General features: G+C 34.9%; 1 protein-coding gene across 3 annotated transcripts; it reads left to right on the top strand.

The window, feature by feature from the left end:
* The first annotated feature begins 8291 nt into the window (after window positions 1-8291).
* Window positions 8292-58323, top strand: ODF2L (outer dense fiber of sperm tails 2 like). Of its 3 annotated transcripts, XM_012747542.2 has the most exons (17): window positions 8965-9669; window positions 22294-22466; window positions 24029-24161; window positions 24781-24909; window positions 27764-27826; window positions 27956-28033; window positions 28597-28713; window positions 32233-32418; window positions 35954-36063; window positions 36990-37125; window positions 47472-47582; window positions 49200-49304; window positions 51238-51396; window positions 52743-52828; window positions 52911-53073; window positions 55369-55494; window positions 57725-58323. In XM_012747542.2, the coding sequence occupies exons 2-17, from the start codon at window positions 22306-22308 to the stop codon at window positions 57851-57853; spliced, it is 1992 nt and encodes a 663-aa protein (XP_012602996.1). In that variant the 5' UTR covers window positions 8965-9669; window positions 22294-22305; the 3' UTR covers window positions 57854-58323. The 3 variants fall into 3 exon arrangements, with proteins under 3 accessions (XP_075855826.1, XP_012602996.1, XP_075855828.1); XM_075999711.1 differs by lacking the exons at window positions 8965-9669; window positions 51238-51396 and adding an exon at window positions 8292-8733; XM_075999713.1 differs by lacking the exon at window positions 51238-51396 and having other exon boundaries at window positions 8967-9669.
* Window positions 58324-58605: the final 282 nt, after the last annotated feature.

Here is a 58605-nt window from a genome sequence, read left to right as displayed (position 1 = left end):
AAGTATCAGATATCCCCCAGGGAGGGCCAAGTGCCAGGAACTTGGCTGCCTGTGCAGGCTACAGGACCTTTCCCTCTGGCCTTACTGCTTTTTCTTTCTGGACCAGGGAAAAGAATGAATTTCTCTTTCAGTAGCTTTCTTGAGGATAAGACCCTGCCTCAGCCAATCTTCCATTTCTCCAGTACCTATCACAGTGTCTAGTATATAGCAGCCTTCACAAATATTTTATGAATGATTAATAATATCTGATAATTATAAAATGCTTTTAGGTTTACAAATTAATTATGAAAATTAGCCAGTGGGGGAAGAAACTAATGTTTATTGAGTGATAGGTTTATTCGTATCTATTTTATGAGTAACAAAACTAAGGCTCAGACATCTAAGTAATCTGTACAAGGTTGGGAATATAATCATCATGCCAATATGAGACCAACTAACTCCAAATTCCATGGTTTTTCACTATATCATGTTCTCTTTCAGTTACCAAATTATGCTAGGAACCTCTTTCTCTCCTATAAGAACTCCACACTCAGTGACACCTATTATAAAACTCAGGAAAAAGTTTTATTCACTAGGTTAGAGGTCCACAGCAAACAAATCTTGAGACTTTAAGCTCCCTGCACACTCTTTAGTGCTGTGGTCCCATCTCCAAGGTTGCTGGGTAGTGGAGTGTCCTTTGCAGGCAGGGAAGAATCTGTCCCTGATCTCAACAGGGATTTCACCAACACAGCCCTTTTTCTGCTCTATTGGCCATTTGCAGGGGCAGTACAATGTAATTCTTCCTCCCCAAAGGCCCAAAGGACTAGAGTCTTCTGAACCATGTGTTTCACCCCTTGTCTTTACCTTGGAAAACAATCATAACAACAGAAAGTTTTTTGGTTTTTTGTTTTGTTTTTTTGAGACAGAGTCTCACTTTGTTGCCCAGGCTAGAGTGAGTGCCATGGCGTCAGCCTAGTTCACAGCAACCTCAAACTCCTGGGCTCAAGCAATCCTACTGCCTTAGCCTCCTGAGTGGCTGGAACTATAGGCATGTGCCACCATGCCCGGCTAATTTTTTCTATATATATTAGTTGGCCAATTAATTTCTTTCTATTTATAGTAGAGACAGGGTCTCACTCTTGCTCAGGCTGGTTTCGAACTCCTGACCTCAAGCAATCTGCCCGCCTCGGCCTACCAGAGTGCTAGGATTACAGGCGTGAGCCACCGAGCCCAGCCCACAACAGAAAGTTTTTGATCAGCTCTTACTATGCAGGCACTTTGCTTAGGTACTGTAATTCTCATTTTATGAAGTTTCATTATGATCTCCATTTTACAGATGAGGAACTGGGACTTAAACCAGTTCCATAAAATGGGGAAACTATTAATTCCACCTCATAGCTTTGTTGAGAGAAGTATTAATATATGCAAGTGCTTAGAGCAGTACCTAGCATATAGTAAGCAGTGTATAAATATTAGCTATCATTATTACTACTCCCATTAGTTGGCATATATAACCCTTTCTTTCTTCCTCTTACAAATATTTATTGCTTATTAACTCAATGCACTGTGGTGGGCACTGGGCATGTCAGTGAACAAGGTTCAGTTCCTGTGTCCAAGGAACTCCTACCCTAAGAGGGAAGATGGTGAGTTATGTTAGCTTAAAGCACTGAGGGCAACTGCAGCCCACTGGGCAGCATTTACACCAGGCTCCAGATGGGATGCGGGGGAGATTATCCAAAGGCAGTGACATCTAAGCTGAGACAAAAGGATGAGCAAGGGTTATCTATCTCTATCCACCAAGATAGAGTGGATGAGGCTAAATGGCATAAGCCTGCTAGGTGAAGGACTGCATGGGAGAATTCAAGAAACTAGAAATGAAATGTAAGATCTGCAATGTTGAAGGGGAAGTATTTTTCCCTTTCTGTCCCTTTACATGGAATTTCTCTCACTTCTTTACATCTGCTTTTCCTTCAAATTCCAGCTCTGTCCTGAAAGCTTTGCCTGAGCTTCCTAACTAGGTCAAATGCCCCCTCTTTCAAGGTTGCATAGCATCAGATAACTCTCCTTTGAAGCATGATCAAGGGTGCCATGTCACATTTACATTGTGTAACTGGGTGTTGGCTTCCAGCTGGAAGCCGTATGAGAGAAGGGGTGGTGTCTGGTTTTATGCACTGCTGTCCCAGCACCTAGATCAATAAACTCTGTTAAATGAATGAATGAATGGAGTCGGGAGAAGGAAATAAAAGCCAGGATAATGAAGGAGTCCTGGATTATAGTGTAAAAATGCTTCCCCCAACTTTGTTCCCTCAAAAGCATCTCTTCTATTCTAGAGTTCCGTGTTTCCCTGAAAATAAGACAAGGTCTTATGTTTATTTTCCCTCAAGAAAACACCCTAGGGCTTATTTTCAGGGATGTGTTATTTTTTTTAAGTACAGTACAACAATCTACATGTATTCAAATATAGTTAAGTCGTCTTCCTCTGGAACATCATCATAACTCTCCAAACCCCGAATTCCATCCTGAATGTCTTGCAACTCTATTTCCTTTAGAACCATTGGCCCCAATCTTTCATGCTGAACAATAGAGCTCTCAGGGGGCAGATGAGAAAGGCTGCTCATCTTCTTTACCGCTCTGCGACGAAATGCAAGGGTTGTGTAGATATGCTGCGTAGCCACGCCCATCACTAGGTCTTATTTTCTGGGTAGGGCTTATTTTGCACAAATGGTTAGAAATCCTACTAGGGCTTATTTTATGGGTAGGTCTTATTTTCTGGGAAACATGGTAGTTTCCTCTTGCTCTCTCTTGACAGGCAGCTCCTGGGTGTCGGTACTCCCCCTGGGTCTTTGGAGAAAGGAATGTCACTGGTCACAAAGTGGCTGCTCAAGTTGCTCACCCTACAGCTCAGAGATCTTCTGAGCTGGCTTGTCTTCTGAAGCTGATTCCTAGCGGTAGGTTTTTCCACTCTCTCACACTGTGTCTAGACTGGAAGGCTAGAAGTGTGGTAATTCCAAAGGCACTGCCTGTAACTGTGACTCATTGAGCAGAAAAATGCACTTCATTTCAACTTTCCTTAGTTTATTTTCTTATGACAATCTCTTGTGATTTTAAGAAAAAAAAATCTGCATCAGTAAAGCAATATGCTCAAAATTAAATTTGCATGCACACTGTAGGAGTAGCTTTTTGCCAACAATGATGGAAGTTTCTTCTTGCCATCATGAACACTTGTGTAAGTTGTTCACTGGCTGAGGGTGCAATTGAGGACTAATATTCAGCACTCTGTGTGTTTTAATCAACAGTTATAATAGCTTCCTTAGGATGTGGAGGTGGAGAATATTGGCTACAGAGTACATGTAGCTTTATGAAGAACAGCCATAAGTGAACAGCCTGGTCTGACTTCACCTTGGTAAAAACGTGAACAAGCACACTTAGGCTTTGCTTAGCCTGGACTGGGACTAGGCATGAAATTCCTTCCTGTCTGTTTTTTGGCTCTTCAGTTTTGGAACTCAATTTCCAGGTCTGCCCATTTTACTGAACTCCACTTTCATCATTTATGCCGTATGAGATTCCTGGTTACTGACTCATTTTCTGATCCTGTTCTGGGAATCACATTCACTCCTGAAAGGCTTTTCCCACCACCTCTTTTCAAGCCTACCATTCAAACCCTTTTTGCTGTCAGCAACCAGGCCTGGGGCCAAGCCAGTTGAAGGCCACTTTTCACTGCCTTCTCCTCTCACCAGGCTGACCCTTCCAGAGACAAAAACAAAAAGCTGGAGAAAACTGACTTGACTGAATGAATTAAAAATCGTTCCTGAGCAGAGCATCTTCTTCTGATAAAGTGTGACTTTTCAAGAACATAAACATTTTATCCTTTCATTAAAAAAAATTTCACTGGTCGTGTCCATAGATTTTAATGGCATCTGAGAAATAAAAATATACCTAAAGTGAAGGAAAATGGGAATACAATTTTCAAGTATTTATTTCAATGTTATATAAACTCTAGGAATCTGCTCTGCTTTTATTTGCTTTCAAGAAAATAAGGGTTATTCAATTTCAGTAACTGAAGAATCTAAAGCACATCTTTGTTCATTGTCTCAATCTGCAGTTCAACCTGGCACCAGAACAGCCTGTCTATTTCTTTCTGTGGAGTCTGCTGGTACAGATCCATAGTCAAAGTGAATAAAATATCAGATTGGTGTCAGAGAAGTCAGGAGATTTAACAACTTGAAGAATCAAATAAAGTTTTGGATTATTTCCCATCAGGCTTTCATTCCAACAATTCCATTTAGAAGAAGAAAATATATATAGTCCACTGCATGGTTGGGGTACAAAGCCCATGGGCCATTTTAGTTTATGCAATGTTTATGAAATAAATCAAAATAGATGTGAGACAAATTGTAAAGAATAAGAATTTAAACAATATACAGAGTTTGTCAAGGGCTCAGATAGCACATTTTATGCCTCCCTTATCCCACTTTCTTCAAGTTTATACTCATTTTCAAAGCAAAGCAACAGAGTGGATGGTCCAGATAGGATCTGGGAAGCCATTTGTTGAATCACCACCATGCCAAAGCATGGAGATCAAGAATAAAGGTGTAACACAATGAAACATAAACACAGAATTGTGCATGTCAGGCTAAACAAAGTAGCTTTCAGAGATAGCTTCTTGGGAACCTGATGATGAAAAGATTCCAAAATTGAACAAAACAGGGACTGTCTCACATTGCAAAAGCAGGCACTGAATTTGGATTTTGTGAAGACCTTCCCAGGGATAAAGACATATGGGCCCCAGACATTGTTAGAAACAATCCTTCATTTTTCTATGATGCTTTGCAGTTTTCAAAGCACTTTTGCATATTTAATCTCATGAGTTAGAGGAACTTCTGAATTTTCCTTCTGTGGAAATTAAAGAGTAGTTATCTTTTTTGAGGATCCTTTAAATGAGATCTGTCTTGAATATATGACTAATATTTAGCTTATCGATTTTCTAAAATATATCCCATGTGTATCAGTAGAGTATACTGTGTAAGGTAAAGAGCAAGAGATAATTGGTTTGACTCATTTGCTACAAGATCCTAATTACATCACTTAAACTCTTTTTTTTTTTTTTTTTTAGTATTAACACGAGTTAAAAACTCTTGAAGCTTGGTTTTGTCATCTCTAAAATAAGCGGGTTGATCTACTTAATGGTATTATTTTTCCTCATATTCCTTATCTGATTCACTGTGGCAATAACTCAGCAGATTATCTTGCACACACACATACACAAAACCCTTCAAACTTTTCCAAAATGAATGAAAAACAAGAACTACATTTAATGATAACCCAATAAAGACAATGTGAGAAAGGGTATGGAATATTTCTCATTTACAAAACAGGTATAAAATTGCCTTCTATAAAATACTGTTATATCTATTATGTACCCAATGTTATGTAGCATCATGTGGATGTAAGATATTATCTTTATTACTATTGTTATTTTTCAGAAAAAAAGAAGGCAGAAATGTAGGGGAACTTTTTATGGAGATGACAAATAACCATGGAGACTCAGAACAGTACACAGAAGTAGAAGCACAAGATCTCAATTCTTTTTCCCTGGTTTCCCCTTGTTTTCTTCCTGCTCTGACTCTGGCCTCAACCTGTTGTCTGAGACCCCCCAGGGCTTTGCAGATTGTCCTGCTGCTCTCAACCCCACTGAGAAGGGATAGCAGGTCTTTTTTGATCTCTTTCCTCTATTTCTTCTGCTCCTAAGACTCTATTTCACCCTACCAGCCCTGTGAACCAGAATCAACTCCAACCAGTTGAAAGATCTGGCAGCTGGGGAATTAGGGCTCCCCCTTCTGTTCTTGGCATGTAGGTATCCAGGACTCTGAATCTTCAGTCAAAATTCTGGGCAAACAGAAGCGACCAGCAGGGACCTCCAAAAGCTATTTACAGCAATTTTCAAGTTTTATCGTGCCTAATAATCACCTGTTCAAATGCAAATTAGTAGGTCCAGGTGAGACCAATATTCTGCATGTCTATCAAGCTTCCATACATTTCCAATGTAAATATAAATTAATTTATGACCAATACAGCCTTTGTTTTATGACCAGTAATTGCAAACTAATAAGGAATTAATTTTTTCAATCAAGGACATTTTAATAAGGATTCCCCATAAGGAACCAATAAATCATTATGGTGAACATTAATAACTTACACTAAACTCAATGTGACTGATATATAAGATATATATTGGAAATTTATGTGGCTGAAGCCACTGGTCCTTGGCAAGAACACATGCAATTTAGAGAGAATGGTGAATAAACCACATGAAAATTCAAGCCCCTGCTACCTCAGGGATTTTTCTTGGGTCAAGTGGTCTGGGATATATTGGGTTATCTCCTCAAAATGAAAGTTATTTCATCTTACTTCCCTTTGGACCATGGTATTGGCTACAGTCACTCATACTACTGCATTCAGCTCTGGAACACAGCTGGGCCTTGAAAGTCCATGACTCATGGTTGGTACTTTAGGTGAGTGACTGAAACAGCTGGGATCTGGCTGAGTTTCACTCTGCAGCAGGATAATTGTGTTTCTTATATAGCAATTGGCTCCCAAGAGAGGAAGGCAGAACCTGCTAGGCCATTTAAGACATAGGTTTGGAACTGGCCCAGAATCACTTTCACCACCTTGGTCAAATTCAAGGGGATGAGAAATATATCACATTTTTGATGTGTGTACAGGGATGAAGGGAATTGTTTGGAACTTATCTTTGGAAACAGTGTTATATACCACCAAACCATTTTTAAATTGCTTTTTAATTTTGCTGAAGGATTATTTGTGCTCAAGTATTTTTAACCTATTTATGTTTGCTATTTTTACAGTATAGTACATATTTGTTGCCATGTTTCCATCCAACATTACACTGTTGCATTTTACACACAAATGCACCATTAATACTTTAATGTTTTAAATACTTTATATCAGGGATTTGCACACTAATTGTGTGGGTCAAATCTAGTCCACTACAGTTACCTATTTTTGTAAATAAAATTTTACTAGAACACAGTCAAGCTCATATGCTTACGTATGGCATCTTTTGTACAACAATGGCAGAATTAAATAGTATGACAGAGACCATATGACTTGCAAAAGCTAAAATATTTACTAACTAGCCTTTTACCTAAAAAATATGCTGGCTCCTGTTTTAAATTATGAAGAAATCCTTGGTAGATTGTTTTGTTGGTGGTCTAGAGTGTTGAATGATAGCTTGGGAAATTGGGGTTTTGGGATGAACTGAAATGAATTTTTGCCATTTAAATAATAATGAAATAAAGGATCTGTCTATCCCCAAATTCACTAACCAACCAGATTTTAGGAACAGATTAGATTTACTTTATGAAGGATGACATATTTTCTTTACTTGGACAATTCAGTTAAAATAATTTGAGAGAATCTTATGTAATTATTTTTAAGAAATCTGACTTTGAGATTTTTATTTCCCTTGAATGTCTTAGAAAGGTGCTTACATCTAATACCAATATAATTTAATTAAGCATTTTTCATAAAAGCCTAATTTCCATAAAAGGAGCACAGTTTCTCTAATTATGACAAGTTAGCAAGGTTAGCTAGAATCCCAGGTTAGCGCTGGAAAGGCCCTCGAACTTGTTCGTTTTCCTTGCTCCAACTCCATCTGTCTCCCTCCTCAGCTTTTTTCTGAGAAAAGTGTTCCAGAGAAGTTAGCTGACTTGACAAAGGTCATAGTTCTTCAGTGCACAGTATATACTTAAATCCCAACCCCCAGTACTTTTCAGCATTGACATATATATGGACAGTTCATTATGAATGGACTTTTAACTCTCATAAACTTTTTGTTCAACAATCACATACTGGTAGAAAAAAGCATTGATGGAATCATCAGTGGGAAATAATCTTTAGCAAAACAAATAATTAGGTAGAAGTACGCCATGGTTAAACCGCTCAGTTGATAGCTGCTCTATTTGTGAACTTAATACGTTGGTGTATGATTCTTAACACGAACATTAAGTAGAGCCGTTGAATAAAGTTATTTTATTTTTCCAAATGAAATCTTGCCTTGCCTGTTCAGTTTATAACCCACACCAGCTGGCGCAGATATGAAAGAATTTGAGACCTTGAAGGCATCTTAGAGAACACCATCTGATTCCTTCATTTAGCAGGGAAAAACCTGAGGCCCAGCTAAGGATCTCAGCAAAAACAGTAATACCATACATTTAAAACGACCTTTCTTCCAGTTTCCTTCACTTTTTCAAATTTCCCCTTTAAAAAGCAAAAGCAAGGCACTTCCAGCCCAAGTGTCAGAAAATTCGGAATTAGCCTTATTTCCCTTCTGGTTGAGTTCAGTTAAGATTTTCAGCAACAACACAAGTGTTGGTCCTTTTGTAAAACAAAAATCAAAAAAAAAAAAAAAAAGTTTATCTGAGAAACGACTACAGAAACCCAGCGCCTCGGCCGGGCCCCGCCCCCCACTCCCGCCAATAGCAACGGGCGCTGCGCGCGCTCTCCCAGTTGGCTGCGAGCGCCGACGGGCGGGGCGGCCGTTGCCAGAGAAGCCACTTGCTGGTTGCTACCTCCGCTATTGTTCCGCTCGCACAGTGGCGGGCACTCTCCCACCGGAAGCAGTTCTAGGAATTCGCCTGCTTCCCGCCTCGCGTCCGTTGCCTTCCTTTCTAGTCTTGACCCACTGCACCACCCGCCGCGTCCCCCTCATAACCGACCCAAGGCTGGAGAGCACAGGTACGCTTCCCAGGGTTTCCACTACAGCCTCGGTGGCGCCTCTGGCACCTTTTATACTGCAGCGGTGGCGGGCTGACGTCACAGCGACGTGCTGACGCTGCGGCGGAAGCGTAGGGACGCCTTTCCGGTGGGGGCGGACTGTGTATGGGAAGCTTCGCTGCCCCGCGGCGTTTACAGCGGGCAGCAGTTGTGCGAGGGCGGCGGTGGGCCCCGGAAGTGGAAGTGCTTCACGCCCACTCAGAGCTGGGTCTCGGCCTCTTCTGCGCGTATCCTCCGCTTCCCCTATACTCAATCGCTGGCCTGTGAAAAAGGCAGCGAGATTACTCCAATCAGGGCAGATTTTAGCGTGAGGTGGGATTGTTCATACAGAATCCCTGACTGGGCCGTTCCCTGGTATGGCAACGTTTCTGTAAGAAATACTGCTCCCTTAATCATTTGGCTGGCTTTTAAGCGCCCACCGTATTATATACCATATCGTGGGCAGCCCCCGAGGCTCCATAAATGAGACGTATTCCAGGAAGCCTCAGGAAGTAATTTATTCTGTAGGCTCCCTGTAGATTCCAGACCATAGGAGAGACCCCTTTATTGCGTGATTGGCTTAGGGTCCTGGAAAGTGCTAGAGGCCGACTTGCATTTAGTCCCAGCTCTGCCACTGGATCAGCAGTATGTTTTTGTGCAGGTCACTTCCTGCTTCCGTTTCCTTATCAGTAAAATGGGGACAATAATAATCACTTTGGGGTGGTCACAATCAAAGATTTATTAAATGCAGTGCCATTGGAGGTACTGAATATAACCAGTACCTCCCAGTACCATAGGAAGTACTGGTTAGTGAGTGATGCTGTTTCTTTACTGAGAATAACCGTAACCAGACTGCGTGACTGCTGTTGGAGATAAAGTCAATGTTCAAGACAAAGTTTCCCTATCACCTAATGCATAGTAAGGTTTCAAGTGTTTTTGAATGAATGAGGTTCTTGGAGTAGATTTGAGCACCACTTCGTTAGTTATGATTAAAGGAATAAACCACAGACAGCCTATTTGCTTTTAAAATTAGTTAGCTACTGTCTGGTTACAGTAAGAATAGCATGAACATGTTTGTAACTCATTTTTGCTTTTCATTTACTTATGCTAATTTCATAATTGATGTCTGCTAATTATATAGTTTTGTATCACAAGTACCCAAAGATAAGAGAAAATGGCTTTGTTTTTTATTATTCGTTCTTGTGTTTGCTCTATACAACTGAATGAGACTTGGGGTGAGGATAGCAATAAGGTTGAAATAACATCAACCCACTGGGCATGATTCTGTCGGACGTCAATATTTTCCCCTGGGCTCTGTTTTAGTGGTTCTCAGTCAATTTTGGACTATGTTGATAATGATTTGTAATAATTCTGCAAAGAATAAATAGATATTGAAAACTGTTTTGTGCAGTTGGTTCTCTATACAAATAACTAAGTCCTGCAAGTAATTTCAGGAATGGCGATTGATTCAGGATGATTTTCTTTTTTTTAAGATGAAAAATTTTAAAGAGAAGACCTGGTGAGAAAGCAGCACCAACAGAGTGGGTCATAGGGGCCCTAAATTAAAACAAAACAAAAAAGACCTGTAAGGGCTTCTACTTCATTCTTTTTAAACCTTCCCATAGCTTCACCTGGCAAGGATACTCTTCATCTTGTAGAAGAGAAAGCCAAGGCCCAATATGGCTAAAGCTTGTCCATGTCAGGTGGCTAGTAAGGATTTGAACTGATGTTTTATGAGTCTGGCTCAGTATTCTGTCATTTTAATATGCTGTTTCTGGGTCATCAAGGAATGGTTATGTTATGTTGAGTTTACCTGTATGCTGGGAAGGGAGGAAGAGAGGAAAGGAGGAAATTTTAAAAAGATATTCTACAAACCAGTCTAAGTTAATTTTGGTACTTAAATGGATAAGGCATGATTATCTAGAAAATTACATGTGGAACGATCTATTCAGATTGTCATGGGTAAATTAGGTGTTATGTTCATATATGACCACTTTTTTCTATGCTGATGTCTTATTTTTCTGGCATTTTAATTCTGATTCCTTCATTGTTTTTCATGTTTCTATCACCAGTGGAAGCAATTTTTATTTGGCTTCTTCAAAATTTTTTATAAGAAAAGAATGTTGAAATTTCATCTCTCTGGAGCCCTAAGTAACTAGTTTCACTGCTTCCACTTTCCTCCTTTCCATCTGCCTAGTCCATTCTTCAAACTACCACTGGATTAATCTTTTAAAAATGCATTTGTGATCTGTCATTCCCTTGCTCAAATTATTTAATGTTCTGTCTTAGCCTTTGGGTTAAAAGATTAAAGCTCTTGAGCTTGGCATACAGTGTGTCCACCCTTCTCTTACCACTTCCCTTTTGCAAGTCATCTTCCCTCATGATTCTGTGCACCTGCCAGTGCTGGACCTTCTACCTGAATGCCTTTTCTCTTCCTTTTTGCCTAGGTCAGACTTGTTTTGCAGGACTCAACTGAGGTTCCACCTCTGCTGGGAGGTCTCCCAGGATTCTGTCAGTTAGCATTGGCTGTCCTTCTGCATGCTTTTGTGGTACTCCATGAGTTACCTGTCACAACCTTGACCACAATAGATTTTAGTCATCTGATCACTGTCTGCCCTCTCCTTAGACTTGTAGTCTGTGTCTTAAAGTAGCTCAACCTCATTCATCCCTCATTTCCTTGTACAGAACAGTTTTCATCTTTTGGCTGGATCTAAATTGACTCTAAATTGAATTTATGAGTGCAGTTAAAACCCACCTGAATTCAGGCAAGTTTGTGTGTTACTTTTTGCTTTGTAGATATATATATATCTATATATATATATATAGATAGATAGATATAGATAGATATATGTTTATATTTTAGTATCTCATGGCTTTTAGTTCAAAACTGAGTTTCACCAACTCCTTACTTGTAATCTTAGCAAGCTATTTAACCTTTCTAAGACTTAGTTTCCTTATCTATAGCTTTTGGATATTAATAGCAACCTTGTCAAACTTTTTGTGAAATAATGTTTCTAAGGACAGTCAATGTCCTGCTCAATAAATGACCACAGTTGTCATGATGTTGAAGGAAAGGGAAATACTTTCTGTTTACCTGATAAAGAGCACTTTATTTATTTATTTATTTTGTAATTAGACAATATTCAGAACACCTATGATCCATTCTGCTACTGAGTAATTGGGATCTATCTATATGGGGCTTCCTCCATCTCAAAAGTGCCCCAGTGTGAACAGTAAATGATTTGGTCATCCAAACTTATATTTGAGAACCTAATCTATGACTCCCACTGTTAGGTGATTTTTGAGGGCAGAGGGTGATGGGTATGATATTTACCCTCACAAGGTTAGTAGTAAGTTTTTTAAAAAACTAAAATATAAGCATTTATGGAACAATTAAATTCTAAATTATAAGATTCTAAAAATACTGTTCTTTAGAGTTCTTGATGGGATGGAGAAATCAGGGCAATACTTTGGAAAAACTTGGACCTTGAAGTACGTACCCTATATTTACAGACTAGTCACTCTTGCTGTTACCTTTTCCTCCCATGTTATCCAATCTGCAGCCCATCTTTTATTCATTTATTTATTATAATTTTAAAAAATAATTTTATTTTTAATTATGGCTACATAATAGTTGTATATCTTTATAGGGTACATGTGATATTTTGATACAGGCATACAATGTGTATTAATCAAATCAGGGTAATTGGGATATCCATCACCTCAGCATTTAACATTTCTTTGTGTTAGGAACATCCCAATTCCACTTTTTTAGTTATTTTAAAGTATATTGTTGATTTTAGTCACTTTGTTGTGCTATCAAATATCATTCATTCTATCTAACTATATTTTTGTACTCATTAACCATCCCCACTTTATCCCTGCCTCCCTCTCTGCTACGCTTCCCATCCTGTAGTAACCGTCATTCTTCTGTTCTGTCTCCGTGAGATCGATTGTTTTTAATTAGTTCCCACATATGAGTGAGAACATATGACATTTGTCTTTCTGTGCTTGGCTTATTTCACTTAACATAATGTTCTCCAGTTTTATCCATGTTGTTTCAAATGGTAGTATTTCATTCTTATTTGTGTGCAGCCCATCTTTTAAATATAAATCCCTTTCTATATTCTATTCATCAGAGAAGGGCATTAGCTAATTAGTTATTTAAGCTAATCTCTATCAGAAAATTTTTTGCCCCAATTTTTGTAGCTTTTACTTATAAGGTCTATTTTCCAGCTCTAGTTATTCTTTCTTTTTGCCTGTTTCCAAGTTTCCTAAACATTTTTCGTTGTCTTTATGGAGTCTAAAAGGAAACAACTTTTGATTTGTGGAAGAAAAAGGCAGCATTCCTACAACTACTTTGTGTTCCTTATTGAATATTTTGTGGTGAAATTTTCAGTAGAAGCTGTGTTTGTAGCCAGTGGAAGTTAGTTTCCCAGCAATTGGTGTTTGGCAAAACAAATTAAAATCTTCAGCATTCATATGCTTTTCTCTTTTGAAAAATTAGTTTTAAACACATATTTATCTGATGCTGGTTTAGTTTACTTAATCTATAAGGATGCTAAGGAAAGTCATGGATGATGATCTTTCTTTTCTCTGACCACGGCTGGTATCATTGTCCCTGAACAGCCATCCCTCAAATGTTTGTTGTTGGCCAAAATGGAATATAGTTTAGTAAGTGTAGCTGGATCAGCATAACCCAGGAGCACTCCTGGAAAAAGTTTTAAGTACATGCTTTTTTGGCGGGAGACTGGCAAAGTATTCTCTATATAGGAAATTTAATTCTTTAAACATGTTAGAATATTTAAAAATTGCTAATCTTTAAGGATATGATCATGAGACATGTGTGCAGAATATATGACAAGTTGTACAAAAGTACATTTGTCAGCAGTATATTCTGTGTAACTGAAAACATTTTATTGTAAAATGTCTGCTTTTCTATACAAGAATACATTTGGTCCACTAAAATGCTAGCATTTTTTTGGTAAAAGCAGGAATTTTTATGCTAAAGAAAATCATTACGTTTGTGTTCAGCACATATATATTTAATGTTTTAGTATTGTCACAACACAAAAATATTAGAGTACCTTGGAATCTCCTTTGAACAATCTTTAACCTGGAGCAGATGCTTTTGATAAATTCTATGAAAATATCTGAGACTTATACAGTTCTCTGCTTTTGAAGATAACATTTTAGAAAGTTGAACTAAAATCTAAAATCTCTGTTTTTACAATTTGTTAATTTTATTTGTTTACCCTTTAAGATGCAGTTACCAATTATAGTTGATGAAGCAGAAATAGTTTGTTTTTTATTTTATCTTGTGATAAAACTTTCAGAAAAGTTGTGTGTATCCCTTCCAGTAGCCTGTGAAGCCAAGTAAGCACTAGTTTGTTAATAACATACTGGTAACAAACTGAATCTTATCTCATAAAATATTTTCTACACATTGAAGATCACTATCCTCTTACATTATTTTTAAAACTTTTATTTCAAACATATGAACCATTTTTTAAATGATCCCCAAAAAGATGAATCAAGGGGTGAATAAATGAAAAGAAACACTTTTTATTCATTGTGTTCATTAAGGGCTCTCTTGTGTCCTTTCCTCCTGTTATTGCTTAGCTTTTATAAGCACCTGTAGATGCTGAGAATTCAAATATAAATAAGACATTCTTTAGATTCCAGTCTACAGAGAGACAAACATTTAAACAAGTGAATGGATGGAAGATAAATACCAGTGTCTCTCTGAGTGGGGTAGCTATTGCACGTGAACAAATCAGTTTCTTGATTTTCAGTGACTTATCCAGAGCATATTCTTCTTAACCCTTAGGTTTGTTTTTTCATTTGATTTTGTATATCTGTATATTTTTAATTCTTCTAGTCTATTGATATCTCAAAATACTGTGATGTCCTAATAATAGATGTTGCATATTTGCAGCATTCAAGAGGATCTTCTTAGACTATATATAGGTTATTTAGCATTTCCTTCTGGACTTCAATTGCTGGTGTTTGAAAAATGTGAGCATACTTCATTGGCCTGTATCCTAAATATTTGTCTCTGTACTATATAGAAAATTCAGACAAAAATAAGTACATTTTATAGATACTTTAAAAGATTTCTGAATTGCTAATTAAATATTATAATTTTTAACCTATAATTTCCTATCTACCTAAGTATTAAAAATTCTTGAATATAATATATTTTGTAATATAGAAAATAAAATTAAATTACAAAGAAATATCTGATAGAAATGCAGAAAAATTTATAACCTCTGAATTTATATAAACATAAAATGAAGTTAGGGAAACACACATTACCATATATAATTACAGTTGTGGAAACACAACCTAAATGGTGCTAAAGCTCTGACTCATTCCTTAAAATGGAGTAGTTTTGAAGAAATTCATAAATATTCATGTTTTTGAAATGATATCTCCAAGTTTCAATGAAAACAATTAGATCACTTAGTAAAATTTGAAAGTAATGTCATCTGTCTATTCATTATCACCAAAGAATATCCTAGATTGAGCTGGAAATGGGAATAAAGGAACTTAATTTTGAAAAGTCTACTTTTTAAAGATTAACATATTTGTAACCATTGTTGCCAAATACTTTCAAAAGTATGTTGAATTTCTGTGGTTCTAGGCATAAATAACATGTATTTCTTATTGGATGGGCTTAATGGAACTGAGGACCATTGTTAACCTAAGGTATTACTTTTCTAGTCTTACTGGATTAAAATATTACTGTAATACTTGAAGAAATAGACAATTAATAAAGATATCTACACTCTTGTAATTATGTAGAAAATACCAGGCCTTTTGGAAACAATGTATGGAAATTGGCAGTTGTTGAATGGTTGTGCTATGCAATTTAAAAAAAAAAAAATTTTTTTTATTTCGGCATATTATGGGGGTACAGATTTTAAGGTTTCAATAAATGCCTTTTCCCCCCAACCAAGTCTGAATTTCCAGCATGACCATCCCCCAGATGGTGCACATCTCACTCATTATGTATGTATATACCCGCCCTCCTCCCCCCTCCCCCCTGCCCAATACCCTATTACTGTAGTACCTATGTGTCTACTTAGGTGCTACTTAGTTAATACCAGTTTGCTGGTGAATATATGTGGTGCTTGTTTTTCCATTCTTGGGATACTTCACTTAGTAGTATGGGTTCCAGCTCTAACCAGGAAATATAAGATGTGCTATATCACCATTGTTTCTTAGAGCTGAATAGTACTCCATGGTATACATATACCACATTTTATTAATCCATTCTTGGATTGATGGGCACTTGGGCTGTTTCCACAGCCTTGCAATTATGAATTGTGCTGCTATAAACATTCGAGTGCAGGTGTCTTTTTTGTAGAGTGTCATTGGATCTTTTGGGTAGATGCTCAGCAATGGGATTGATGGGTCAAATGGTAGATTCACTTGTATCGCTTTAAGGTATCTCCATATTGCTTTCCACAGAGGTTGAACTAGTTTGCAGTCCTACCAGCAGTTTAGGAGTGTTCCTCTCTCTCCGCATCCACGCCAGCATTTGTTATTTGGAGACTTTTTGATAAAGGCCATTCTCTGTGGAGTTAAGTGGTATCTCATTGTAGTTTTGATTTGCATTTCCCTGATGATTAGAGATGATGAGCATTTTTTTGTATGTTTGTTGGCCATTCTTCTGTCTTCTTTAGAAAAGTTTCTGTTCAAGTCCTTTGCCCACTTTTTAATAGGGTTATTTGATTTTTTCTTGCTGATTTTCGTGAGTTCTAAGTATATTCTAGTTATCAGCCCTTTATCGGATATGTAGGATGCAAAAATTTTCTCCCATTCTGTAGGTTGTCTGTTTACTTTCATGACTGTTTCTTTGGCTGTGCAGAAGCTTTATAGTTTCATCATGTCCCATTTATTTATTTTTGTTGCTGCTGTGATTGCCTTTGGGGACTTCTTCATAAACTCTTTGCCTAGGCCGATGTATAGGAGTGTGTTTCCAACATTTTCCTCTAGAATTCTAATAGTTTCATACCTTAGGTTTAAGTCTGTTATCCAGCGTGAGTTGATTTTTGTGAGAAGTGAAAGGTGTGGGTCTTGCTTTAGTCTCCTACAAGTGGCTATCCAGTTTTCCCAGCACCATTTTTTGAAAAGGGATTCTTTTCCCCAGTGTATGTTTATGTCTGCTTTGTCAAAGATTAGATGGCTATATGAGGATGGTTTTATATCAGGATTCTCAGACCTATTCCACTGGTCAATATTCCTATTTTTGTGCCAATACAAGATTGTTTTAATTACTACAGCTTTGTAGTATAATTTGATATCTGGCATATTAATACCTCCATTTTGTTTTTGTTGCCTAGAATTGCTCTTGATCTTCGGGGTCTTCTTTGGTTCCATACAAAGCGTAAAATTATTTTTTCTATATCTGTGAAGAATGCTGATGGGATTTTAATAGGTATTGCATTGAATCTGTAGATCAGTTTGGGTAGTATAGACATTTTAATGATGTTGAGTCTGCCGATCCACGAGCATGGAATGGATTTCCATCTGTTTACATCCTCTGCTATTTCCTTCCTCAGTGTTTCATAGTTCTCCCTGTAGAGGTCTTTTACCTCCTTGGTTAAGTAAACTCCTAGGTACTTTAATTTCTTTGTTGCTATTGTGAAGGGTATTGAGTCTTTAATTTGGTTCTCAATTTGATTGTTGTTGGCGTATACGAATGCCTCTGATTTCTGTGTATTGATTTTGTATCCTGAGACTTTACTAAATTCATTGATCAGTTCCAGGAGTTTCTTGGTTGAATCTTTGGGGTTTTCTAAATATAAAATCATATCATCAGCAAACAGTGAAAGTTTGATCTCTTCTGCCCCTATTTGGATACCTTTAATTCTACTTTCTTGTCTGATTGCTATAGCCAGGACTTCCAGCACTATGTTGAATAGAAGTGGAGATAGTGGGCAGCCTTGTCTGGTTCCAGTTCTAAGTGGGAATGCTTTAAGTTTTTCCCCATTCAGTATGATGTTGGCTATGGGTCTGTCATATATGGCTTGTATCATTTTTAGGTATGTCCCTTCTATGCCTATTTTCTTGAGTGTTCGTATCATGAAAGGGTGTTGAATTTTGTCAAAAGCTTTTTCTGCATCTATTGAAAGAATCATGTGGTCTTTGTTTTTGCTTCTGTTTATGTGGTGAATTGCAATTATTGATTTACGTATGTTGAACCATCCCTGCATCCCTGGGATGAAGCCCACTTGGTCGTGATGGATTATTTTTTTGATAAGCGTCTGGATTCGGTTAGCTAAGATTTTGTTGAAAATTTTTGCGTCTATATTCAGTAGGGATATTGGTCTGTAGTTTTCTTTTTTTGTTGCATCCTTTCCTGGTTTTGGTATCAGAGTAATATTCACTTCATAAAAGGTGTCGGGGAGGTTTCCGTTCTTCTCGATGTTGTGGAATAGTTTCTGCAAGATAGGTACTAGTTCTTCTTTGTAAGTGTGGTAAAATTCAGGTGTGAAGCCTTCGGGACCAGGACTTTTCTTTTTAGGGAGATTTTTAATTGCTGTTTCTATTTCAGCTGTTGAGATTGGTCTGTTCAGGGAATCTATTTCTTCCTGGTTGAGCCTAGGGAGGCTGTGTGTTTCTAGAAATTTGTCCATTTCCTCTACATTTTCCAATTTGTGTGAATAAAGATTTTTGTAGTACTCATAAATTATATCTTGTATCTCTTTGGTATCGGTTGTGATATCTCCTTTTTTATTCCTGATGGAGCTTATTAGAGATTTCTCTTTTCTGCTTTTCGTTAGCTTAGCCAGTGGTGTGTCAATTTTTTCAAAGAACCAACCTTTTGTTTTGTTAATCTCCTGAATAGCTTCTCTGTTTCCAATTTCGTTTAGTTCTGATTTGATCTTGTTGATTTCACTTCTTCTGCTGGGTTTGGGGTTGGTCTGTTCTTCTTTTTCCAGCTCTTTGAGTCGTTTCATTAGATTGTCTATTTGTGATCTTTTTGACTTTTGGTTGTAGGCATTTATGGAGATAAACTTTCCTCTCAGAACTGCTTTAGTTGTGTCCCAGAGGATTTGATAACTTGTCTCTCCATTGTCATTTTCTTCATAGAATTTTTTTATTTCCATCTTGATTTCTTCATTTATGAAGTAATTGTTTAGTAGGAGGTTGTTTAATTTCCACATTTTTGTGTAGGAATGTCAGTTTCTGTTATGGTTGATTTCTACTTTTATTCCACTGTGATCTGAGAAGATATATGGTATGATTTCTATTTTTTTAAATTTCTTGAGGTTTACTTTGTGTCCTAGGATATGGTCAATCTTAGAGAATGTCCCGTGTGCTGATGAGAAGAACACATATTGAGTGGATTTTGGGTAGAATGTTCTGTAAATGTCAGTCAGACCCAATTGTTCTAGAGTTTTGTTTAAGTCCATTATTTCTTTATTAATTTTCTGTTTGGAGGATCGGTCTTGGGCCATCAGTGGGGTGTTGAAATCTCCGGTGATTATGGAGTTGCTATTAATCCATTTGCTTAGCTCCAGTAAGGTTTCCTTTGTGAATCTGGGTGCACCAAAGTTGGGTGCATATATATTTAAAATTGTTATCTCTTCTTGTTGAACTGTGCCCTTCACCATTATATAATGACCCTCTTTGTCTTTCACTACTTTTGTTGGTTTAAAAACTAAATTATCTGAAATTAGAACTGCCACACCAGCCCTCTTTTGGCTTCCATTTGCTAGGAATACTGATCTCCACCCTTTTATTTTTAGTCTAATTGCATCCTTGCAGGTTAGATGTGTTTCCCGAAGACAGCATATACTTGGCCTGTATTTTCTTATCCATTCAGCCAGCCTATGTCTCTTGATTGGAGAGTTTAAGCCATTCACATTTATTGAGAGAACTGATAGGTAAGGTAGATTACTGTTCATTCTGTTGGGTTGGATGTTGTTGCCATGATTTCTGTCTTGAGCCATAGTAATATCTGGCCTTTAATCTTTGGGTTTTGGTTGTTTTTATATTCGTGGGTTATCATTATGATGTTCCGTGCATAATGCTGTTTTGAGTACTTCTTGTAGGGCTGGTCTTGTCTTGGTGAATTCTCTGAGCTTTTGCTTGTCTGAGAATGTCTTTATTTCTCCTTCATATATGAAGCTTAGTTTTGCAGGGAATTAGATTCTAGGCTGGGCATTGTTTTGTTTCAGAAGAGTGAGAATGGGGCCCCAGTCTCTCCTTGCTTGTAAAGTCTCATTAGAGAAGTCTGGTGTCATTCAAATTGGCTTTCCCTTGTATGTTACTTGCTTCTTTCATCTTACAGCTCTTAGAAGGGCCTTTTTAGTTGATAGTTTGGTCAGTCTGATGACTGCATGTCGTGACGTCTTCCTGTTTGCATTGAATCTCCCAGGGGTCCTCTGAGCTTCTTGAACTTGTATATTGAGATTTTGAGCAAGACCTGGGAAAGTTTCCTCTATTATATCTTCAAATAGCTTGTCCAACCCATGAGTATTTTCTTCTTCCCCTTCTGGTAACCCTATGACCCTCACATTAGGTTTCTTCACATAATCCCACATCTCTTGTAGGCTTTGCTCTTTTCTCTTGTTTCTCTGCTCTATTTCTGTGACTGATTTATTTAATTGGAGGGTGTTATCTTCAATCTCTGAGATTTTTTCTTCTGTTTGATCTACCCTGTTCTTGAGACTTTCTACTGTATTTTGTAGTTCCCTGAATTGATTCTTCATTTCCAGGAGTTCGGTTAAACTTTTCTTCATTGTGTCTATTTCTTTAGTGAACTTTTTTCCAGATCCTGGAGGCTTTTTGTGGTTTCTTTGTGTTGGTATTGAGTTGTTGTTGCGGGTCGGTGAGTGTTCTTATGATCCACATACGAAATTCCTCTTCTGTCATTTTGGTTGCCTGATTTTGGTTGGTGCCCGTTTCTAGGGGGCTGGGACTCCTCTTTGGGAGTGTGTTTTCCATTTGGTTCTTCATATTTCCTGAGTTCCTTCGCTGATTTCTTCCCATGTCGATCAGTTGTTGTTTCTTTTCTTTAGGTTTTTGTTTGAGTATTCACACCTTGTTTAGTTTCTGAGCTGGTAGGTGGTATCTGTGGGTGAGATTCGACCACTCCTTGTATAATGATTCAGTAGGTGTCGTTAATAGGGTGTGCAGGATGCTCTCCCTGTCAGTAGGTGGCGCTTGCTTGGAGGAACAGGCTATGGTGTTGTTTTTATGTCCTGTTATCAGCTCTTGTTCCTGTAGAGAGAACTCTAGTGCCTCAGGTGGTGGGTGGGGCCCTGGGACTTCCAGGTGTGTCTTTTTCTCCCTTTCAGTGAGGGCTAGTCTAGGAGAGAGTCTGGGTGGAGCTGAGTTGGGTAAACCTACCCTCAGGTACCACCAATGTCATTAGCAGGGGTCAAAGTTCTGTTCTCTGCTTCCAGGCAAAGCTGACAGGGAGGGGCTGGAATGGCCCGGCTCAGTCAGAAAGTCTGCGTGTGGGGGTGGGGCTGTCTGAGACTCACAGTCTGGAGTGGGCCTGGCTTCTTTCCACAGTCCCCAATTCCCCAGCTTCTCCTGGGCCTCTGCCAGCAGGCCAGACCGCATTCCACCAGGGCTCCCTGGACTGTGATGTCGGCGGCGGGGAGGTTCCCTGCCCAGGAACGCCACCTGGGCTGGGCGAATGGCCTCCCTTTGGTGGGAGGGTTGCCCTCTAGGACGCTGATCTGCCCCTGAAGGCACACACACCTCAGTAGGCTGTTCATAAATATCCCTTCTGTGCCCCAGGCAATGCGAGGCCTCAGTGCACAGGATGTGGTCTGCAGGTCTGACCTCTGGGTCCCAGAGTTCAAACTGTATTCCCACCAGGGAGAGGAGTGCCAGTCCCAATTCTCCCACAGGGAGCCCAAGCTGAGTCTGTGTCTCTCAGCCTCAGGGTCTGCCCCGTTCTCCTGGGATCACAGTGCCAGCAGCACCTGGGGGGGCTGGCGGGTAGGGAGCTCACAGTCTGAGTTTCCCTTAGTCAGCTGTAGGGCCCCAAAAGGGAAGGTCCTGTTCCCTGTAGGTGCCTCTGGCTGGTGGCTATATTGTCTCTCTGTCTCTCTGGGCAGCCGGGGTAGGGTCGGGGGAGGGGAGGAGCAGGCAATATGGCGTCTGCCGCGCGGCTTGGGTCTGTGCACACGGAGGTGCCCCGAGGGAGTTGGGAGCCTGGTGCTGCGTCCTCCGCTACTGGCTTACTGCTCACTGGCATTGGCCATCACTGGGCTGGTGTCCGCAGGTCTCTCCACTCACTGGGGAGCCCACCAGCAGTCCAGGATGCAGGGGAGGGGAAACGGCTGATACACCTACACTTCCTGCTGGTCTCCTGGGCTGCTCCCTGTGCTATGCAATTTTGATACTATTTTGAATTAGTATAACGATGAGTAGCAATTATAATTTTGATTTTATCTTTGAAATGTTATTCTTTTGGACATCCTTAGGATATTTATCTTATTATTAAAGGGTAATGATAGAAGAAAATACTGTTGAAATGATAAGTTTAATAATTAAAATATTTCCTAGTTTTCAGCTTACATGGAGAAGTTGTTGTGGAAGCCACCTATACATCCATATACAGAATTTATGGAGAAGCCTCCAGATAATGGAAGTCATTCAGAAGAATTCTTTTCCCATCTTAAATGTAGACTGGAGAAAAAAGATTTACCAGCTTGTGCCAGTGAAAGTCGTCTCATCTGGTATTCTCATCAATATCGGGAAATTTAATTTTCTGATTTCAGGGTTTCATGTTTTGTATATAATGTAAATTATTTGAAGCAAATATAGCATTATTTCAAGAATATCTCCTTCAAATCTAGTATTTATTAAAATATATTTAATCTAATTAAAAATGCACTCTTTTAGAAGAATTTAGCTAGTTTAATTTAGCTAGTTTTTTGAAATCTTAATGAAAGCACTTAAAAATGAAAATCTTAAGAATTTATAAAAAGTAAAGCTTTTAAACTAAGGTAAATGAAAATAGAAATAATGTGATATCAGAAATGTTGTTAAATGAGTACTAATTCACTGTCATTTGATATATTAATTACTATATAACTAATACTTATGATTAATTACTATATAACTAATACGTTTTACTGCTTTAGAGTAGGGAATACACTTATTATTTATATGACTCAACCCTCAGCCCCAGTGGCAATCTTAAAATACCTCTACTGGCACTATAGATAGTACAGTATAGCTAATGGTTTAACTTGTTATAAATGAAAATTCGTAATCATTCTTGACTTTCTGACCATGTTTTTTAATAAGGGACAGGTGTCAAATTTATAGCCAGAATTTTTTTATGCCCATTACTTTAAGCCAGTGGTACTTAAGAACACAACCTACTTTTTGACGTAGCCTCTAAGATGCCATCAATTGTTAATGAGCCATTACATTATTTTTATAAAGAAGGAAAGCTGCCAATTAAAGAAAGTCACAGTGTTTTTGTATCACTTGGACTTTTATTTATAAATATTGAAAATGTGTCATCAAACTTAATTATAGATTTTTAATTCAAATAACTTGTGATTGTATAAAAGTAAAATGTAAGTGGAATAAATTAGTTAAGGTATTCTCAAAATTTGTTTATACACAAAGTCCAACTCTTTTGAGCCACGTTTTGACTCAAAGTTGTACTTTCTATTAAGAGTACAGTGTTGGTAATATGGCATATCTTAGGAACATCTTTAAATGAAATGAAGTTTTTTGGTTCTGGACTCTGAATGTTGCTAAACGTTCCTACTTTGCCAACTCCCTCAATCCCTCTTTGTAACCCTTTCTATAAATTTTGGGTATGTGCAAAGACAGGTCAAGACTGTTTCTTGGCTGACAAAGATTGTAAGAAGCACTCTGATTTCAGCATGAAAAAGGTGACAAAAATGTGTCTTACAATAATAGTAGTATTTAGGTAAAACATAATCAAGAAGGCAAGTATCAGTTTTGTTTAGAAGGATAATGTATTGTAAAGCTAAATGTGAAGGATATTTTAGATATAGAGAGAGCTTTAATTTTTTGTATTCCACTTGTTTAACTTATTCATACTGTTTTTGTGAAAAACAGTTTCAAGAAACGATTTTGGAATAAGGTCTAGAAAGGCAAATCTTTTGGGTTTGGAGGAGGGAACAGGAGGGGAGGAAAAAAGACATATATTCATTTACATAAATTGTTTCATAAACCAGAAAGGGGAAATTGAATAATTCACTTATACTTTATATGATATATTTAACTTAAATTTTATTTTTCCACTTGTAATTAGCCTGAAGCAGGACATTCTAAATGAAAAGAATGAATTAGAAGCAACACTTAAGGAAGCTGAGTTGGCAACTCATTCTGTAGGATTACTTTTGCCATTACTTAAGGATACTATTGAAGAGATTAGTTTTGAAAATGTGAGTATGTGACTTGTGAATATCTAATAAAATGAAAAGCTAGTATAATACTCAGAATGCATTAACTAAGGTTTCGTATCTTAAGTAGGTATGCTCACATACAGATATTTGATACCAATAATGGGGATTTATTAGTGTTTTTTATTCCTGTGTCATTAACTTTAATTCTTTTCCTAAAAGATAATCTCAGGCATGTATTCAATAAGAGGCCAAGCTAGAAACTGTTTGTCTTGATGTTTGACTTACCTGGAGTTAAATGAGAGTGAAATCTTCTGAGAGATGAAATATATTTATTTTCTATAGTATTAATTGGAATAGAAAACTATTTTTAAATTTTGGCATACTAAAGTTTGAGTTAGAGACAAAAAACAGATTACATTCTATAACTTTTATTAGAATAAATGCCTGAAATACTTTGAGTTTAAGCCCTTATTTTGATTTCATTTTACTTTGCTGTATTATATAACAAATCTAACTATTAATAAACTTTGCAAAATTTATTATGCATAAAAGAATTATTTTGTTACTAGTAAAAATTATTTGATAATAGTATTATATTTTAGAGTGTTATGCTTAATGCTAGATCTTAAAATGTGTATGTACTCTTATATTTTGTCAGGCTACTCTTTCTGCATCCAATTTGAAGAAGATTTCTGAACAGAAGGAAGTATTAACAAAAGAATTAGACACTTTTAAACATGTAAAATTGGCTTTAGAACATCTTCTTACAAAGACAGACTACAAACAAGTAAGGCATCAACACTAAGCATTCGTTTCATAGTGATATTTCTCACTTGAAGCATACATTATTTCTCAAACTGTAGAAATTAAAGTATTGGTATATTTGAAATTGAAATAATACTTTGATAAGGAACTCACTAAATTAACCCCTACTTTTAATATTTCATAAATAGTTCTACATGACAACAGCATGTTTTTAGAGAAAATGTATTTTTATTTTCCTTCTCTAAAACTTTCATTATTGTTATACTTCTTTCAGTATTGTTATACTTCAATACTTTCAGTATTGTTATACTTCTTTAACTGATTATAATAAAATATACATTTTTAGAGTTTAAGCTCCTATGTACATTATATTTATATTTACCTATATATTTTTTTGGTAACAGCTTTTTTGAGATATAATTCATCTACCATACATTTCTCCTACTTAATAAAATTCAGTTTGTTTTTTTTAGTGTATTCACAGAATTGTGTAGCAATTGCCACACTCAATTTTAGGGCATTTTCATCACTCCAAAAATAACCCCTATGCCCTTTAGCAGTTCACTTGCCCTCACACCCACTCCTACTCACAGGAGCCCTAGGCAACCATTATCTCTGTTCTGTCTGTATGGTGATTATCTTATACAAATGAAATCATATGACATGTGGTTTTTCGGGACTGCCTTCTTTCACTCAGGATAATATCTTCAGGGTTCATCCATGTTGTAGCATGTCAGTACTTCATTCTTTTTTATTGCTGAGTAATATTCCATTGTATGAGTATACCACTTTAATTCATTCATCAGCTGATGAACATTTGCGTTGTTTCCACTTTTTGGCTGCTATGAATAATGCTTCTGTGAACATTCATTTACAAAGTTGAGATGTAGGTACATGTTTTCATTTCTCCTGGATATATACCCAGGAGTGGAATTGCTTGACATACATGTATTTTTTATACATACACATAAATATATATAATTTCCCTTTGATCTAGGATAGGGTTTCCTTTTGATTTAGGACAGTACTTGACCACTTTTTTTCTTAACTCTACACACCTTTATACTGCTCACATGCATAATACAATTTTAGCCCATCGCATCAAACGTAGGGAGAGTGGGAGCAAGATGAGAGGATGTCACCTCATTCATTATTGGGAAAACCTGACAATTGAAGCGTAACTTTATAGACACATGGTCAGGCATGGTATAATTGTAAGTTAAAAATATTTAAAAGAATAAACTAGTAGTATTTTTGTTCTCTACTACTATTTCTCATTTGTAGGGTAAAGAAATTATATAAGACCAAGATTTTAAACCTGATAAAATCCTTTAATTCTTAACTAGGGTCTGTGAATCTTGTGAAATTTTATGTAAACTATTGTGTGCATTGATTGGAGACAAGAACTCTACATCAATAATTTTTATTTCTTTGTGTTTATTACTTCTTTTGAGTCTTAGGACAAATATAGTTGAAGAAATTAACTTCTGTGATAGGCTGAAAAATCTTGAGCTAATGACAAAAATCAACTAAATTCTTCTGAATTCATTTTGGCTTTTTGCTATGATGACATTTTCTCAGAATTGTAAAAATCATCTAATATTAGATAACAGTTTTGGTAATAAGTTACATGCTTATTATAGACAAATCAGATAAGCAAAGAAATATTAATAATTTTCCTGATCTCAGTAGTCAGTGAAAAGTCACTATCAAGTGTTAATTTTGTGTTGTATATCTTTTTCAGTCTTGTGTTCCATTACTGTGTATGTGTTATGTATGTGCGGGTTTAGAAAAATGGGATCATACTATTCTCATTGTTTTGTAACTTGACTTTTATACTTACAAACGTATCATCAGTATTTTCTCATATAGTATTTGAAATATGTAGTATATGAAATAGTTTTTTCATAGGAAGGAATTTTTTTTTTCTAATTTTTTTTTTTTTTTTTGAGACAGAGTCTCGCTTTGGTCCCCAGGCTAAAGTGAGTGCCATGGCATCAGCCTAGCTCACAGCAACCTCAAACTCCTGGGCTCAAGCAATCCTGCTGCCTCAGCCTCCCTAGTAGCTGGGACTACAGGCATGCATCCCCATGCCTGACTAATTTTTTCTATATATATTAGTTGGCCAATTAATTTCTTTCTATTTATAGTAGAGATGGGGTCTCGCTCTTGCTCAGGCTGGTCTCGAACTCCTGACCTCGAGCAATCCTCCCACCTCAGCCTCCCAGAGTGCTAGGATTACAGGCGTGAGCCACCATGGCTGGCCCATAGGGAGGAATTGTAACTTGAGCTTGGTAGACTCTTACAGAGTCCAGGGATGGACTGCATGAAGTCTGAGCCCTGTGAAATTGTATGTCCAAGTCTGCATTATATGTACATGCATATGTGCTTTGTGGGTGAAAGGAATTTATAGCTTTTCACATGCTAATGCAGGAGTATGACCCTCAAAAATGAATAAACATTATGGTCTCATTTAAAATGGCTACATAGAATTCTGTTATTGATTTGCTGTAATTCTTTAAGAAATTTCTTATTGCTAGAATTTAGGTTTATAATTCTTGCCTATTTATACACAGCAATATGTTGAGTTTCTTTTGTCCACAGAATTTTTGCGATTTTTATATATTGACCTATACTTTCTGAGGCATTCTTTTGAAATTAATTTAGTAAATTAATTAATTTCATAAATTTTGGCCAAAAAATGATTTGGAACACGTATGCAAAAATCTTTTCAATGGTTAACTCTTTTAAAAATCAGAAGTGTGCATAGTAGTTGTCCATATTGATTTCTTGAGTGGTGTTTATTCCACCTTCTACATTTTCATGTAGAGAAATATAGTTGGTATATACTGATTTATAATATCTTTTTTTCACAGACAGGAGACAATTTACCTAGCATGTTGTTAAAGAATTTAACTGATGATGAAAGTGAAAATACTGTAAGTCTTTTTTAATTGCTTTGTGTCCATTCTTTCCACCATTTTTTGTTTACTTGTGTGCTGCATTGTTTTTAAAAATTAACCAATATTAACCAAGTTATGAAATTTCTAAATCTTACATTATATTAGCTGAAGAATCTTAAGAAGAAGGTACTTGAGAAGGAGACCTATATCCAAGAACTTTCTTGTTTGTTTCAGAATGAAAAGGTAAGCAAATTTTGAGCTTTTGAGCTTAATTCATTATATTTTCTTAATTTTGACTCCCTCTTCCCTTTCTTCCCATCCTGGCCCCAAGTCCTTAGAAATAAACACAGAAAGGTTTTAAAAATTCTAGATTATTTGGATATTTTACAAGTTTTATGTATCAAATATAACATCTTAATTTTATTAAGTTTTTTTTTTTTAGTTTTATGTTTCATTTAGTAAATCACTCTAAATTAGGAACACTTAATGAATTTGTGTTTTATTTCAATTTGGGGACAAATTAAGGAATTTTGGCATTTTAGGAGCATTTTATACACACCCATAATTTTACTTAGGGGGATAGATGGGAATTTTTAAAAAGAGATAATTAGCAGGAGCCATTAAATGAAAGGGTGGGAGGAGAAAACTTCCCCCTAGTTTTACATGAAAAGCATCTGTAATGAGGGGGCAGTTTATGTAAAGCAGTGCTTTGCTCTTTATCAACATTTGAGATCGTCTAAATTGGGGTAAAATTTAAGTTATTGGGGAGATACAGCAAATAACACATTTTTTTCTCTTTGTTACAGGCAAATGCTTTGAAAGCAAACCGTTTTTCTCAATCAGTAAAAGTAGTACATGAACGACTACAGCTCCAAATTCATAAAAAGGAAGCAGAGAATGATAAATTAAAAGAATACATAAAGGTTGTAAATATTTATCCATTTTTATAGTTTAAATGATAAAATTAATGAAAAGCTATAAGGCCATTCCTTAATTCTGGTATTTGCTGGTTTTAAAGTAATTCATTTTAAGTGTTGCCATGGGAAATACATATTTAAAGGTAAATCTTTTCACCTGCCTAAAATTGGAATTTGAACCCAATTTTATATTGGTACTAAAATCTCTTTCTTTTTTTTTTTGAGACAGAGTCTCACTTTGTTGCCCAGGCTAGAGTTGAGTGCTGGCATCAGCCTAGCTCACAGCAACCTCAAACTCCTGGGCTCAAGCAATCCTACTACCTCAGCCTCCCAAATAGCTGGGACTACAGGCATGCACCACCATGCCTGGCTCATTTTATATATATATATTAGTTGGCCAATTAATTTCTTTCTATTTATAGTAGAGACGGGTCTCGCTCTTGTTCAGAATGGTTTCAAACTCCTGACCTCGAGCAATCCGCCCGCCTTGGCCTCCCAGAGTGCTAGGATTACAGGCATGAGCCCCTGCGCCCGGCCTAAAATCTCTTTTTAGTACTAATCTAGGAAGGATTTATAGTGATTGAATAACATTCCCACACGTTTTAAACAGTCAATAAATGTTTTTCTTTGTTACTAATCATAATAATTTTAAAATCAGTTAATCTAGATTTTAATGTTCAGAAAACAGTAATCCCTATGTTATACAACTCTGTATCAGTATAATTAAGGGATACTTTTTGGTTTAATTATTCTTTTGGAGTCAAAGTTACTTTGAGATGAGGTGAGATTTCGATCCTATAACACTAGCTAACTGGACCTACTGTCATTTTTTTTTTTTTTTGCCAAAGGAAAAGAAGCAGTATTCTCACCTTCAGAGAAGTGTATACAGACTTAAACACCACTGAGTATGAGGACTTCTGAGTTAGATTTTTGTTTGCTTTTGCACTCCTGAATTATAGTAGACATTTGCTAGTTGTAGCACATGTTTCAAAACTGCGCTTGTGGGTTTTTTTTCCTTCAGTGACAAAAAACTTTTGCCCATCAAGAGGACATTAGCAAGTTTATGGAGGATGTAAATTTTGTCCTTTGTTCCTCTTTCAAGTTCTCTTAAGTGTTTTCCAATGCCTAGATTCCCTGTGTGTTCATATCCTAGGGCACTATATAGATGAGCTGGATTTGGTATTGCAGTGCTCTGTCATAGTAGATACAAGAGAATGCATATGATTTAACACATTAGATGATCATCTACCACAATTTATTTTACAGTTTTTTAATTATGTCCTCAAATGAGAGTGGGGAAAGTTTTTGAAAATATTTTCTTCCATTTAAAAACAAATATTAAATAGTTTTTTAAAGGTAAGTTTAAGTTATTTTTTATATCTATGATAATTTGGAAAAGGAATATAAGGCTAAAACTGAGATTTTGCTATGAAATTCTTCTGTTTAATATTTTTGAGTTCAAATTCCTTTTCAAAAATGCAAGTGTTAAATAATTAAAAGAAGCTGCCTTATGTTACTGATTTTCCTACATTTCCTCTCCCACACTTTTGGATTTTAAGGTATTAAATAATTGGGGGTCAGACTTTAGTTCTTTTACTTAGATTTGACAAGTTTTGTTTTGTTTTGTTTTTTTTTAGTGTACAAACACAATGAACTGAGTTTGGCAAATTTTTTACTGTTGTTGAGCCAGTTCAGTATATTGGATCTTTTAAAAATTTACATTTAAGCCTCTGAGAGCTCTCTTAAAGATACTTTGAACCAAATTTTATTCCTAGATCTTTGTAACAATTAGAATTACAACATTTGCATATTTTTAGAAGAGACAGAATAATTATCTATATAATTTGCAACTTGTATATAGTTCTTTGGAAATAGAAATCGCAAATTACCAACTTTATGTGTCTATACTTTTGGCAAATGAGTGAGAGATTTTTTATTTTGAAACTATAAAAATAATTTGATAGTTTTAGTACACTCCTTGATAGTGCTTATACATGGAATTTGATAAATCTAGTGAGAAAGTCTTGCCTGGAACCATACTGCAAAAAAATTTACCTCACATTTCATGTTAAAAGGTTTTTGCTTAAGTGTAGCAGCTATTCATGGTGCAATGATGACACCCTGTGGATAGTTAGAAGAATGGCAGTGGTATTTCTTGCGGGGTGTTCCTCTCTCGTATCTAGAATTACTGTATGGCTCTTTGTTTTTCTACAGCTATTTATTACATTTCATAGGATTATTTTTTAGTTTAAGATATATTTTTAAAGACAATTTAAAAATGTGTTGCTTCTTAGTTTACTTAGTCACTCTTCAAAGCGTTCAAGTTCAAGATGTACTTCTTAATTTTCAATTTTAGTGGAAGAAGCATAGTTTTTGTTGATTCTGGAGTTTAAAAGCCCCAGATTTTACTGTGACTCCTTTGAAAAATTTTTTTAAATTAAAATGGCTAAGGAATGGAAGACCAAACTATATTCTGTAATAATTTTACATTCTTTTCAATATTACAGAGCTTTCAAAATGTAAAGGCATTGAAATCTTGTCTTTAAATTCTTAGATACTTAATACTCAAATACTTTAAATACAACATTTTAAAATAATTTGAAATAAAAATATGAGAGTTAATCACATCCTTCATTCACCCAGCCTAATATTCTCTCTCTCACTCTCTCTCTCTCTCTCTCTCTCTCTCTCTCATATATTCCCAAGAGATGTATCAAGGAGATGGTCATGTTAACACCATCACATGCAATTGATAGAAGCCTGTCCTCAAACATCTTTTTATCCTCCTTAATCTTGTGAATCTCATAGTCATTAATTTATCTAAACCAGTGTTTGGTCTTAGAATAATGACTTTCACAAATTTAACACTCACTGGGTAAAGCAGTACTTTTATTGTCTTTAATGTAACTTTTTCTAGTGTCAGGGCATGCCCCCTAATGCTAGTAAATTAAAATTTGGTAAATAAATCTATGTTTATCTCATCTATACCCTTCATGACCTGTAGATTTTAATCATATCTTTTTTAAGCCTTTATCTTTCAAATTAAAAAGTCCTAATATATTTGTGGAGCTGCCAATACCTTTGAACTTTGGTAACTGTTATTAAATATTTGCATTGTTTCTACCTTAATTATGTTTTTTTAACTAGTTTTTTTAAGCTAGTTCTATGTGTAGTATTCTAGATGTGCACTAAATCTAGTTAATTCTAGTTAATCTGTGAACGAATTCTAATATTCTAGTTAATCATAGAAGTTTTAAGGAACTTAGTGTTTGTGCCATAATCACCAATTTTATTATCTTTAGTAATGGTAGCATTAGTTTGATGTAAACTTATATGTTTTAAATTTGCATTCTTTAACTGGTTACTAAGGAGCATTGGTGAAGTCATCTTTCTTTACTGTTTTGCTTTTTATTCATCTTATGATTTATAATTTTGCTAAGATCTGGAAGATTATGTACATATTTTACAATGTTTACATAGACATTGGAGTTCTGAAATAATTTAATTGTTGCTAATATTTTTTAGAGCTTAGAATCCAAGATAGCCAAATGGAACTTGCAGTTGAGAATGAATAAGCAGGAGGCTGTGGCGATGAAGGAAGCAAGTAGGCAAAAAGCTGTAGCTCTAAAAAAGGCATCTAAAATTTATAAACAAAGGCTTGAACATTTTACAGGAGATATTGAAAACTTTACTTCCCAAATTAGAGATCAGGTAAGTATATACATTCTTTTTTATAAAGATACATTTTATGTACTTAGTTTATGTAGTTAATATCATAATGCTTAATGTGGTAAATTTATTCTTTTAATGCTATTGATACCAGAAAAACTTTACTTATACTTTTTGCATTAATCTTTCCTTTTGAAATGTTACATAAAGTGTCAAATTTGCATATTGAATTATGTCAGTATTTTCTTGGGAATTGTACTTAAAGGAAATGTGAAGTGTGTTCCCTCTACCCATTCCCCGCACACCACATAAAGCTTCTATGGCCAACTAACTGAGAATAACACTTCATATATATTTCCCCTTAGAAATTTATAGTACACATTAGCATATTAAAGGCCCTGAAAAGGCTTTCAGCAAAACACTGTTAATGAAGGGTATTGAACTCAGAGTTTTCTGCACTTATTTTACCACAGAACTCTTTTTTACACACAGAGCAACTCTTGGAACTTGTTCTGAGGAACACCAGTTTGGGAAATGCTGATGTTGTTAGACCATATGACTTTATCATGTTGTTAGACCACATGACTTTAATCTCTGTAATGCATTTAAAACCATATGTTGCATAAATACACCACGCGAAAGTTATCTTTGGATATAGTACAAAGTTGAAAAATGGATTTAGTGTTTTGTTTTTGACAAATTGTTATATTTGTTCAATTATGAATTAATAATTCTTTTTGATATCTCACTAGTATCCCACCTTTTAAGACTTATGTGAAGGCTTATAGAGTTATTAGAGACTTTTAGAAATGGAAACACTTATATAAAACCTTGTGCAAACAAAACAATATTTTATAAGCTCAAGTGTTAACATTCTAGGGCTCTAATATTTAATCTACATTTGGAAGAATTTAACTAGATCAAAGCATTGAAGATTAGGTTCAAAGTTTAGAAGATTATAGGCCTGGTTGAATGCCTGAAAATATTTTTGAGTTATAAAAACTAATTGAGTCATTAACATTCTGGGGGTTTTCCTATTTAAATAGTATCATCCACACCCCAGATCATAGTATAGAAAGGCTTCTCTTCTTGTTAACCTTGTGATTTTGGATAAGGAACTTAACCTAAACTTCAATTTTCTTATCTATAAAATAAGAGGTAGTAATACTCCCTATCTCATATGATTGTATGGAGGGATAAATGAGAAAATACATGGTAAGCACAGTGCCATACTACACATTTTTGCACTGTCCTCCTTTCTATTCTTCTAATGCATGGAGTTCGTTTGTTTGCTGCTGCCTCTGGTTTTAATGTTCTCCCTGGCTCACAATAGCTGGTTCTTTTTTTTTAATCATTTAGGTGTCTTCTTTTGACATCTCTTTAGAGAGGCCTTTCTTTCTTTTTTTTTTTTTTTTTTTTTTTTTTTGTGACAGAGTCTCATTTTGTTGCCCAGGCTAGAGTGAGTGCCATGGCATCAGCCTAGCTCATAGCAACCTCAAACTCCTGGGCTCAAGCAATCCTGCTGCCTCAGCCTCCCAAGTAGCTGGGACTACAGGTATGCACCACCATGCCCAGCTAAATTTTTCTCTATATATTAGTTAGCCAATTAATTTCTTTCTATTTATAGTAGAGACGGGGTCTCGCTCTTGCTCAGGCTGGTTTCGAACTCCTGACCTGGAGCAATCCTCCCGCCTCGGCCTCCCAGAGTACTAGGATTACAGGCGTGAGCCACTGTGCCCGGCCAAGAGAGGCCTTTCTTGATCACTCCTTTTAAAGTAGTCTTATAGCAGTCATATTACAGTCTTAAATTCTTTTCATAGCATTTATTATAATTTGAAACTATCTTTTTTAGTTTGCTTTTTTGTTTGTTTGTTTCCCTCTACTTGTAGAATGTAAGCCCCAGGAGGCAGGAGCTTGCTTATCCCATTCACCTAAGGGCATCGTAATTTAAAAAAAAATATCTTAAGTCCAAGATACAAATAGTTTAGTAACAGGAGCTAAATAATAGTTTGATAAAATATCATCTCATGTTGATACAATGCCTGAAATTTACCAGGTATTACGCAGAGATAAGGAAAATGAGGATTTGAAAGGATCCATGGTCTTTGGTAATTAGAAGGTCACTAGTTACTAGTTCAGGTATAGTTCAGTGCAGTGGAAGGATGAAGGAGGAAAGATGGAAAGATGGAAGGAGGCTTTTGCTTTATATCTGCATGTTTCTAAGGACAGATAAAAGAAGAAATCAGGATTTTGAGAGTGGTAGGGACAACTGATTCTGACATTTAGAGCCTAGGGGCTAGGATGTTAAATGCCTTATTATTCTCGACACTGAAGAATTATCCCATTTCCTTTGAAAATTGGACAGATCCTAATTTTGCTTCTGATAGCTTAGATGTGCCATATCTTTAAAGCAGAGAGAAAAAGTAGGTCACCCTCAAAAAGTCTCCTTTAGGGAGGTGACTTAATCATTGACTAGTTTCTACATCTAGGATATCATACTAATTAATTAGGTAATAATTTCATCTCTAATGTGTAAGTTTCCTTTTTATTGGTAAAATTTCTAAATATCTTTGTACTATAATATAAATTCACATTTCATAATATATTATGCACAACTTATACTTTATAATTTATATTAAAATTCATATTACATAAAATGAAAACAGAATCCCATTATTTCTTCAGTGTATCAAAAATATTACTGTGAAAAAAAATTTTTAAATGTCTTACATGTAGTAGATGCTTGATAAATACTTGTTCAGTGATTGGATGAAAGACAAAAGAAGGAAGTACCCAATAAATGTTAAATGTCATCATTACTGTTTTGGGCATTTTGATTTGTAATTACTGGCACTGTTGCATTCCAGTGAGTTTGTTTTTCTGTAGAACGTAGACAGGGACACAGTGTCTACAGCTCTTTAGGTGGATCAATGGAGAGCCATTTGAGTTATATAGTGTCTGCTGTGCTCCAGGAACTATTCAAGGCCCTAAAAATACAGCTACGAACAAAACAGGCAAAAATCCATATCTCATGGAGCTCACATTCAAAACGAATGAGCCACTACTGCCACTTTTGTCTGTTTGCTGACAGTAGCAGTGTTTGAAGGCTGATGGGGTGATCTCTACAAAACAGAGCTTGTCATCATTATAACAAAGAAAAATAAGGCTGCATTACTTAATGTTACAGAGTTGCAGAATTGGGGGCAGTTTCTATGTATACTATAGAGGGCTTCTTTATCCTTTGATGCTTATGTGGTTGTTATCATCTTTTATATGTAGAATGCAAAATTAAAAGCTCAGTGAAAAGGAAAATTATCTTCATTAATTATGAAATATTTAAAATGTTAAGTTGGAACTTCCACTGTGTACATATAAAATAATAGCAATATAGGTATTTCATTAAAGTTTACTTTAAAGTTTTCCTATATCCAAAATTGTACACTGAAATTTTCCGTATTAAAAATTCCATACTTTTTTAGAAGAATGTTTCCTTGTTTATAATGTATTTGTGTTTGGGGATCTGAGCAAAACAAAAATGTCTTAAAATTACAAGATGAGTACTTTATGTATTTTTTAGGAGGCCAAATTGTCTGAAACAATTTCAGCTTCCAATGCCTGGAAAAGTCGTTATGAGGAAATTGTAATAGAAAAAACTGAATTGGAAGTTCAGATCGAAACAATGAAAAAGTAAGAAAAAAATTTAAGATCTTTTTACTATTTAATAAGATGTGTTTTTAGTTTTTTTCCTCTTCGAGTGGTTATTTTGATTCTTTGGATTATATGTGGTAAAGGGGCTATTTATATGATTTGATATTTTTGCTATTTAGAATTCTATAAGCTTTTCTTACTCTGCTATAAAAAAACACCAAAAATGATTGCTCATTAAAAATGCATTGGTTTCACATTTTGAAATCGTAGGTTAGTATTTGGTATTTGAGTATGTGTCATCTGTTATTTTCAGTAAATGTTAATACTACCTTTGTCTTAAATGGAAGTGATATTTCTCTTTTAAACAAGAATATTTAAGAAAGAACATATAACAAAGTTTATACTAGAATACACAAATGATTTGAAATTCCTAAGTTATTGTTCCTTAACGAAATAGACTTAAATGCATAACAAAGACAATCAAGAGTAAATATACTTACATTTTATGCTTTGAAGTGTATTACTGATAACCGAATAATAATGAACCCTGAATATTTGATTTTAAATGTTTTCTTTTTTATATATTCTCTTCAGAGAATATTGAAAACTACTACATATAATTGTTGAAAACTACTACCTATAATTTGCTTTAAAGGTTAGTTGTTATTGCCTCAGTTGATCCCTTTTCTTTAACCTGTCCCTAAAATTTTGTGTATCTGTGTGTGCGAATGAGAAAGACATGCATACCTTTAGAGGTTTTATTGAATAGTAAAGAGCATGTTGTAGAATTTTTCATTGATATTATTAATATTTCCAATCAGGTTTACTCTGGTGGTAACCTTATAGATTACTTCTTCCTATTTCCCTTGTTCTTTAAGTTGTATTTACTTTTTGTATGTTGTATATTTGAAACATCCTACCAAAGTGATTTCAGAAACACACTTAAAATGTATCATTTTATAAAGGCAAATCACTAATCTTTTGGAAGATCTGAAGAAAATGGAAGACCTTGGAAAAAATTCATGTGAAGAAATTTGTAGAAAACTTCACTCAATTGAATATGAAAATGAAATTCTAAATCTTGAGAATACAAAATTAAAGGTACTTATATGTGTGTGTTTGTACAGATGTGTATTGTATAATGACAGCTTAGTCTACTTGGTAGAAGTAGCTTGAAGAAACTATATGTTTAGTGCTCTTGTATCATTTTGTCCTTTTTGCTTCTTAGGATATTATGTTTTCTACACTACAAATAAGATTTATGAAGTTGACTTTTTCTTTGCCTCAACTTAAAAAAAAATGATTTATTATCCAATTTTAGCAGTTAAGTGAATATTCCAAAATTACATTAACTTTAATGCATAGGATTATTTCTAGGTGTCATGGTTACGATAGGATATAACCTCAGGCTTGGTCTGTTTGAAACCAGAAAGTATGTTCTTGGCTGCTTCATAACCAGAAAGAATTTTCCAACTTAGTCAAATCCAAGGAATGATTGGTTTGCATGTGTACCAAAGAAGAGGTAGGGAAGAAGCTTTTATACTTTCTGAGAAAAAAGATATTCGAGTTCTTAATCAACCAGAGATACATGTAACAGATGAGACTTCACTAAAGATGATGGCATCATTTTCAGTTCCAGTAATACTGCTTTTGGAGGATGGAAAATGGAAGACAGAAAAAAATCTTTTTAAACCATGAAATAAAGTTTGTACAGAATAAATAACAATATATTAGTAACATAATATCAGTAGCATAAAGTACAGTTTAGAGAAACTTGTAAAATCAGTTTCTAACATTGTTTTGTTTTATAAAAGTTCAATTTTATCACTGTATTTAGGATTAACTAAAAGATGTACATTTATTCTACATATTAAGATGTTTTTATTATAGCTAATTTGCATGGTACTTGAAAGAAAATATCTTTAATGATAAAAGAGAAATTCTAAGACTTCTATGTTTTTTTTAAAGTTTTTTTTGCATTAGAAATGTACTTTGTTTCTTTTTCTTGGAAAAATTATTATAAATTACTGGCTGTTTAGAATTATGTAGACTTATGTAAAGATTGTCATGGACTGTTTTTTAAATTTATTTATGAGAAAGAATATACAAAATTTAAGAAATTATTGAAGAAAATAATTTTAATAAAATGATAGCATTTCAAGATTTAAGGTAGTAAATTGTTATTTAAAAAGATTATTTTCCAGAAGGAAATTGGAGATACATCCAGATCCCGTTTACCCTTTCTAAACTCTTCTTTCTCTATAACTCTAAAATGTCATGTACTGTAAAGAGAATTTTATCCATTGTAGGTTGGCATATTTTCCCAGGGGCCAATTTATTTTCTAGGTACTGATCTGTCTTTGTGGGAGATACATAGTGTTATGCAGTATAGTGTATAGTAATTAAAGCTTGCTTGCTATATAAAACAAAAAGGCAACAGATTGCCCAAGCCAGAAAGATTTTTTTCCTCTGTTGGTTTATAAAGTTGGTAATTTTTCTCACTTGGTGTTCAGTCTTAGTTTCCTTTAGATCACTGGGTGAGGCATGAACTGATAAATCTCAAGTCTGTTTTTGTTTCAAATGTGAACATTCCATTAGTTTGAAGTGGAGGACTTGAAATTGACAGTCCTATTGCCATTGGTCATTTAGGAATGAGTAGGGGAAATGGCAGGAATCTAAGTGAAATATATGGCAAGAAGTAGCAGGGTCTTTCTTTTCTCACCTTTAACTTGTTTATTAATAATAATATAATAATTTTGCTACTTCTTGTCAGGAAAGATTTTAAAAATCAAAATTACAATTTGTCTTAATAGTTGCCATTTAGCAGTGACATTCAGAATTAGAGTTTTTTCCTTCAAGAAATTTTGTAAATCCTTTGTAGTACTTCATACAATATGAACTTATGGTGCTTTTTTTTCTTTCTTTTTGAAAATTTCAATAGATTTATGGGATACAAGTGTTTTTTGTTACATGGATGAATTGTGTAATGTTGAAGTCAGGGCTTTTAGTGTACCTGTCACCATAATAGTGTACATTGTACCTAGTAGGTAATTTTTTTATTCCTCCCCCCCCCAGGAACCCACCTTCTTTCTTTCCAATGTTCATTATACCACTTTGTGACCATATATACCCATTGTTTAATTCCCACTTATAAGTGAGAACATGTGGTATTTGTTTTTCTATTCCTAAATTACTTCTTGTAGGATAATGGTTTCCATTTCCACCTAAGTTGTTCCAAAAGACATTTATTTCATTCTTTTTTTATGGCTGAGTAGTACTCCATGTTCTTTATCCACTCATCATTTGATGGGCACTTAGGTTGATTTCCTATCTTTGCATTTTGAATTATGCTGTGATAAACATTCAGATGCAGGTGTCTTTTTGATATAATGACTTCTTTTCTTTTGGGTAGATACCAAGTAGTAGTATTGCTGGATCAAATAAGTCTACTGTTAGTTCTTTCAGGAATCTCCATACTGTTTCCCATTGAGGTTGCACTAATTTACAATGCCACCAGCAGCGTATAAGCATTCCCTTTTCACTGCATCTGTGCCAGCATCTATTGCTTTTTGACTTATGATTAATGGCCATTCTGACAGGGGTAAGGTGGTAAGTGCTCTTTTTACAGAGGTACAGTAATGACTATTATAATTGTTCTTTCACTACACAATCAAGTAATACATTTACAACTTTTTTCTTGTCCAGCTTTTTAATTTTTTCCAGAGTTTCCAAATAGCCTTCTTATTATACTCTGTCCTTATCATAGCCTTGTTTTTTTTTCTTGAAACTCTCATCGTATTTCTATTCTCTGAAGAACCTGTTTTCCCCAGATTTCTTCTACTTGAGGCCCTCTGTCTTCCTGTTTGAATCTGAACAGGTTGTTCTCTAGGCCTGCTGCCCAGATGCCATACTGGAACTTCCTTTGGGTGCTATCCTCGTTCTACTGTTTCCTGGATCCCACATTGTCTTTCTTATTCCTCATTTTGCTGGAATATATCTTCAAATAATCTTCCCTTAAAAAAGAAAAAAGAAAAAATGGGAAGTAAACATTAAAAGGTCTTAATCTACAAATACCTTTATTCTGCCCTCATTTTGATTGATGCTTTTAGCATCCTAGATTGAAAGTGATTTTCACTCAGAACTTTGAAGGCTTTGCTCCATTGTCTTCTAGCAGTCTGAGCTGCTGTTAGAGAAAATCTGTTGCCTGTTTGTTTCTTATTACTCTGTGAAATTTTTTAAATTTATCTTGAAATTTTCGAGAGATTCCCTTTATCTTTGGTGTTTTGAAATTTCACACATGTGTGGGTCTCTTCTCGATGGTGCTGAGGACTCTGTAGACACTGTGAATCCAAATTCTCATGTCCTTTTCCTTTTGAAAATTCTCTTGCATTATTTCTTTGGCAAAGCTCTTTCCCTGACACTTTCCATTTTCTCTTATCTGGGTGTACTACTAATTGTTGATTTGTAGATCTCTTGGATTAATACTTTGTCTTCAATCTCTGGCTTTTATTAAATCTTTTGGAGATTTCCTTGGTAATCTTCTAATCTTTCTTTTAAATTTTTAATTTCCAGGAATATTTTAGTGTTTTCTGAATGTTCCTATCATCAAATATCTGAAGAAACCTGTAAGAATTGTTTTTTCAATTTTTTTTTTCAGTTTTCCAATGTATTTGTTTCTTCTTGGTTCATGTTTTCTTTACTTTTTTTTTTAAATTGAAAAAAAATGGATCTTTCTCTTTCATGTTGCTATCTTTCCCTAAGCTCTAGTGGTGACATTTAAGAATTTATAATTGAAACAATAGAAAAACCAGTGAGACAACAGAAAACCAATCTGGTTATGTGAATGGTTCTTCTTACTTGATTGGTTTCACTTTACTTCACCTTCCTCAGCTATTGAGAAACTAGCAATTTACCTGGCCCCTAAAAAAGTACCAAAACATATGCATCTTTGCTCTGGGTCACCAACACCATCCCTCTGTTCTAGTTTTCCCCACACAGGTAATTCAGTGTCTTTAGAGAAGAACCTTCCCTTTTTTGTTTCCTGGGAGGTAAACTCCTAATTCAGGTGTTCTGCTTTGAGTGTGTCAGAGGGGAGTGGGAGGGCAGTGGTGGTCAGCTGTTCTTTTCACAGGGTTTGAGTTAATCCTTTTCAACCTCAGTTTGTCACTCTCACCCTCAGCCCTGCGCCTCTCTGGATTCTGCACTTCCTCTCTGGATTCTGAACTTCCTCCTTAGCTGAATCCATTACTGCTTCACTAATCAGTCATCAGTTGTCCAGAAGCATTAAATATTTTGTCTTTTGATGGCCCCTGGTCTGTTCTCTTTATTAAGTGGACTTATAAACATTTTTATTCCTTTATATTAGTTTGGTCTTCAGAAGGAAGAGAGATAAACAAATGTGGTTAGTCCTCCAACAGAAGGTGCTTTAATTTTATTTAAACCTAGGAAGTTTTCTCTGATTAAGCATGTGACTAACCTTTCCCCCATTTTTTACTCTGTTTTATTCTTTATATGGTTTACATGTAGAAGTTTATTGTACTTGGTTTGTTTGTGTAATTTGTCTCTCCCTGATGGCTATCCTTACCCCTATCCACACACCAGGGCCATGGATTATATTTTATCCTCTCATTATATCTAGTGCCTAGTATTGTGTCTGGAATATAAATTTAGTAAATGTGGAGAATAACAACACTAATGGCTGCTATTTATCAATTACCTTTAAATATAAGAGGCACTTTAATAAGTACTTTACATCTTTTACTTCTAATTCTCATATCAATACAAAATAAAGATATTTTTCTCAATTATGGATGAAGACATTAAAGCTCACAGAGGTTAAATAACTTGCACAAGATCACACAGCTAGTTTAGTGGAAGAGCCAAGATTAGAATTTGGAAGAAGAATGGAAGAAAATACTGGATACAATCTTGTTTACATCTTATAATTGCAAATTTGGTTTGTCTCATCTTTTAAATTACGTAACATTTGCCAGAAATTTTATTGGAAATTTCCAGAAAACAGAACACACTAATAATTCTAGGGAAGTATCTTATGTTTCAGTAAGTCTTGTATTAATTAAGATTTAGCTTCACAATATATAAAGAAAACACAAATAAAGTGGTTTAAAAAGGATAGAGGTATGTGTTTATTATGTAAAAGAAATCCAGAGTTGACAGTTCAAAGCTGATATGGCATCAGAGTACTTAGCCTCCTTTTGGCCCTCTGCTCTGCCATTCTAGGTTATGACCCTCATTGTCATGATCCAGAATCATTGCTGGAGCTCCAGTCGTTATAGCCAAGTCACAAGCAACAGCTGGAGGAAAAAAGAATGCATCATCTCCCTTTAAAAAAAATGTCCTCCCTTTTAAAGAGACTTCCCCAAAGTCCAGTACAACTTGCCTCTTACTTATGTAGGCCCATGACCCCACCTAACTGCAAGGAAGACCAGGGAATGTAGCCTTCTAGTTATTCTGAGATCTAACCAAATATGAATACTCATTATTTCCTGCAGTTTTTTCATGTTTCCTGCATCTATTCCTATAGTTTTCCTATTCTTATACTTTGGAATGCTCTTTTTCTCACTATCCAAATTCTACTCTCCATTTAAAGTTCAGCTCAAATGCCACTTCCTCTCAGTCTTTTCGGTGAATCACTCCATATAAACTCCCATCTTTGTGTGCACGAGGTGCCCAGGGAGGGTGTGGCATATACTTAGTTCTGAATGAATATTTGTTGAATGAATGTTTTAAGTCATTTTATCTGTGAAGAAGAAGCAATTTTATTTATTATGTTTATTTACTTAATTTCCTTGTTATCCTTCAGAGAGGAAGGATTAGAAAGATATTCCATTAATTGTAAATCTAGTTTTTAATTATATGATAAAGGAATTTTAAATTACATAGACTATAAAAATCATTGAGTTAAAGTTTGTATCTTAACACATTCTATTAATAATTCAGAAGCATGTATTTTTTAATACAGTATTCTAGATTTTTGTTTAAAGAAAATATTTAGATGTGTTTGACATATGTTATTTTGGTATGAAATTGCTTAGATGTTTGTATTTTGTCACTTTTAATTACTTTAGAGTAATATTAGATTTTAAAGTTTCAAATAAAAAAGAAGCTGCTGCTATTACTTCCAAGGCCCAGAAACCTCCTCTATAAAAACAAAAAAAGCTTATTTGGAGAGTTATAAAGTTTTATTTGTTCATCGTAGAAAGTTGGAAAAACCGAAAAACACAAATGGATAAACTTTAAAAATCACCTGTAATCTCACAACTGAAAGATAACTAAAGTTAATATTTTAGCATATATATAATTTTTGATACTGTATGTAATATATATGCTACTTCCAGTTTTTTGCTATTATAAATAAAAAGTTAGATAGTTTCTTTCTGAGTCTTTTTTTGCACATCTATTGTAGGATAAATTTCTAGAAGTGGAATTATCTGGTCAAAAGAGAGACTCATTTTTAATATGGTTGTTATGTAATTATCCATCATAAATGTGTCTACTATATGTAAAAGGGTCCCTATACTTTTTCTAGCACTAGGCAAATAAAAGTACTAATTTAATCTTGTGGCTTTTAATACCATCTATATGCTGGGGACTCAAATTTATACCTGTAACCTAGACCTTGTCTCTGAATTCTAGATACATATTCTGCTGCCTACTTGACATCTCCACTTGTATATTTAATAGGTGTGTTAAAGTTATCATGTCTGAAATGGAGCTTTTGATATGCCCCAAAATAGTTCATCCTATAGTTTTCATCATCTCAGTTAATGGCAAATCATTCTTTCTCTCAGGGTTTTTGGAAATCCTTCTTCTAGTCTGTCAGCAAATCTACCTCAAATATATTCAGAATTTGACCACTTCTCACCAGTACTACCCTCTGTTATCCTGGTTCAGAGCCACCATCATTTCTCAGTTTTGCGATGATTACCTGACCATTCTTACTTCTGCCCTGGCCACTGCATTCAGTGTCGCAGGAGAGTAGTTCCTATAAAAACGTAAGTCAGAACATATCACTGTACTGCTCAGAGCACCCCGCAATGGTACCTTGGTTAAGAGAGTAGATACCTACAAGGCATTACACCACTTGGCTTTTCATTACCTGTCTGATCTCAACTCCTTCCACACTCCCCTTAGTTTTCTGTATTCCTACTACACTGGCCTTGTTGCTGTTTCCCCATAATTTGCTAGGCCTCCTCCCAGTGTTGCCTTTTTCCACAGGAATGCTCTTTCCTTAGTCACACTTCCTTTTAGTTTTTACTCAAAAGTCCCTCTCTCAAGAGGCCTTCTCTACCTTACCCCTACATGTCATTCCTGTCCTGATTTTGTGTGTTATATATTTTACTGCTTATTCTTTTGTCCATCTACCCTTATAGTATGTCAGCTTCTTGAAGGAAGGGATTGCTGTCTGTTTTGTTCACTACTGGAATTTTCAGTGCCTAGAGCATTTTTTAATGACTAGTGAACATATTGGTTCATATATTCATTGATCATTTATTAGGTGATTAACTGTGGAATTTCGAATCAAAAGTTTATTATATCTCAAACAAGAAGCAGTACAGTCAATCAAAGTATGTGCCTAAACTATCGACACTGTTTTGCCATCTTAATGGTAGCTTGCTTATGTCAGCAGTGAAGAAGCCTGGAGAGAGAGTGGCAATGACATCAAGAAGGGTGTTTTTCACAGCTTGTTGAGAATTAAATATTTTTCCTTGCAATAAATGGTCCAAAGCCTGGAAGAAGAGGCTGCTTAATCGCAAGCATCCTCATCATTTCATCCAGTTGCTTGCAGTAGACATCTGAAATGATTGACCAGGTTTCATGAAGTTGTCTGTAGTGGATAATACCAACGCTGGACCACAAAACAGACACCATCAGCTTTTTTATAAATGAATATTCAGTTTGGATTGTGTTTCAGTGCTTCATCTTTATCCAACCATTGTGTAGAATGCTTGCAATTGTCAAAAAGAATTCATTTTTCATCACCCATAACAATATGGTGTAGAAATGTTCGCATTTATGTCATGGCAACAAAAAAGGGCAAACTTCGAGACAGTTTCTCTTCTGATGCTCATTTAATTCATGCAGTACCCATCTATCTCTTTACCTTGCCAATCTGTTTCAAATGGTCCAATATTGTTGGAATAGTAACGTCAAACCTTGCTGCTAATTCACTCATAGGTTGAGATGAATTTGCTTCCACTACAGCTTTAGGCTCATCATTAGCCCTCTTGGTTGCAGATCACCCACACGGCTCATTTTCAAGATTAAAATCACCAGAAGGGAACTTCTCAAACCATCAATGTACTATGCGTTCCTTAGCTACATTCTTCTCAGACACTTCTTTGATATCTCAAGCTGTTTGCACTGCATCGGTTCCATGATGGAACTCATATTTGAAAATAATGTGAATTTTTGATTTATCCATGGTTTCACAGAAATTGCTCTAAAAAATTTGACAGATAATCATAAGCCAAGCCATGCTTTTGAAAGAATGAGGATGTACTTTCACAATAAAAATAAAACAGGAAGTGTCAAAGTGAAACATCATAGATATCAGCTGTCAAACTTAGTACTTAAGGAACTCTGACATTTCATACCTAATAACCTAATACATTTCTCCCTTTTTGAATACCTAGTCATTATCCTTTATATTTGCCTTTTGTCCTAATTAACATATAGTAACTCCTTATATTAGGGATATTAATCTTATATTTGTCATGATTTGCTATATTTTTTCACATTTTGCTTGCTTTAAACTTTTTTGGAGAGGCTATTAAATTTTGGAGATGTAATACATTTTACATATACATGTATTTTTTTGTGTAGCTTCTGTTGGGAGTGGTCTCACAGTTTGACACATCTTGCAATCAGAGACATTGACCATACATAAAAAAATAGATCCAGGCTATCTTTTCAAGATGATAGCACTTTGGAAGATGATAGCAATGTTACCCTTTGGAACAAAGGATAGGCATGCTTACTGCCAGTTATAAGACATCTGGGTTTCCTAAACTCAGGTTTATTCTTCTGTAATGCATCCCACTGTGTATGTGGTTGTTACCTGGCCTTTTTTATATTGCCTTATGGGAATTGGAGCTCAGAAAACTGACACAAGTGCTGATAGTCTTGCTACTCCTATTATTGTGAGTAATAAAGTCCTCTGTCTCTGACCCAAGAGTCTTGTGTCTTTTGCAACATCTATGAAACTGTGGTAAGCTAGCAAGGAGGGTAAAAATCTCAGATTCTTAACAGTTCTCCTTATCTTCTTTTGATTTATGCTTAATAGGGTTTTTGCTGTCCTAAAATCAAATACGGTTTTATCTGGATCTTCTTTGAAAATTTTTAAAATTTTATTTTTTATATTTAATCTTTAATTCATTTGGTGCTTCTTAAGTTTTGGGTTGAGGCAGATATTTAACCTGTTTTTTTCCTAATAGTTAAATAGCTGTCTTATACAATTTATTTAGTGATCTATGTTTTCTCCATTGATTTAAAAATCTAACCTTTATCATGTACTAAGTATAATTTTTAGAGTATTTTTATTTTTTTCTATCAACCTCTATATTCTTATATTAGTATCTCTTAATAATTTTAATTCTTTATACATTTTAATCAATAATAAATACTAAGATTCCCCACTTAGTATTCCTTTCAGAATTATATTAGTCTTTCCTATTTATTGTTCCATGAGTTTTTTTTTTTGTTTTTTTTGAGACAGAGTCTTGCTTTGTTGCCCAGGCTAGAGTGAGTGCCATGGCATCAGCCTAGCTCACAGCAACCTCAAACTCCTGGGCTCAAGCAATACTCCTGCCTCAGCCTCCCGAGTAGCTGGGACTACAGGCATGCACCACCATGCCCGGCTAATTTTTTCTATATATATTAGTTGGCCAATTAATTTCTTTCTATTTATAGTAGAGACGGGGTCTCGCTCTTGCTCAGGCTGGTTTCGAACTCCTGACCTTGAGCAATCTGCCCACCTCGGCCTCCCAGAGTGCTAGGATTACAGGCGTGAGCCACCGCGCCCGGCCATTCCATGAGTTTTAAATTAGTTTTGTTATATCTCCCCCTTTCCCATTTATTATACTTTTGGTTGAAATTATAAAGTTTTAAATTAATTTGGAAAAACCTGATATGTCCACAGTATTCATTCTTCCTACTTGGGAACATGGTCTATTTTCCACTTCTTTTTTTGTCAGTAAATTTTAAAAGTTTTAAAAATCATGTGTCCTATGTAAGTTTTATTAAGGTTATTCATAAGTAATAGTCAACTTTTGAAATTCCTACATTTTAGATGATAATTGTATATAATAAAAAATAATTATTTTATTAACTTTATTGATAAATGAATTACTTTTCATAATTCAATAAAACTGGAGTATAAATGTATTCTAATGACTCATAAAATCTATTTCTATATTCCTTGCTAGGCTACACTTGCTGCTTTGAAAGATGAGGTGGTTTCTGTTGAAAATGAACTCTTAGAATTGCAAGAAGTAGAAAAACAACAGAAAACCCTCATGGAAGTATATAAAACTCAGGTGACCACTGTATTTATTTTAGTGTTTATTCAAATTGGTAGACAGTTTGTAACACTGTATTTATTTGCAGTCTAAATAAGCAGAACTGAAGAGAAGTAGAGCTCTTGTTTTGTGATATGATATGTCCCAAACATTTAAAGTCCCAAATACCTTTATTTTTTTATTTTTTTGAGACAGAGTCTTGCTTTGTTGCCCGGGCTAGAGGGAGTGCCATGGCATCAGCCTAGCTCACAGCAACCTCAAACTCCTGGGCTCAAGCAATACTCCTGCCTCAGCCTTCCGAGTAGCTGGGACTACAGGCATGTGCCACCATGCCCGGCTAATTTTTTCTATATATATTAGTTGGTCAATTAATTTCTTTCTATTTATAGTAGAGACGAGGTCTGAGGTCTCGCTCTTGTTCAGGCTAATTTCGAACTCCTGACCTGGAGCAATCTGCTCGCCTCGGCCTCCCAGAGAGCTAGGATTACGGGCGTGAGCCACCACGCCCGGCCCCAAATACCTTTATAAATAAATAATTCTAAAATAAAATAAAAATAGATGATTCTGCCAATTCCTGATTCAAACACTGCCTGTGGATATATTCGATATTCCTAAAAGTAGATTTAAAATTAATTACACAGGCGTAATGTGAACCTTATTATATTATTGTTAATCTTAGTTATATGTGTTTGTCATCTTGTATATTTAATGGTATTGATTTAGATTAATGACTTCCTTCTAGGGTCATTAAAACCCAATACTCCCCTTTTCTCAATAAAGTATAATTCAAATTTATTCACACGAAAGACCTAGAAAAGAACATATGACAATATATATGAAATAGAGCATGTGTTCAGTAGTAATTTATAGAAAAGCTTTATGTTCTGGAAATGTAGTGTTCAAGAAAAAAACTTTATGAAAAAGATGGAACTTTTATAGGCCCTTGTATGGTAGATAACTAACTGGTCAGTAAGAGAAAGTTGGAATTAAAGAATAGTAAACTAAGGGTAAGAACTTAAGGGGGGCAGGCAAAGTTTAGGCAAGTAGGAAGGGGCTGCATCTGGATGGAATAGATGGGAAAATGGAGTTGAGACATCCGTTAGAATATTTTAGTCATCCAGGTCTGGAGTAAGACTGGAAGCTGTGGGACCTGTTATTGAGCCTGTCATCAGGGTCTGCCAGCTGGTTGGTTGGGTTTAATCCCATAGTAGGAACACTGTGGATGAGTTACTATATTTTAGGTGCTGAGCCTTATATAAAGCACACAGATATTTTTTGAGTGAATTTTGTTTTGGTGGGAAAAATAATTGAAATGGGAATTAATTTGGATCAGAGACTAATTCTTTAAAGTGACATTGCCCTGGAAATGACAATTTCTGTAGTTTTCAGAGCTCAAATGAAGAGTCTAGAAGTATTGATGGGAAAAGACCCGTACATTGTAAAAGAATTATGGATAAGTGTAGGGCCCTGAGTGATTCTGTATTCAAAGAAGGAATAACATTGGATACCTACCGAGGGTATTGTTTGGAAAATAATGATTTGTTTAAAATGAAAATTTAAATTTTAGATTTTTATTTCATGTCATGGTTCTAATAATAAAATAATATATATTGGTCTAATAATATTTATTTTCAGGTACAAAAGTTGCAAGAAGCAGCTGAAATGGTGAAAAGCAGATGTGAAAATTTGCTACATGAAAATAACCTAATAACAAAAAACAAAAATAAAAAGTTAGGGAAGGTAGGTTTGGAATTTGAAATAATAAAATATATGTTTTTTGATTTTTTTAATATTAATATTATACAAATCCTTTCATTTTGATCATTTTCTCTAGTTCATACGTAGGAAAATTCTGTTTATAATCTCTGTAGGAGTTTGTTTTCTGAGGAAATAATGTTTCTTTCAGGCTTGAAATGTTTGCGTGAATGTTTGTTCATTTTTTCGTTAACATTTGGGAAATAGCATAAATGTTTAATTTTTCTGATACAAGAACAGACTTAAATATAATAGCTCAAAAAATGATTATCACTGAGCTTCATCAACCATAAGTGTACAAACTTGAAAACCTCTCATTTTTAATCTCACCTTTTTTTCCTGGTTGTAAATCTTTTGTGTCTAAAAATGCAAAGTCAGTATTTCTCTGCTAAATGCATTTTTGGAAGAAAAATAGTATCTTTAAAAAAAATCATTTCCTTTTATTCACCCTATTGCAACAGAATGAAGGGAAGGCCAGTATTGGCAAGTTATGGTGTTTGTGTGAATATTTTTAAGTTTTTAAATGAAACCGCATCCTTTTTTGGGTTTTCATGTTGTTTTGGTAAGGAAGCAGTGAAAGTTGTAGGATTCTGATTTCTGGCTGGAGAGGTCATGGGATGTTAGTGGTCAGTTCCAACTGAGTGTGATGAGGTTACTGTCTCTGGATTGTTCCCATGTCTTGGGATTGGGAAGTCAGAGCGAGGCACCGGTGTGAAGGGGAGGTCAGCCAGAGCGCCATCCTCCAGTCAAACAGACACTAAGACAGCCCACTGAATGCACAGCTTACCACTTGCGTAGAATGATTCTCCACCTATTTTTAGAGGGCCAGAGAAGAAACCCTTTCATGTTTTTTGGTCTCTTTTTCTCATGAGACATACCAATGCAAATGTCTCCTTTTTTAGGCATCATTATAAATCAAAGCCTATTCTAAAACCCAGTTCAAAAGGTGGAAAGGGCCAGAACCTGCGTTTTTCAGATTCTGTGAGGTTAATGTTTTCTTACTCGTATTTTACCAGAAAAGTAATGTTTTTAAATGAAAATTTTCTTTTTCTTTTTCTACTGTTTTAAGCCTCCTAGTTTTCTCATGGGCTCATAGATATTTTGGGGACACAAAGGTATGCTTTGTTCTGGTTTTATCTTTTGTGATCAAGAATGCCAGATGTTGCACAAAATCATAGGTGTTCCTGTCTCAGGGAGAGTCTGGCTCTTGTTTTTCTTCCTTATGAACACCTTAAATGCCATGTCTGGCTATTTTTTCTCAATTAGCACTGCAAGTGTTTCTTAAGATTGTTCTCGTCACATATTCACAGAGGTGCTACAATGAGTAACTGCAGCAGCTACATGAGGTTAATACAGATGAAATCAGAGAGATTTGTTCATAGTAACATTAATGATCAAATTACAGTCAAGTGAGAACTGATGATACTAGTTATTTTGAAATCATATACAGTAAATCCCAGCAATCTGGGCTAACATGAGTGAAGGAAGGCTGCTCTAATAAGTATCTGAATTATAAGACTGAATGGCTAAAAGTGACAATTCTTTTGGAGTTGATAGTTGAACAGTAGAAAACTATACCAGCTTTATTAATAATAATATCCTTGCTTGAATGTAATGACAGGATTGAAATAGTTTGCTTTCCTAAACAGGTTAGACATTCTCCCTGTCAGCTAATATTAGTGTATTTATGTGCTTAACAAACTCTTTGAAAACTGAAGTCTATTGCACTTTTTAATTATATGTTCTTACTTAGCAACATTTAATATTTATTCATATTTATTTGGCTAGATCTTTTTGTTTAAAACCATTATACCTAAAATACTTATTATGTTGCAAGCATATGTAGTATTGAAGATAGTAAAAATATTAATGCTGAATGTGTGATCTTGCACTTATTTCCCCTAATGCCACAACTCAGATGAGAGACCAGATGGAGTCTCATCTGGAGAAGTTAAAGCATGTCCGTGATTCCTTGACGGCAGCTGAGCGGAGGCTTCACAAGTATCAGGAGAATTTGCAGCGCTGCAAGGGGAAGTGTGCAGACCAGGAACACACCATTAGGGAGCTGCAGGGCCAGGTGTCCAACGGTCATTCTGAATTTTGCTAGATGTGTTAAAGGAGTGCTTTGGAATGATTTCACCAGTTGAGGGCACTCATGTCAGGGCTTGATATTTTTATTCCCGTCTGTATCAGTTGATAAAACATCATTTTCATGCAGATACTATGATATTATTTTGCAAGCTATTCTTTTAGTATTTTCTGGTGAAAAGTTGGAAATTAAAATTGCTAATTTAGTTTATTCACGCAAATCTATATTTAGGTATTGGAGGATATGGTAATAGCATGAGAGAAGGAGCAACGCTGTGCTTACGTGTATGTATATTTCTTAATGTCAGGGTTAGGTAAATTATTGTAATGTACCTTACACAAATTAGAATTTATTTTAATTAGAATTGTACCTCAAGTTTATTGGAATTACTTTTTTTTTTTTTTTCAATTTATACTTTCTTTACTCCATCAGAATAGGGATCATGTGGGTCCTGTTAATCACTACATAGCCATCTCACTACATAACCATCTCCTAGCCCAATGCCTGGCACATAATAAGCATTCAACAAGTACTTTTTGAATTAATGAATTTTTTTTCAAAGCAGTAGTCCAAGGGTGGTGGACTTTTTCTTTACTTGCAGGACAGTTTTAGGAAGGATTCCCTGTCTTCCAAATATAATCTGGATTTCAATTTTGAAATACATCCTATTTTTAAAAACATGCTGACAAGATTTTTGTGAATTTAAATTCCTGAGAAGAGATTTTTCTAGGAGAATGTCAGATTACCTAAATGACTATTAATAATTGAAATTATGAGAAAAGATTATTTCTATTATCAAAGCTTCTTCAACTATTTAAATTAGCTTTGCAGCAATGGGAAGAATATTCTGACTTAGCTTAGGCAAATGTGTTTGTGGTTGATTTGCTTCATATTGCTTCTCACAAAAATACGGTTTTTTACTTATAATTACAACTTCACAGATATTCAATTATCAATCAGTATTTTTAGGTGAAATGGAAAACTTTAAGAGAAACTCTAAGTATCATACCCACAATAGGAGATTAATACTGTTTAAAATTTTATATTTTGACTTAACAAAATAAGTGTCCTACTTCAATAAAACATCATTCAAAATGTTTTAATATCATACATTGTCCAGAAAATTTTTCAGTTGATGATTTTCCAACATAGGCAACATAGCTTTTTAATCCTTAACCAGGACTTTAAGAACTTGTATTTTAACAACGTAATATTTCTTGGTGTCTTTCTGTGTAAGACTGATAATATTTAAACCTTCTTATTTCCTCTGATTGTTCTAACAATACATTATGTAGATTTCTTTGGAAGGTGATTATAAAAACTTTTTTTCATAGATTGATGGAAATCATAATCTTTTGATGAAGCTTTCTCTGGAAGAGGAAAATTATCTTATTCAGTTGAAGTGTGAAAACCTTAAACAGTAAGTATTAAATTGACTTAAAACTGGTGCTACATTTTCCTGTACACACTATAATTTTAAAATATATGTTTTCTGTAAAAAGGAAATTAGAACAGATGGATGCAGAAAATAAAGAGCTTGAAAAGAAGCTGGCAAACCAAGAAGAATGTCTTAAGCACAGCAATCTTAAGTTTAAAGAGAAATCTGCAGAATATATAGCATTGGCCAGGCAACTAGAAGCTGCTTTACAAGAAGGCAGACAAAAGGTATGGATAGCCTATATTTAGCAACTTTTTAATTAGTTTACCAAAGAGTTGTCTTTTTAAACAGACAATATTTCTTCTTGCCAAACCAACAGTTATTGTTTTTATCCTGATGACAGGGTGGAGGGAGCAATTACATTTTTGTTCTTTACCTATTTTCCCTTTCAAGCAAAGCATTTACATTACTGAGCCAGAGTTATTTCACTAGATAAATGGTGATGTGGCAGGGTAAAGGGCAGAGATGGAAGATACTTTGAAGGCGTAACCCTCTCCTCCCCCCAACTTTTTTTAAAATATAAAACGAAATTGAATGTACAAATAATTGACAACTTTGATCTGGATCTGGTGAGCTGTGAGGTGCACATTTCTTTTGTCAAATATTGTTACATAAATAAATGCATGCAAAATTAAATTCCAGTTAAATCCAACAGGTTAGCATTCAGTGAATACCTTCCCTGTATCAGGTACTCTGATAGTGCTTAAGATGCACAGATGAATAAGGCCTGGCCTTGGCTCTCAGGACACTCAATTTAGTGGGGAGGAACATGTGAACAACAAATGTCTTGCTACATATATGTGCTGTAATAGAGGGGTGGGCTCAAGGTACACCAGAGAAAGTGGTTATTTCAAGCTAGAGGTGATAGGCAGTGATTCAGGAAGATCTCAAAGAAGAGGTAAATGAATCAATTTGAAAATCTAATCTTGAAAAGATATAAGGTGGGCTTTGGAGTCTAACAGGAACCAAATTTAAATTCTGGCTTTGATACATTGTACCCTGACCCAAGGCAAGCTGCTTCCCTTAACTTTAGTCTCTTAATCTGTAAAATGGGAATGATGAGTTTCCTCACAGGACTGAGTGATGTTAAAAAGCAATCATTTATATTCTGAGAACTCTCAGACGTGTATCTCTATCCCGACCTCTCTCCTCCCTGAAATCCGAGCTCATATATTCTACCACTTACTTGGCATCTTCACTTAATGTAGGCGTTTCAAACTTAATATGTTCAAAACCAAATTCTGAATCACTCTCTCTAAACTCTCTTCAACTTGTGGTCTTCCTAAAGCCCATTAATGACAATTGCATAAAAGTTAGAAAAAATCTGGTGAAATGTGGCTCTTATATCACAAGTTTCACACATATATTTTGATTTTCTTAAACTCTGGGAAACAAATTTAAACTGATTTTGAGAGACACATAATTGAATAAAATCTAAATAACGAAATATACTGCCAATGGTCAAAATATAATACAGATTTCACAGCCCCACCTACCTTTCGGAGGAAAATAAGAAGTGACTTTATCTGAGGTTCAGCCTAAATGGACTTTGCAATTACCATGTGCTCTCAGATTCCTTTCCAAAAGGAAGAGTTCAGAGTTGCCAGAGGATTTTCTGCCCTCTCCTTTCTCTCTTGCTGTAGTGGAATTTGGGGCTGTCTCTAGTTTCTGCTCACATGAGGAATCCTATTACTACCTGTCACCATTGCCCACATGGAGGTTATAGTGCCAAGGGCATGGATGTTTGTCCTGAGGGCCCTTCCTTCCACAGCTTCAGATCCTATTAGTGTCCCTCACTCGCAATTGCCCTTGTAATATGTACAGAAGAAATGTTTGTAAATAACTTTATAATGATCTAGAACTGGTCCATAGGTATTAGTTTAGAGTCCTTCCACTAGCTCCTTGCTCCTGGTCTAGTCCCTCCCCCTTCTCTCATTCTCAGGGCTCCAGCCCAACATTTTTACCAGTAGGTTCCCACATGTCTGAATCCTTGGGTAAATACAACTAAGCTAGACTTTCTGCTAAAATAAGTGATCAGAGAAATATGAAAACTAATATTCAGATTTCTTTGGAAGTGAATGAATGAAAAACCAATCTGTGTGTATAATGTGTACATCACTCCCTTAATTCTATCCATCCTAAGTGTGTAATCAGCATTTAATGAGAACTTTCTATGTTCTGCCACTGCTCTAGATACCATGGTGAATATAAAAACTATGAAAAATGGCAGTTGGCCTCAGTATGTTTTAAAAATACACTGTTGGGGAAAATACCTACCTAAGTAACAAAGCAGTGAAAATGTTTACATCTCTTCCATCTCAAGCTAATTTTGCATATATTTATACTGCAAACATAAGTATAGTACATGTGCTTCTTCAAGATAGAACATTTTAAAACATTTTCTAATGAAATTGTCTAACGTCCAGTTAATATCTGTTTGGACAAAAGAGGTACAGCATAACCATGTCAAAGCTTTCAAGAAACCACATTTAGTTATTTTGCTCTTTTAATAAAAATTACAGGTTTCTGAAGAAATAGAGAAAATGTCATCTAGAGAGAGGGCTTTACAAATTAAAATATTAGATCTGGAAACTGAGCTTAGAAAGAAAAATGAAGAGCAAAATCAACTTGTTTGCAAAATGAACAGTGTAAGTATTAGTATGGCTTAATGTATTATCATAAAAAATAAATTAGATTTTAACATGCTTACTGTGTAAAGTACAAAGTGAGAGGAATCAAGGCTATTGCTTTACCGATAATATTAAAAATAACAATATACTACATAAAAAATAAAAATGTCAGGATATGCCAAAGAATTTATTATCTGTCCTCCTTGGTAGCATCTACTGTATTGCTCCTAAATCACATCAGGCCCTTTCCTTGCTTTTGTATGACAGGTGGTTAATAAAAGTTACAAGTATACTTAATTTCTTCTTGGTATGAATTTTTCATTTTTTAAAGATAAACACAATTTATTATTATGAATTAGATTTTTATATCTGTCTTGAATAATGAATATTATATTTTAGAAAGTTATAATTTGTTGTTAAATAAATATTCAGTATTGTTATATCTGCATGTGAGATGGATGCTTTGATCAACTCAGCCATGAAATGAGAATACCAAATTGGTTGTGTTTAATTAGTATTCTAATGTTCTCTTCCTGAATATTCATGAAATTGTCAATTGGCATAAGATATTCTGAAAATAAGCATTAGTTGTGATTAAATTACTTAATCACTATCTACTTAATGACATAGTAAATAATGATATTTCTTTTTTTCAGAAGTCAAAGGCTCCATGAAAACTATTTTTCATTCCTAAGTGTCTAAAAACTTGAAAACAAAAGTGAGATGATTTTTGGCAAGCACTATTTAATTTTATTTCTATCAAAATAGTGAAATTTAATCAGAACATTTATCACTTTTAATAGGTCTTCCCTTTATTTCTAATTTTTTTTTTTTTTACTCACCATCAGCGTTTCTGAGAATGTAAAGTATGTGTGATGTTCTTTGTGTAATTGAAACTTTTGAAAAAATAAATAAACTAAAATGAGGTAGGTTTTGCTGTGTCCCCAATACTTGGCTAAAGCTACTAAAATAGGTTTAAGATCAGATGTTTTGTTAAACCTGATAATTTTTGCACTAGTAAAAATCTAGAATTCTAAGCATATGTTTAGACTTGCTGAAAAATGAATTTATGTGTTCTGTGACTTCCAGAGGACAGTTCAGTGGGCAGTTGGGTATTTATGTGCCTGCGTTAGCCCCAATTGAATTGTAAGCATTCTGAGAGCGTGTCCCCTAGTTGACTGTATCTCTGGTGGGTTTTTTTTTTTTTTTTTATGTGATCTTTTTTAAATTTTTTTTTATTTTAGTGTATTATGGGGTACGTTCCCTGCCTGCCTGCAGGCCTTTTTGTATTTTCTGCCCAACTACTCTAATTGGGGGCAGAGTGGATGCACAGGTCTGAGGATGTCTTTGAAGTCTTATGTATTATCCTAAAATCCATTCACATTTTACATTCTACCCTCCAGGATAACTGTGTGTCACTTTTTATCTCTGTAAATTGTTGAGTTAAACTGATGCTCCAGAGACATTGGCTATATTCATTCTGTGACTGTGTGTAGCCAGCCCTCTCTAGCCCATTGCCTCGTATGGCCCCACTTCACCTCATGGTCATTGCTCAATTTCAGAAGGTATCAGGTGTTATTGAACACCTAATATAGGGGCATAAAAGATCTCTCTTCTCAAGATGCTTACACTTTAGTGGGAACTAGGTGGCATTTGCAACCTGTCTTTATTTAATGCATTTTCAGTGAACAGATCTACTTAGGAATTTATATGCAACTGAAGTTAAAAAAATGTATTGGGCTTTTATGTTTTTTCCTCACAGCACATCTGTAATATTAAGAGTTCTTTTTTATTTTTTAAAGGATTCTAAGAATAAAATGTTCACATTATCAAAACTAGAATTCTGTCATTTTTTAATACAGCAAAGATCATTCTTATGGTATAAAATATGAATTTTGAGGCAGAGAAAATGGCAAAAACTAGTATGAAAATATATCATGTTAAATATAATGGAAATTATGACAATTTTAAATAAAAGCTCTTTATTAAGTTAATCATGTTAGATATGTAATCATTTGGGGCCAAGTGTATTACAATAAACTTTTTCATAATAGAGATCAACCATGTATGTGCTTTAATCTTTAAAGAAGAGTGAGCACTAAGAATGACCACATCAAATACGAGGATTCTTTCTTTCAAAAAATTAAAAATAATCTATTCAGTTATTGTATATATATTTTATACTATGACTCTTATCCTTTGATTTGAATGCATTATTGATTATCTGTATTTCTCTTTTTTCATTTAGAAAGCACAGCATCAGGAAGTGTGTTTGAAAGAAATACAACATAGTCTTGAGAAGTCGGAAAATCAAAATGAGAGTATTAAGAATTATTTACAGTTTCTTAAAACTTCTTATGTAACAATGTTTGGATAAATTGTCAAATTTATTTTCTATAAGCAGTAGATTTTATTATGAGTCTAAAATGTGATTAGGTAAAAAATAAATAAATATACTACCAGTTGCTATATTTTATGATTTATGGGTGGTAACATTAGAGTTTTTATATAAAGATTTTTGAAACATAATTTATTATCTTATTGAAACTTTAAAACAAGATAGCTGTTATCCTTTTTGCTGGATAATTCTCATTTAGCTCTGGTTTAATTCCTTTTTAAATTATATTGATTTTTAGAACATTTCTCTCTCTCTCTCTCTGTCTCTCGCTCGCTGTCTCACACACACACACAAGTCAGATTCATTCTTTGTGATGTCTGTAGCCATGATTCAAGTGAATTTGTAATGAATCTAGGTCAATTGTGAGCCAAATACATGATTTTAAATAATGTATATAATTGTTTTATATTGTGGTGCTATATAAATATAATAAAGGAAAATATTCTGAATTTTACTTTTTAATAATGGTATAATTACATACTTTCTAAAGATACCAAAGGTCTTAATATATTTAATATTGCTTCAAGTATATGCAGAGTTGCCATTATAATTTCTGTTAGGTTTTAAATATAAAATTTTGAGTCATAGCTATTAAATGCCAACTGACAGTAACAGATGAAATCATGTTGTCAGGCATTGTTTCTTTATAAAGAATAGCCTTTCAGGCTGTCCTTTGAATTCATGTTCTCTTTTGTTCACTTATGTTAGTGATCATCTGATACTATTGTAGA

Source organism: Microcebus murinus, chromosome 2 (assembly GCF_040939455.1).
Source record: "Microcebus murinus isolate Inina chromosome 2, M.murinus_Inina_mat1.0, whole genome shotgun sequence".
Taxonomy (NCBI): domain Eukaryota; kingdom Metazoa; phylum Chordata; class Mammalia; order Primates; family Cheirogaleidae; genus Microcebus; species Microcebus murinus.
Note: the sequence above shows the minus strand (reverse complement) of the source record. Positions and strands in the feature narration are given on the sequence as shown.

Coding starts and splice junctions, on each gene's coding strand:
- ODF2L (XM_012747542.2), top strand. CDS start 22,306: ATGGAGAAGTTGTTGTGGAAGCCACCTATACATCCATATACAGAATTT. Junction 24,162..24,780: donor AAGAGATTAGTTTTGAAAAT/GTGAGTATGTGA, acceptor ATATTTTGTCAG/GCTACTCTTTCTGCATCCAA. Junction 37,126..47,471: donor TTGAGAATACAAAATTAAAG/GTACTTATATGT, acceptor ATTCCTTGCTAG/GCTACACTTGCTGCTTTGAA.